Source organism: Pecten maximus, chromosome 9 (genome assembly GCF_902652985.1).
Source record: "Pecten maximus chromosome 9, xPecMax1.1, whole genome shotgun sequence".
In the NCBI taxonomy this organism is placed as follows: Eukaryota; Metazoa; Mollusca; class Bivalvia; order Pectinida; family Pectinidae; genus Pecten; species Pecten maximus.
This window is the reverse complement of record NC_047023.1, coordinates 45,349,867-45,411,948: the sequence shown is the minus strand read 5'-3', so window position 1 is coordinate 45,411,948 and position 62,082 is coordinate 45,349,867. Positions and strand designations below refer to the sequence as shown.

General features: G+C 33.9%; 2 protein-coding genes across 3 annotated transcripts in view; both read left to right on the top strand.

Moving 5' to 3' along the window:
- LOC117334542 (neuronal acetylcholine receptor subunit alpha-10-like) overlaps nt 1–5,306 on the top strand; it is a gene marked incomplete in the record, with an annotated part of 44,370 nt that extends 39,064 nt beyond the window's left edge. The window contains 1 exon segment of the mRNA XM_033894222.1: nt 4,329–5,306. Coding sequence (XP_033750113.1) covers nt 4,329–4,643 — 315 coding nt within the window.
- A 13,607-nt stretch (nt 5,307–18,913) lies between these two features.
- Nucleotides 18,914–51,316, top strand: LOC117335066 (neuronal acetylcholine receptor subunit alpha-10-like). 2 transcript variants are annotated; one of them, XM_033894988.1, is made up of 8 exons: nt 18,914–19,065; nt 27,151–27,222; nt 29,296–29,432; nt 29,865–29,909; nt 30,846–30,955; nt 35,644–36,173; nt 49,066–49,283; nt 50,304–51,316. In XM_033894988.1, the coding sequence occupies exons 2-8, from the start codon at nt 27,180–27,182 to the stop codon at nt 50,640–50,642; spliced, it is 1,422 nt and encodes a 473-aa protein (XP_033750879.1). In that variant the 5' UTR covers nt 18,914–19,065; nt 27,151–27,179; the 3' UTR covers nt 50,643–51,316. The 2 variants fall into 2 exon arrangements, with proteins under 2 accessions (XP_033750879.1, XP_033750878.1); XM_033894987.1 differs by having other exon boundaries at nt 29,287–29,432.
- The last annotated feature ends 10,766 nt before the right edge of the window (nt 51,317–62,082 follow it).

Here is a 62,082-nt window from a genome sequence, read left to right as displayed (position 1 = left end):
CTTCATCTAGAACATTCAGCTTTAACCTACCGTGTCACTTAATACGAATTGTTACATCAAAAACAAAATAATCAGTGAAAACATCGCCGAATTCCTTCCTCAGAACACCATTTTTTAAGCTGCTCCCTCAGCCTGTCCAGATTCCACATTTACAAGGTCATGCGTTTACATAATCGCCTATCGCCAGGTGCACTTTTGGGGGCCATCTCTGCATGCATTTTGTCCAGAAAACGTGTCGGCTCGTTGAAGAGTTTCGTCTTATTTACGATTATTTGAAGAGTTTCGTCAAATGAACGATGATTTATAATCATAAACTTGAGAATTGAAAAAGGGGGAGGGGTGGGGGGGGGGGGGAGTGGATTAGCATTCTTTTGTCACAAAGTAGAACAAAATGCTTATCTACATGATTAACTTTTGTACATTTGCTGAAATCAACGAACAAAAAGAAAAGTATATCGCGAATTAGACCGGCGATGTTTTACACCGATTATTGTGTTTTGGATGTAACAATTCGTATTGAGTGACATGTATAGTATGCGCCGTGTCAGTTTAAACAGATGTTTTTTTCCGTCGATTGAAGTGTGATGGGGTGCCGTTTCGCTCGTGGCGGAGTTGTCTACCTTGTACTTTCCACAGTACACATACCATTGCGATATTTAAATAATATTAAAATTCACATTTTCTATTCAAACACCTGTAATGACACCGATAATCATGGAAAAGTGTCGTTCGCCTTTGTGGGTTATGTGAACAAAATACATTATAAAAACTTCAGAGATCAGAAGTTATCAGGTACACAATATTTTAATGTCATCATGACACAGTGAAATGAAAAACGGTCTTTAATGTGACGATGGAGTTAATTTAATCATATAACTACAAATCCTCCACATGCCACCTCTTCCAGTTATCATATCAAAACTTTTTATATCAACTCATCGTCATTAGCAGACCGACAACACCTAATCCAATCGATGGTAGGTATGAATCAACGTATTGACTTAACATGTATTTATATCAAACTTAATCATTATATGTTCATTTATATTATACATGCGTAAATATTTTCTGTGTAGCTGTTTAATTCTACTAGTGCCAAATACTTGCTACATAAGCGATATTTTCTATGAAAAGTCGCGGACGTTCTCAGGGCCTGTATGGACGTCTGCTTGACCACGCAAACTACCGGGCGCTATTCTTTGTTTTAATATAGAAACATTTTAATCCCCCAAAACATGAATACATTGGACGGCTGCCAAGGTTGGGGCCTTGGGGCAGCCTTCAAAAATACACAACTGACACATCTTATACATCTCATACTCTCTCACATAAACATTACCACTGAACAATAACACAAAAAAACTTAACACATTCTCTCACCCAGTCGCCTATCAATAAATGATCAATAGTTAACAGTTTTTGAAGTTTCCTCTATATTTATATATATTATATATAAAATCATGAATTATTTCATCCTAGGAAACAAATTCCAGACACATAGAATGAAATAAACAAATGCAAATATATTGGCTAGAATGAAGTTAACCCATGGTCAGGTAACAAGTATGAATATAAATGTGCTACTTATATTTATTTACATCTTTATACTTTGTTATGAAACACAATATTTAATGATGAAATGCTGAAAATTGTCTTATTGTATACACATGTACACATGTATAGTATTTCATTTTAATGTTAACTTAAGTTATTGAGAAAACAATCGCTGGAAGTCTTCCCATGTTCGAATAAAAACTTGCAATTTATTTTGTTTTTGTGCAATTGTTTTATGTATTTTGTACATTTTTGTCATGTATGCTTTTTATTCAATGATATGTATGTCGGAATTTTTTCTTGGTGTAAGATATATGTAGTCTTTTGAGTACTAAATTTTGGCGATCTTTATACGGACCCGCCAAATCGCCAAATTAAAGCCCCGCTAAAATTTCCCGTTATACGATATATCATTATGAAATTGTTTGGAGTTTTTTTTGTTTTTGATCAGTTGTTGAAATACCGAATAGAATGTTCTTGATATTTAGGTTAGATTTATACGTGTTTTTTTAAATACCCAAAATTTAATGTTCCTCCAGATTGTTGCAACTATCGCAGTTACAAAGTATGGTATAGACTAGTTACAAAGATTGCAAGTGTCTATTGGAGTTTTGTTTATTAATTTTAGAGAGTAGTTTGTTGTGAGTATGCTGCTCTGTAGCCTGAACTGAAATTAATGTATTTATATCTTTTGTAGTGGAGATTGGTATTATAATTACTGTTTTCAAACTTCTGGTCTATATTGCTTTGTTTTTTCCCCATTTTACTTCTGCTGTCTTCCTTGAGATATTTGTTTTGTTTAATGTTTTATACATAGCTTGGCTTCCCTTATTGTTTCTAAGTAGCATCTGTATGTGGAAGGTATAAATGGTCTATTAAATGGCTCTGTTAATGGTATTGTTAAATTTTTCGTTCAACATTAATGTTGTATTGCCTGACCCCTCTAAACAATAAGAAATTATTTTACTGTAATCTGAATATGTTCTAAAATTCTTAAAACTTAAAGAGTACATGATGTACAATCTTCGAAGAAGATCACATACATTTTTAACACCTTTCTTATGCCATTGCGTTCAAAAAATATATATTTGAAATAAACAATTGTGCCATAAAGGATTTATTTTCCTGAGTATTATATATCAGTCTACTGTAAATTACTGACAATGCTATGGTTGTCACTATACCTGGGTATTACACATCAGTCTACTGTAAATTACTGACAATGCTATGGTTGTCACTATACCTGGTTATTACATGTCAGTCTACTGTAAATTACTGACAATGCTATTGTTGTCACTATACCTGGTTATTACACGTCAGTCTACTGTAAATTACTGACAATGCTATGGTTGTCACTATACATGGGTATTACACGTTAGTCTACTGTAAATTACTGACAATGCTATGGTTGTCACTATACCTGGGTATTACACGTCAGTCTACTGTAAATTACTGACAATGCTATGGTTGTCACTATACCTGGTTATTACACGTCAGTCTACTGTAAATTACTGACAATGCTATGTTTGTCACTATACCTGGGTATTACACGTCAGTCTACTGTAAATTACTGACAATGCTATGGTTGTCACTATACCTGGGTATTACACGTCAGTCTACTGTAAATTACTGACAATGCTATGGTTGTCACTATACCTGGGTATTACACCTCAGTCTACTGTAAATTACTGACAATGCTATGGTTGTCACTGTACCTGGTTATTACACGTCAGTCTACTGTAAATTACTGACAATGCTATGGTTGTCACTATACCTGGGTATTACACGTCAGTCTACTGTAAATTACTGACAATGCTATGGTTGTCACTGTACCTGGTTATTAAACATTAAAGGGTGTAAACATAGGGTTCAAATTGACTGAAATTTCAAAATTCTTCCATTCAAGATCCAAATCTGGTAGAGTCAAATACTCTTTATAGATGTGGAAGGGTCTTAAGTTGCTTTACCTAAATTATGAATTTTATAATTCGGGTGTCTCGCGTAACCCTTTATGGAGAAGGCAAACTTTTAATCTATATTGGGAAATCATCATTTAAATATCATTTGTTGATTTGCTATCGGAAATAATTCAAACATTGTCAGAGTTATCAGTACGAGATGGTAATTTGATAGTATGCTTGTCTGACCACCAGGGGCTGATATACGGGGCGATAAATTGATCAAATTGATTGAAATATATTAGAAGTCACGTGACCGTTAAAGCCCATAGGCCTAGTGCAATTTTTAACAAATTCGTTGTACATTAATAAATGAAATTTCCTGATCGTACTGATTATACTATTTCACAAACGTAAGGCCGTGTGACAATATTAATATGTTATTATATTTGGTATGAATACTAAAATATGTAGATGACTTTAATTGATACAAAATAAGAGCATTTTTTTAAAATGAGGAAATTATATAAGAGATTGTCAATTATTCCGATAAGCTAGTATGATGAGTGCCTCCTTTCGGTCACTCTCGCGAGCTAAGTTCCATGTGAACCTGGCTGTATTGAAGGATATATACAAACTAAAACGCAAACATATTTATTCATTGTATACGATACTAAAATATTTGATATTACATTAATTTAATGTGACATGCTAATGATGTCATCCCATGTATTTGGCATTATGTTAATGTGACGTCAGATATTGCTATTTTGTTTCCTTCTGGAGGTTTCATCGTATTGTCAGATAGACCCGAAAGCGTTATTACTCATATGAATTGGAAAGAAAAGTTTTATGTTTTGTTTTATTGATTTTCAGCGTGTAAATGGAAGTGCCAATAATACAGTACATCCAGAAAAATCGACGGAATCAACCACAAATTTTGTTACGAACAATTCAACGATGGACATGTTTCTGCGGACGAAGGAACCAATCGCACGACTAATGCGCACGCAGTCGATGATTTTAGAGCGTGTTGAGGACAGTTTGAACAAAAATAACGTTGTCGACAATGTAGAGGATGAATGGCACCAGTTAGCACGTGTCCTGGACAGAGTTTTTCTCATTCTGTATGTTACCATATCTATAATCACGTCTTCAGTATTTCTCGGAATAATGGCCAGTAACTCCTGACATCACTTGACTTCCGTGTTGAAATTACTGTACGAAATTGACAAATTTCTGCACGCTTTCGCCAATATATCACTATCGCCATTTTACCCTAACAAGCAGATTGCCTATTTAACCATGTGGCGAAAATTAAACGTCAGATGTAATCACACCTACAGGCGCTTGCATAAAAATGTAATTTTATCATATGGCAGTGGTATGTGTACTTTGGAAAGTACACGGTTGGCAACTCCGTCAGGAGCGAAACGGCACCCAACCACACTTCAATCGACTAAAAAACACAATTATTCAAAATGCCACGGCGCATACTATTTACTACCTTCATCTATAATATTCAGCCTTAACCTACCGTGTCACTTAATACGAATTGTTACATCAAAAACAAAATAATCAGTGAAAACATCGCCGAATTCCTTCCTCAGAACACCATTTTTTAAGCTGCTCCCTCAGCCTGTCCAGATTCCACATTTACAAGGTCATGCGTTTACATAATCGCCTATCGCCAGGTGCACTTTTTGAGGTCATCTCTGCATGCATTTTGTCCAGAAAACGTGTCGGCTCGTTGAAGAGTTTCGTGTTATTTACGATTATTTGAAGAGTTTCGTCAAATGAACGATGATTTATAATCATAAACTTGAGAATTGAAAAAGGGGGAGGGGTGGGGGGGGGGGGGGAGTGGATTAGCATTCTTTTGTCACAAAGTAGAACAAAATGCTTATCTACATGATTAACTTTTGTACATTTGCTGAAATCAACGAACAAAAAGAAAAGTATATCGCGAATTAGACCGGCGATGTTTTACACCGATTATTGTGTTTTGGATGTAACAATTCGTATTGAGTGACATGTATAGTATGCGCCGTGTCAGTTTAAACAGATGTTTTTTTCCGTCGATTGAAGTGTGATGGGGTGCCGTTTCGCTCGTGGCGGAGTTGTCTACCTTGTACTTTCCACAGTACACATACCATTGCGATATTTAAATAATATTAAAATTCACATTTTCTATTCAAACACCTGTAATGACACCGATAATCATGGAAAAGTGTCGTTCGCCTTTGTGGGTTACGTGAACAAAATACATTATAAAAACTTCAGAGATCAGAAGTTATCAGGTACACAATATTTTAATGTCATCATGACACAGTGAAATGAAAAACGGTCTTTAATGTGACGATGGAGTTAGTTTAATCCTATAACTACAAATCCTCCACATGCCACCTCTTCCAGTTATCATATCAAAACTTTTTATATCAACTCATCGTCATTAGCAGACCGACAACACCTAATCCAATCGATGGTAGGTATGAATCAACGTATTGACTTAACATGTATTTATATCAAACTTAATCATTATATGTTCATTTATATTATACATGCGTAAATATTTTCTGTGTAGCTGTTTAATTCTACTAGTGCCAAATACTTGCTACATAAGCGATATTTTCTATGAAAAGTCGCGGACGTTCTCAGGGCCTGTATGGACGTCTGCTCGACCACGCAAACTACCGGGCGCTATTCTTTGTTTTAATATAGAAACATTTTAATCCCCCAAAACATGAATACATTGGACGGCTGCCAAGGTTGGGGCCTTGGGGCAGCCTTCAAAAATACACAACTGACACATCTTATACATCTCATACTCTCTCACATTAACATTACCACTGAACAATAACACAAAAAAACTTAACACATTCTCTCACCCAGTCGCCTATCAATAAATGATCAATAGTTAACAGTTTTCGAAGTTTCCTCTATATTTATATATATTATATATAAAATCATGAATTATTTCATCCTAGGAAACAAATTCCAGACACATAGAATGAAATAAACAAATGCAAATATATTGGCTAGAATGAAGTTAACCCATGGTCAGGTAACAAGTATGAATATACATGTGCTACTTATATTTATTTACATCTTTATACTTTGTTATGAAACACAAGATTTAATGATGAAATGCTGAAAATTGTCTTATTGTATACACATGTACACATGTATAGTATTTCATTTTAATGTTAACTTAAGTTATTGAGAAAACAATCGCTGGAAGTCTTCCCATGTTTGAATAAAAACTTGCAATTTATTTTGTTTTTGTGCAATTGTTTTATGTATTTTGTACATTTTTGTCATGTATGCTTTTTATTCAATGATATGTATGTCGGAATTTTTTCTTGGTGTAAGATATATGTAGTCTTTTGAGTACTAAATTTTGGCGATCTTTATACGGACCCGCCAAATCGCCAAATTAAAGCCCCGCTAAAATTTCCCGTTATACGATATATCATTATGAAATTGTTTGGAGTTTTTTTTGTTTTTGATCAGTTGTTGAAATACCGAATAGAATTTTCTTGATATTTAGGTTAGATTTATACGTGTTTTTTTAAATACCCAAAATTTAATGTTCCTCCAGATTGTTGTAACTATCGCAGTTACAAAGTATGGTATAGACTAGTTACAAAGATTGCAAGTGTCTATTGGAGTTTTGTTTATTAATTTTAGAGAGTAGTTTGTTTTGAGTATGCTTTTGTAGTGGAGATTGGTATTATAATTACTGTTTTCAAACTTCTGGTCTATATTGCTTTGTTTTTTCCCCATTTTACTTCTGCTGTCTTCCTTGAGATATTTGTTTTGTTTAATGTTTTATACATAGCTTGGCTTCCCTTATTGTTTCTAAGTAGCATCTGTATGTGGAAGGTATAAATGGTCTATTAAATGGCTCTGTTAATGGTATTGTTATATTTTTCGTTCAACATTAATGTTGTATTGCCTGACCCCTCTAAACAATAAGAAATTATTTTACTGTAATCTGAATATGTTCTAAAATTCTTAAAACTTAAAGAGTACATGATGTACAATCTTCGATGAAGATCACATACATTTTTAACACCTTTCTTATGCCATTGCGTTCAAAAAATATATATTTGAAATAAACAATTGTGCCATAAAGGATTTATTTTCCTGAGTATTATATATCAGTCTACTGTAAATTACTGACAATGCTATGGTTGTCACTATACCTGGGTATTACACGTCAGTCTACTGTAAATTACTGACAATGCTATGGTTGTCACTATACCTGGGTATTACACGTCAGTCTACTGTAAATTACTGACAATGCTATGGTTGTCACTATACCTGGGTATTACACGTCAGTCTACTGTAAATTACTGACAATGCTATGGTTGTCACTATACATGGGTATTACACGTTAGTCTACTGTAAATTACTGACAATGCTATGGTTGTCACTATACCTGGGTATTACACGTCAGTCTACTGTAAATTACTGACAATGCTATGGTTGTCACTATACCTGGTTATTACACGTCAGTCTACTGTAAATTACTGACAATGCTATGTTTGTCACTATACCTGGGTATTACACGTCAGTCTACTGTAAATTACTGACAATGCTATGGTTGTCACTATACCTGGGTATTATATATCAGTCTACTGTAAATTACTGACAATGCTATGGTTGTCACTATACCAAGGTATTACACGTCAGTCTACTGTAAATTACTGACAATGATATGGTTGTCACTATGCCTGGGTATTACACGTCAGTCTACTGTAAATTACTGGCAATGCTACGGTTGTCACTATACCTGGGTATTACACATCAGTCTACTGTAAATTACTGACAATGCTATGGTTGTCACTATACCTGGGTATTACACGTCAGTCTACTGTAAATTACTTACAATGCTATGGTTGTCACTATACCTGGGTATTACACATCAGTCTACTGTAAATTACTGACAATGCTATGGTTGTCACTATACCTGGTTATTACATGTCAGTCTACTGTAAATTACTGACAATGCTATTGTTGTCACTATACCTGGTTATTACACATCAGTCTACTGTAAATTACTGACAATGCTATGGTTGTCACTATACATGGGTATTACACGTTAGTCTACTGTAAATTACTGACAATGCTATGGTTGTCACTATACCTGGGTATTACACGTCAGTCTACTGTAAATTACTGACAATGCTATGGTTGTCACTATACCTGGTTATTACACGTCAGTCTACTGTAAATTACTGACAATGCTATGTTTGTCACTATACCTGGGTATTACACGTCAGTCTACTGTAAATTACTGACAATGCTATGGTTGTCACTATACCTGGGTATTACACGTCAGTCTACTGTAAATTACTGACAATGCTATGGTTGTCACTATACCTGGTTATTACACGTCAGTCTACTGTAAATTACTGACAATGCTATGGTTGTCACTATACCTGGGTATTACACGTTAGTCTACTGTAAATTACTGACAATGCTATGGTTGTCACTATACCTGGGTATTACACGTTAGTCTACTGTAAATTACTGACAATGCTATGGTTGTCACTATACCTGGTTATTACACGTCAGTCTACTGTAAATTACTGACAATGCTATGGTTGTCACTATACATGGGTATTACACGTTAGTCTACTGTAAATTACTGACAATGCTATGGTTGTCACTATACCTGGGTATTACACGTCAGTCTACTGTAAATTACTGACAATGCTATGGTTGTCACTATACCTGGGTATTACACCTCAGTCTACTGTAAATTACTGACAATGCTATGGTTGTCACTATACCTGGTTATTACACGTCAGTCTACTGTAAATTACTGACAATGCTATGGTTGTCACTATACCTGGGTATTACACATCAGTCTACTGTAAATTACTGACAATGCTATGGTTGTCACTATACCTGGGTATTACACGTCAGTCTACTGTAAATTACTGACAATGCTATGGTTGTCACTATACCTGGGTATTACACATCAGTCTACTGTAAATTACTGACAATGCTATGGTTGTCACTATACCTGGTTATTACACCTCAGTCTACTGTAAATTACTGACAATGCTATGGTTGTCACTATGCGTGGTTAGTACACATCAGTCTAGTGTAAATTACTGACAATGCTATGGTTGTCACTATACCTGGGTATTACAGGTCAGTCTACTGTAAATTACTGACAATGCTATGGTTGTCACTATACCTGGGTATTATATATCAGTCTACTGTAAATTACTGACAATGCTATGGTTGTCACTATACCTGGGTATTACACGTCAGTCTACTGTACATTACTGACAATGCTATGGTTGTCACTATACCCGGGTATTACACGTCAGTCTACTGTAAATTACTGATAATGCTATGGTTGTCACTATACCTGGGTATTACACGTCAGTCTACTGTAAATTACTGACAATGCTATGGTTGTCACTATACCTGGGTATTATATATCAGTCTACTGTAAATTACTGACAATGCTATGGTTGTCACTATACCAAGGTATTACACGTCAGTCTACTGTAAATTACTGACAATGATATGGTTGTCACTATGCCTGGGTATTACACGTCAGTCTACTGTAAATTACTGACAATGCTACGGTTGTCACTATACCTGGGTATTACACATCAGTCTACTGTAAATTACTGACAATGCTATGGTTGTCACTATACCTGGGTATTACACGTCAGTCTACTGTAAATTACTAACAATGCTATGGTTGTCACTATACCTGGGTATTACACGACAGTCTACTGTAAATTACTGACAATGCTACGGTTGTCACTATACCTGGTTATTACACGTCAGTCTACTGTAAATTACTGACAATGCTACGGTTGTCACTTTACCTGGGTATTACACCTCAGTCTACTGTAAATTACTGACAATGCTATGGTTGTCACTATACCTGGTTATTACACCTCAGTCTACTGTAAATTACTGACAATGCTATGGTTGTCACTATACCTGGGTATTACACGTCAGTCTATTGTAAATTACTGACAATGCTATGGTTGTCACTGTACCTGGTTATTACACGTCAGTCTACTGTAAATTACTGACAATGCTATGGTTGTCACTATACCTGGGTATTACACGTCAGTCTACTGTAAATTACTGACAATGCTATGGTTGTCACTATACCTGGTCATTACACCTCAGTCTACTGTAAATTACTGACAATGCTATGGTTGTCACTATACCAAGGTATTACACATCAGTCTACTGTAAATTACTGACAATGCTATGGTTGTCACTATACCTGGGTATTACACGTTAGTCTACTGTAAATTACTGACAATGCTATGGTTGTCACTGTACCTGGCTATTACACGTCAGTCTACTGTAAATTACTGACAATGCTATGGTTGTCACTATACCTGGGTATTACACCTCAGTCTACTGTAAATTACTGACAATGTTATGGTTGTCACTATACCTGGGTATTACACGTCAGTCTACTGTAAATTACAGACAATGCTATGGTTGTCACTATACCTGGGTATTACACGTCAGTCTACTGTAAATTTCTGACAATGCTATGGTTGTCACTCTACCTGGTTATTACACGCCAGTCTACTGTAAATTACTGACAATGCTATGGTTGTCACTATACCTGGGTATTACACATCAGTCTACTGTAAATTACTGACAATGCTATGGTTGTCACTATACCTGGTTATTACATATCAGTCTACTGTAAATTACTAACAATGCTATGGTTGTCACTATACCTGGGTATTACACCTCAGTCTACTGTAAATTACTGACAATGCTATGGTTGTCACTGTACCTGGTTATTACACGTCAGTCTACTGTACATTACTGACAATGCTATGGTTGTCACTATACCCGGGTATTACACGTCAGTCTACTGTAAATTACTGACAATGCTATGGTTGTCACTATACCTGGTTATTACACATTAGTCTACTGTAAATTACTGACAATGCTATGGTTGTCACTATACCTGGGTATTACACCTCAGTCTACTGTAAATTACTGACAATGCTATGGTTGTCACTGTACCTGGTTATTACACGTCAGTCTACTGTAAATTACTGACAATGCTATGGTTGTCACTATACCTGGGTATTACACGTCAGTCTACTGTAAATTACTGACAATGCTATGGTTGTCACTGTACCTGGTTATTACACGTCAGTCTACTGTAAATTATTGACAATGCTATGGTTGTCACTATACCTGGTTATTACACCTCAGTCTACTGTAAATTACTCACAATGCTATGGTTGTCACTATACCCGGTTATTACACCTCAGTCTACTCTAAATTACTGACAATGCTATGGTTGTCACTATACCTGGGTATTACATGTCAGTCTACTGTAAATTACTGACAATGTTATGGTTGTCACTATACCTGGGTATTACACGTCAGTCTACTGTAAATTACTGACAATGCTATGGTTGTCACTATACCTGGGTATTACACGTCAGTCTACTGTAAATTTCTGACAATGCTATGGTTGTCACTATACCTGGTTATTACACGCCAGTCTACTGTAAATTACTGACAATGCTATGGTTGTCACTATACCTGGGTATTACACATCAGTCTACTGTAAATTACTGACAATGCTATGGTTGTCACTATACCTGGTTATTACATATCAGTCTACTGTAAATTACTGACAATGCTATTGTTGTCACTATACCTGGGTATTACACCTCAGTCTACTGTAAATTACTGACAATGCTATGGTTGTCACTGTACCTGGTTATTACACGTCAGTCTACTGTAAATTACTGACAATGCTATGGTTGTCACTATACCTGGGTATTACACGTCAGTCTACTGTAAATTACTGACAATGCTATGGTTGTCACTGTACCTGGTTATTACATATCAGTCTACTGTACATTACTGACAATGCTATGGTTGTCACTGTACCTGGTTATTACACGTCAGTCTACTGTAAATTACTGACAATGCTATGGTTGTCACTATACCTGGGTATTACACGTCAGTCTACTGTAAATTACTGACAATGCTATGGTTGTCACTGTACCTGGTTATTACATATCAGTCTACTGTACATTACTGACAATGCTATGGTTGTCACTATACCTGGTTATTACATATCAGTCTACTGTACATTACTGACAATGCTATGGTTGTCACTATACCCGGGTATTACACGTCAGTCTACTGTAAATTACTGACAATGCTATGGTTGTCACTATACCTGGTTATTACACATCAGTCTACTGTAAATTACTGACAATGCTATGGTTGTCACTATACCTGGGTATTACACCTCAGTCTACTGTATATTACTGACAATGCTATGGTTGTCACTGTACCTGGTTATTACACGTCAGTCTACTGTAAATTACTGACAATGCTATGGTTGTCACTATACCTGGGTATTACACGTCAGTCTACTGTAAATTACTGACAATGCTATGGTTGTCACTGTACCTGGTTATTACACGTCAGTCTACTGTAAATTACTGACAATGCTATGGTTGTCACTATACCCGGTTATTACACCTCAGTCTACTCTAAATTACTGACAATGCTATGGTTGTCACTATACCTGGGTATTACATGTCAGTCTACTGTAAATCACTGACAATGCTATGGTTGTCACTATACCTGGGTATTACACGTCAGTCTACTGTAAATTACTGACAATGCTATGGTTGTCACTATACCTGGTTATTACACGTCAGTCTACTGTAAATTACTGACAATGCTATGGTTGTCACTATACCTGGGTATTACACCTCAGTCTACTGTAAATTACTGACAATGCTATGTTTGTCACTATACCTGGGTATTACACGTCAGTCTACTGTAAATTACTGACAATGCTATGGTTGTCACTATACCTGGGTATTACACGTCAGTCTACTGTAAATTACTGACAATGCTATGGTTGTCACTATACCTGGGTATTACACATCAGTCTACTGTAAATTACTGACAATGCTATGGTTGTCACTATACCAAGGTATTACACGTCAGTCTACTGTAAATTACTGACAATGCTATGGTTGTCACTATACCTGGGTATTACAAGTCAGTCTACTGTAAATTACTGACAATGCTATGGTTGTCACTATACCTGGTTATTACACGTCAGTCTACTGTAAATTACTGACAATGCTATGGTTGTCACTATACCTGGGTATTACACGTCAGTCTACTGTAAATTACTGACAATGCTATGGTTGTCACTATACCTGGGTATTACACGTTAGTCTACTGTAAATTACTAACAATGCTATGGTTGTCACTATACCAAGGTATTACACGTCAGTCTACTGTAAATTACTGATAATGCTATGGTTGTCACTATACCTGGATATTACACGTCAGTCTACTGTAAATTACTGACACTGCTATGGTTGTCACTATACCTGGGTATTACACGTCAGTCTACTGTAAATTACTGACAATGCTATGGTTGTCACTTTACCTGGTTATTACACGTCAGTCTACTATAAATTACTGACGGATTATATTCTACCCTTTAGATATAGATTTGATACGAGAATTTACATTACGTGTTTGAATTGTTAACTGTGTTTTAATTCTCCACGCACCAATACAAACAACACGGATTACATCGGGCGACTGTATGGACGAAGGGACTTGATGTGAACCCAGTTGCCAATGGCTTTAAAAAAACCACTGGTTCTAGAGTGGCGATTTAATTATGAAAACATATTTGCAGCGCTATTACTTAAATATTGGCGGAGAGTGTAACATTACATATGGCCGGCAAAAATTGATGATGTGATTGATTGTGTTTTATGCTTCAGACGCTTAACAAATTTGGTATATCGATTTCCACATAGGCATCCAATTATACAGGGTTTGGTTGAGGTCTAATGACGTCATATCACAAACATTCGATAAGAAAATTACTTTGGAAAACATTATTTTATATAAATGTACATATAGAAGTGGAGTATTGCCGCTGTAATTAAATTTCATTTGATTATATTGGTATAAAGCACTTGTAATGGTACAAAAAATATAATTCCCCTACAATACACTTGCAATAACAATATAATAATGTTGCAATAATAATACGATACCATTACAATACCAATATGATACCGTTACAATTATAATAGTACGCCAGTATCCATGGCTATAAAAAATATATTTAAAATGTAAAAATACTATGCGTTTGAAAAAAATGCTTCAAATTCACAATAACAAATACAGTAATAAACATTATACTTTTACAATAACAAATATTTCAAGTGTATAATAAAAACAGACTACATCTTTACTATGAAAAATATTATACCTTTAAAGTAAAACTGCTTTAACTTATTTTATTTATATTTTACGTTTACAATAAAAATACTATATTTTTATAATGAAGATGCTATTTTATGTCACAGTAAAAGCGCGATACCATTCCAATAAAAACGCTTTAACATTACATTAAAAATAATACACCTTAACAAAAAACATAGTATACGTTACATTAACAATCATATATCTTAACAGCTAAAAAAATATACCTTGACAATAAAAATATTATACCAATACAAATAAAAAAATGACCTTTAGAATAAAAAAATATACCTGTACAAAAAACTGATATATATTTACAATGAAAATACCATACCTTAACAATAAAAATACCATACCTTAACAATAAAAATACTTTACTTTTACAGTAATGATAGTACACCTTTACATCGAAAATATTATACCTTTACAATAAAAATATTATACATTTATAATGAAAATACTGCATCTGCACAATAAAATTATTATTGTTTTACAATAGAAATATCACACCTTTACAATAAAAATCATATACCTTTGCTATAACGATACTATACCTTCACAATGTAATAATTACACCCTTACATTGAAACTATTATACCTGTACAATAACGATATCTCATCTTCACGATAGCAATACTTTATCTTTACACTACATACAGTATTAATGCCTTTACAATGCAAAAACTTTACCTGTATAATAAACAAACGGTATCATAACAATAAAAATATGATATATTTGCAATACAAACACTTTAGCTTTACAATAACGATATCATGCCTTTACAATACAAATAATATACCTTCATAATAGCTCTAACATCTGTCAGGACCTGGTCAGGACATGGCAGTCAAAGTTGTTAAGATGCAGAAAATTAACAACACTTTGTTGGCTCCCCTTCCTTAACACCCTCACCAATTTCCAGCTTAATGACACCAGTGGAACTAGAGAAGAAGTTTACAAATGTGTTTTACAATATGGCTGCAACGGCGGTCATCTTGGATTTCTAACAGATCTGCAAAATAGCAACACCTGGTCAGGGCCATATCATGATCTTTTCTGGTAAATTAGAGCTGAATCCCACTAATGTAACTTGAGAAGAAGTTTGAAATAGGTGTTGTTCTGGAAAACCATGATTGCGCAATCATGTTACAAAAAGGCCGCCGTGGATGCCATATCAAAGTTTTTATGTAGCTGAAAAATACCAACAATTTGTTGACTTCCCTTCCTGAACGTTCTCACCAATTTCCAGCTCAATGACACCAGTCCAGTAGAACTAGAGAAGAAGTTTACAAATGTGTTTTACAATATGGCTGCAACGGCGGTCATTTTGGATTTCTAACAGATCTGCAAAATAGCAACACCTGTTCAGGGCCATATCATGATCTTTTCTGGTAAATTAGAGCTGAATCCCACTAATGTAACTTGAGAAGAAGTTTGAAATAGGTGTTGTTCTGGAAAACCATGATTGCGCAATCATGTTACAAAAAGGCCGCCGTGGATGCCATATCAAAGTTTTTATGTGGCTGAAAAATAACAACACTTTGTTGACTTCCCTTCCTGAACGTTCTCACCAATTTCCAGCTCAATGACACAAGTGAAACTGGAGAAAAAGTTTAAAATGTGTCGGCCATCTTGGATTTCTGACCGACCCGAAAAGTAACTACACTTGGTCAGAAGCGTCTCAAGTTCATTTCAGACAAGGTTCAGCTCAATACAACTGTTTGAATTTGACATGAAGTTTGAAAAGTGTTTTTCAAGATGGCTGCCATGGCGGCTTTCATGGATAAATAATTGACCTGAAAAATAACAACACTTGGTCAGGACCATTTCAGAATCATTGCAGGTAAGTTAGAGCTGAATCCCATTGGTGGAACTTGAGAAGAAGTTTGAAATATGTGTTGTTCAGGAAAACCATGATTGCGCAATCAGCGGCCATGTCAAAGTTTTTATGAGGCTTAAAAATAACAACACTTTGTTGGCTCCCCATTCTTTACACCCTCACCAATTTCCAGCTCAATAGCACCTGTGTTTTTCAAGATGGCTGCCATGAAGGCCATCATGGATTTCAGACCGACCCGAAAAGTAACAATACCTGGTTAGGACCATCACAAGAGATCATTTCAAGCAAGGTTCAGCTCAATCGCACTGTTTTAATTTGAGAAATAGTTTGAAATGTGAAAAGTTTACGCACGGAGGACGGAGGACGGCGTATGGCTGGCAGCGGATGGCTGACGGCAGATGACGACGGACGAAGCAGATGATTTTAAGTCATCCTTGACCCTTCGGGTCAGATGATCTAATAAAAATCAGGTTTGATCCTAGTCACATCATATCAAATCATATGGTCAACATCAATACAAATCAGGTTTGATCTTAGTCACTCCATATAAAATTCTACGGTCAACATTGATAAAAATCATGTTTGATCCTAGTAATACCATATCAAATCCTACGGTCAACATCAATAAAAATCAGGTTTGATCTTAGTCACTCCATATAAAATTCTACGGTCAACATTGATAAAAATCAGGTTTGATCCTAGTCACACCATCAAAAGTCATACGGTCAGCAGTAATAAGAATCAGCTTAGATACTAGTCACACCATAACATGTCACACAGTCAACATAGATACCAATCAGGTTTGAACCTTATTACACCATATCAAATCCTAAAGTTAACATTAATAAAAGTCAGGATTGATCCTAGTCACACCATTACAAATCCTACGGTCAACAGTAATAAAAATTAGCTTAAATCCTAGTCCCACCATATCAAATCCTACAGTCAACATAAATAAGAATAAGCTTTTATCCTAGTCACTCCATAATAAATCGTACAGTCAACATAAATAAAAAAAAAACCAGCTTTGAATCTAGCCACATCATTAAAAATCATACAGTCAATGTAAATAAAAATCAGCTTTGATCCTAGTCACAACAAAACAAATCCTACGGACAGCATAAATAAAAAATATGTTTGACCGTAGCAACGCTCTTAATGATACATACCGTCGATGTATGCATGAAGACGATGGAAATCTACTGGACATATGACTAAAATACGCCGACAACAATCCACCCGGACGTAGATTTAAAGCTGAAAAATAAGTCCCCGTAACTTAACAGTAATGTCAAAACTTCAACAAAGCGCCACATTCTAATAGGAGTAACAATAAATATATAAATATATTCGTATTTATATCATTTCCTAGTTAATAAATTACCCGGGCTCTTTAAGATCTTGGTAAAATAATACATTGAAGAGCGTGTGTTGAAATAGAAATAAATATTCCACTCTGTATAAAATGTACGTGAGATTCGATTTTCCATAATACGTTGGTTTGTGTAGATTAATATACTGGAGCGGGATTAGATTTGAGTTAATGAGTAACCATGGATTTCAGTTAATGAGTAACCATGGATTTCAGTTAATGAGTAACTATGGATTTCAGTTAATGAGTAGCCATGGATTTCAGTTAATGAGTAACCATGGATTTCAGTTAATGAGTAGCCATGGATTTCAGTTAATGAGTAGCCATGGATTTCAGTTACTGAGTAACCATGGATTTCAGTTACTGAGTAACCATGGATTTCAGTTAATGAGTAACCATGGATTTCAGTTAATGAGTTACCATGGATTTCAGTTAATGAGTAACCATGGATTTCAGTTACTGAGGAACCATGGATTTCAGTTAATGAGGAACCATGGATTTCAGTTAATGAGTAGCCATGGATTTCAGTTAATGAGTAGCCATGGATTTCAATTAATGAGTAACCATGTATTTCAGTTAATGAGTAATTATAGATTTGTTTCAATGGGTAACCATGGAATTGAGTTGATGAGTAATCATGGAATTGAAGTGGTGCTATCAAACTCTCTGGTTCTGCTATATAGAATCGATTTTAATTTATGAAATAGTGAAGCCAATTGTATGTCTTAATATGAATTCGTGTATTTGTAAAATGTAAACATAAAAGAAGCTACGGCCAACACTCTATGACTGGCCCAGTGTTCTAGTGATTATTATTTACAATGAATACGTCATTTAATCTCGAGGAAGGTATTGATCTCCGCTCTACAGACTAGTCCTTGTTGATACAATACCACTATCTGTCCGAAGCAAGTTATTGTGAATGGATGAAAAACGTCGATTGGCTTCTATGAAAGTGGTTCAACAGAAGAAAGCGTGACCTGAATGATACAATAGCAATCAATAGGAAGTAAAATGATATACGACGTTGACTTTATCATTATGACCTTTTAATAACGTTGGCAGATCTAGACGGAGACTGTAAAAACTTTATAAATGCAAGGTAAGTAAAACTTTTCTACTTTTCTACTATTTATGAATGAACTGGAAATAGTTATTACAGTACATTGAAGATCAAAAGCCAGTGGTCTGTACTATTACAAAGATTAACGTTAATGAGTTTCAATCAGACTAACGTTTCATTTGGAATTACATGTAGATAGCCAGAATATCACAAAAACAACTGTAGAGTTACGTTTGTTTCTAATATTTGTTTTACTTAATTCGGACCTGACAATAAATGATTTATATCGAAGCGAACAAAACCATTGTATGTGACTTTATCATTGAATAAGTATAGATTACATTTGCAGTTGCATGGGTCTAATATTGGATGAGATTGTTAGATATCGTGTGATACTTCCAAGCATGTGTATTAACTGACTCTCTTTATTACTACAAATTACTTTCCATTCGTTCTACGACTTGTTGGTTTATTTGATCGTGGTCTAGATTCCTTAGCATCTTAATAAAATACAAAATGTCAATATGTTCCTGATCAGAAGATTAATATGATTCCATCGTTACATATTTAATGTCTAGGTTTTGTCTCTTTTTGTTGGAAGTGATGTCAAAGCGATTCAAATGATGTCCTCTCTAGTTATCGCTGTTTATAATTATAAAACTTAATAATCTTGACCATTAGTGGACATATTTAAGAGAGCGCATCAATGAAGAAGTTGGATGACAAAAACAACTCAGAATATGTATTTAGTCAATATGCGGATGATTCAACACTAATATCATTAGAAAAAAAGTATATTCTTGATCGAAACCTTTGGAGAATGTTCTGGATTGAAGGTAAACTTTAACAAAACTCAAGCTGTATGTATTGGGACAAAACGGGGCCGCGGAGAGGGTATCAAAACAACACCAAAAATGTATTGGAATGACAGTGGTAAATTCAGGCTATTAGAAATTTTAGATGATTCATCAAACATATAATATATAAATATTTTTGATACCAATTTCACTGAAAATATAAAACAATAGAGAATATCTTATCTAATTGGGATTTCAGGAATTTATCAATCATTGGTAAAGTGACGGTGTAGCATGATATTTTGGATTATGCTGAAATGACCCCGGGTCAAAATACCATTATGGCAAAACCTGTTCACATTAATTTCATGAAATTCAATAATCTTATTAGGCTATTCCAAGAGGATGGAAGAGATCGGTCAATGACTACAGACAGAATATTGAAATTATTGTACATAGCAACTTAAATAAAGTTAAAAGTATCGAAAAACTACAAAAAAAATAAGATTATTTCAAAGGTGACAGAATGCCCTGTTAAATCTCATGAGAAATGGTATACCTTGTTAGATATATCTCTATGCAGAAACGAGTAGGGGAATATAGAATTACACATTAAGTATTTTTTAGTAATACAATGTTACTGAAAATGTAAGTTCTTGAACATGGAGAGTGCAGTTTTTGCAGTAGAGCACCAGAAACAATATGCCATCTCTTTTGGGATTGTCACATATCCAATCATTATGGACAAGTCCTATTAACTCTCTTTATCAATGTTATAGTATATGGCTAGAAAGAAAACCTTACTCTTTCCTACTTGGTGTCACTAGTGACAACCAACTAATGGGTCTTTATATAGTAATTCTTTTGATTAAGAAATAAATACATGTCTCTACAAAGACAATACACACACATTCTAAATTGGGAAAGTTGTAAAACCTTTATTAATAATTATGGAAGTTTATATCTATATTCGGTTTACAATCTTCTAGTCAATATGGATCGAAAAACCCGACATAAGTGGGAAAGAATCAGATCTATCCTTGTCTAAATCCAATAATTCCAATAATTCCAATAATAATCTTGTCCGATATCACGTTAGATCAAATATGTTTTTTTCTGTAAAACATATATACGGGTTAGGTTTAGGATTAGAGTAATACATATATACGGTTTAGGGTTAGAGTAAAACATATTTATAGATAAGGTTGAGGGTTAGAGTAAAACATATTAATGGGTTTGGTTTACGGTTAGGGTAAAACATTTATACGGATTAGGTTTAGTGTTAGAGTAAAACATATCTACGGGTTTGGTTTAGGGTTAGAGTAAAACATATCTACGGGTTTGGTTTACCGTTAAGGAAAACATATTAATGGGTTAGGTTGAGGGTTAGAGTAAGACATATTAATGGGTTTGGTTTACGGTTAGAGTAAAACATATTTATGGTTAGGTTTAGGGTTAGAGTAAAACATATTATGGTCTAGGTTTACGGTTAGAGTAAAACATATTTATGGGTTTGGTTTAGGGTTAGAGTAAAACATATTATGGGTTAGGTTTAGGGTTAGAGTAAAACATATTTATGGGTTAGGTTTAGGGTTAGAGTAAAACATATTTATGGGTTAGCTTTAGGGTTAGAGTAAAACAATTATGGTAGGGGAGTAAAACATATGTTAGTTAGGGTTAGAGTAAAACATATTTATAGATTAGGTTATGGTTAGAGTAAAACATATTAATGGGTTTGGTTTACGGTTAGGGTAAAACATATTTATTGGTTAGGTTTACGGTTAGAGTAAAACATATTTATGGCAAAACTCAAAATGAGACGAGCAATCAATTTTCTTCTGGGCAACATTCTTATTAAGGAATATTAAGAGGGACGTGATTTTATCTGTTTGTATATTTTGGTTGGTTTATTCGTCCCGTGAACAGCCGGGATTTTGAGGTTGGACCTCCTTGTAGAAGATGACTTCCTCACAGAACTTGCTAACACAACAACAACAACATAGTCCGGATGGTTACTCAGCTAATGATGAAGCTGTAATTATAAGGCATCAACACAATGTTGGATATAAGTACAGTGATATGACGACCCGAGTGAATTTACAGAGGACACACGTACACTTAATGATTAATATATAACCATATTTTACAGTTAGTTAGTCCGTTTATAATTCGCGAGGAATGCCCCGGACAGCAGTCTAAATAAAAAACGGAAACTTTTATAGGAAATTAAGGAAGGAACTAATAAAATATGACGATTATAAAGTCATCAAGCCTAGCTCTCTGTAGGACATTATATTCTACGTAAGTATCGGACACATCTCGCCTTGAAAATCAAATATGTATGTACATTGTAAAACATTGCTCCAGTGTATAACACTGAACTCAACACCGGCATTTACTATCACTATCCTAAATCGCAAACCTTAACAATACCATCGGAATTGGAAATCAACAAGTCTGATCTGAGTGGCATAGTTAATATCACCAAATTCTTTATATGTACTGTCGATATCAGTGCCTAAAACTGAGGATTTCAGAATCACCAACAAGCATATCACATAATTCAAAGGTAGAATTTTACATTCTTGTTTGATTAAGCAGTTTGGCCAAACTTTGGTTAAATCACGGATAGCATGCAGTTTGTTCAAAATAATAAAACAAAATTAGTGCACAACAGCGCATTAACAATGACAGCAGCCATTGCACGAATGATAACATTAGGAAGCTATTCCGACGAGCAGACGTGTCGAACCTCCCAGAGGGATAATACAGGCGGCCTTATCAGGTCATCGCATACACGTACCACCATAATTAAGTATTTATCATCTATTTATTAAGTATGCACAGTGATCATCGCTCTAAAACTAGGAACAGGTGTCAGGGAATATAAACTGGATCTCAGAGATTGAACTTGGCTAGCGAAATAATTTCTGTTGGTGGTCAGTGTTTTGACCAGGCTGCTGTAAAAAAAGTTTGACCAGTAAATAAGGTTTAACCAAGCGCCTGTAAATAAGATTTGACCAAGTGCCTGAAATTAAGATTTAACAAGGCGCTTGTAATGACGTTTTGACCAGGCTCCTGTAATAAAGGTTTCACCAGACGCCTGTAATTAAGGTTTGACCAGGCTCCTGTAATTAAGATTTGTCCAGATTCCTGTAATTAAGGTTTGTCCAGACTCCTGTAATTAAGGTTTGTCCAGACTCCTGTAATTAAGGTTTGTCCAGGCTCCTGTAATTATGGTTTGTCCAGGCTCCTGTAATTCAGGTTTGTCCAGGCTCCTGTAATTATGGTTTGTCCAGGCTCCTGTAATTAAGGTTTGTCCAGACTCCTGTAATTAAGGTTTGTCCAGGCTCCTGTAATTAAGGTTTGTCCAGACTCCTGTAATTATGGTTTGACCAGGCTCTTGTAATTAAGGTTTGTCCAGGCTCCTGTAATTATGGTTTGTCTAGACTCCTGTAATTAAGGTTTGTCCAGACTCCTGTAATCATGGTTTGTCCAGGCTCCTGTAATTAAGGTTTGTCCAGACTCCTGTAATTAAGGTTTGTCTAGACTCCTGTAATTAAGGTTTGTCCAGACTCCTGTAATTAAGGTTTGTCCAGACTCCTGTAATTAAGGTTTGACCAGGCTCCTGTAATTATGGTTTGACCAGGCTCCTGTAATTATGGTTTGACCAGACTCCTGTAATTAAGGTTTGTCCAGACTCCTGTAATTAAGGTTTGTCCAGACTCCTGTAACTAAGGTTTGTCCAGACTCCTGTAATTATGGTTTGACCAGGCTCTTGTAATTATGGTTTGACCAGGCTCCTGTAATTAAGGTTTGTCCAGGCTCCTGTAATTATGGTTTGACCAGACTCCTGTAATTAAGGTTTGTCCAGACTCCTGTAAATAAGGTTTGTCCAGATTCCTGTAATTAAGGTTTGTCCAGACTCCTGTAATTAAGGTTTGTCCAGACTCCTGTAATTATGGTTTGTCCAGGCTCCTGTAATTAAGGTTTGTCCAGACTCCTGTAACTAAGGTTTGTCCAGACTCCTGTAATTAAGGTTTGTCCAGACTCCTGTAATTATGGTTTGACCAGACTCCTGTAGTTAAGGTTTGTCCAGACTCCTGTAATTAAGGTTTGTCCAGACTCCTGTAATTAAGGTTTGTCCAGGCTCCTGTAATTATGGTTTGACCAGGCTCTTGTAATTAAGGTTTGTCCAGACTCCTGTAATTAAGGTTTGTCCAGACTCCTGTAATTAAGGTTTGTCCAGACTCCTGTAACTAAGGTTTGTCCAGACTCCTGTAATTAAGGTTTGTCCAGACTCCTGTAATTATGGTTTGACCAGACTCCTGTAATTAAGGTTTGTCCAGACTCCTGTAATAAGGTTTGTCAAGGCTCCTGTAATTATGGTTTGTTCAAGCTAATGTAATTATGTTTTACCAGGCTCCTGTTAAAAGTAACAACCAACCAACGTAAAAAAAACGGCATCTTATTGTTCAATTGTTTCGATTTCTTGATTTAAAATGCATTTATCTATTGTGGTATATATGCATACCAACTGAGGTTTAAAGAGTGATTATATTTGGTTCGAAGGTTTCTATAGAGAGTAGTATTATCAAAGCAAGATATTGGATAACCAAGTGCGCGCTTATAGCTTTAATACACACATATTGAATTAATGTGTTCACTATATCGAAACACTTAGCCGCGCACCATAGCCTTTATTTATATAACTCAATGAGCTATGAGTTTCAATGAACAAATCCACAAATAGAGTATAACTGATGAATTAATCCACTAATAAGTAATACGCTAGTCCACCGATACATTATAACCAATTTATTGTATACTTAGTAATAAATACAGGCTTTTTGCATATGCATTATGGCACCAAATCCCCCGACCCGTAATCGTCACCTATGCATTCTTGATTAAGCAATGCACCCTTAACCTACTTCGCGGAACCCCTCTAGATTTTGCAGCTCATCCAACCATCCAGGTGTCACGGGATTTGACGTAGATGCTGTGATACAAGGAAAAACGAAAAACAAACAACGAGGCGTCTTGTTGACGAAGAGATAAGGACATTTGATACTAAACATTTGTTCGAAGCAACGTAATGATCAAGACACAGGAATTAGGAGCAGGCAGAGCGAAAGAATAATAATTTACAGTGAATCAGATTAATTTGTCCATTCTTGATCTATGATATGTGCCAATCATAAGGACATTAGTGTTTAGAAATTATTGTTAATATGATAAATATAAGAAATTTATAAATACTTCAAACACTTAAATATTACAAATAAGTTTCATTTGTTGGTTTGTTTGTTTGTTTGTTTGTTTGTTTTTGTTTGTTTTTAATTAGTATTATTATTATTTTAAAAGAGATATGGCGCACATTGGCTTGTTTCGACATAACGATGACCATTTTCAAAATAAAATAAATAAATGTTAAAAACTGAGTTTTCGAATACAAACCTTTAATCTATAACATATAGGTATTCTTATTTGCGAAAAATGTGTTAATTGAAACGGATATTTCATTAAATGACCATAAAGTTGCATCATCGGGCAACTTTCGATTTTTTATTTGTTTTGGTTTTTCTCGCTTTCAAATCTTTTGTTTGACATGGAGCGCATTGGACCTTTACAATGTCTTATTTGATTTTATGTACCAAAAGACAACTAGAACCAAATTCGTAAAAAGTGGTCCACCGATGCGCTTGTATATAAATATTATATATATCTATATATAAAAAGCAAAACAAAAAGAAACGTAGTTGATGAAACATTTTAATTTAGCATTAATTGGACTGACTATTACTGATAATATAAACTTTGCTAACCCTAATACCCTAATCATAAGTAATACGCTAATCAGCTAATACATTATAACTAATATGTTAATCAACTAATACAGTGAAACTTGTGCGAAAATCAACTAATAAATCATAAGTAATACGCTAATCAACTAGTACAATATTACAGATATGCCAATTAACTGATAAGGTATAACTGATAAGCCAATCAAGTAATATAGTATAACTAATACGCTAATCAACAAATACAATATAACTAATATGCTAATCAACTAACACAGTGAAATTGTGTGCGCTAATCAACTAATAAATTATAATACGCTAATCAACTAATACATTTTAACTAATACCCTTATCAAGTAAAACGTTACAACGTATAAGCGAATCAACTAATATAGTATAACTAATGAGGTAATCAACTATTACGGTTTAAACTAATGCGCTAATCCACTGATACAGTGTAACTAATGCACTAATCTACTTATACATTATAAGTAACTCGCTATAGATCAATTTATTATCCATTAACGAAAACGTATCACTAATTAATTCTATATGACGAAATACGCCGAAGGATGCGTCGATTCCTGTATCCATGTCAATGAACTTATTTAATTGTTTTGTAAAAGCAAAGTTCCCGACTTAATGGCAATGTTCACAGTATTATTTAGTCGGCCTCTGGGCATTTTTGCTGTCGAATTGTATTTTGGAGTGAATTACATTGTGGATGTTTTCTGTACTTTGCCGGGGTCTTAAAAATTAATAAAAAAAAATTCGGGTCAATGATTGTATTTAAAATGAAATAAAATAAAGAGAAACTTGGATATATGCTTTCGGATGTCACGGACGTTCTGGTTGTAAAATGATTGGCATTTAATAATGTGTTATCTTGTTTACTAACCTCTTCTCTGCTCCTGACAATGCCTATGGAAGCGGACAAAAGTGGCATTTCAATACACAGAAGTCCTATTGAATCATTATCGGAACATATACCCTCTTTCTATATCGGTGCATATACCACCGTAGGCGTCATTGTCCTGATAGGTATATATATATATCCAAGTCCCAAATGATATACGCTAATCCAAATCAATGAATGATGTTAAAGTTTACAGATGATTGTCCATTTGAGATACTACGCATTCTTATGAACATCAATGTGTAGTAAAATGATGTTCATTAAAACATCAGAATATCATAAAATACAAAATGTCACTGGGTGTGTATCAAAGGCCTTTACCAAGTGGTATTTCCCTGTTAATGGTATCCTTCGTGTTTTTGATGATGAACTGTTGGAATACATCAACATTAGTATACAAATGAGGCCCAAAACGCCCCATACACAATGTTCCATTGGGATATTTGGCATTTCATTGTTCTGAAAACTAAATCATTTATATTGATATGAATCCGGCATATTGTCTAAGTGCTTGGTTTTACATCGGATACCACAAAGGACATTTATAAAGCCCATGTAGCAGATCTAGACCAGTATTTGACAAACACTTTTACGCGTGTACTTACAGGATAGCACTATAGGATAGCACTATAGGACATGGAATTACTGGGGGTGATTCTCACTGTATTGGCTGTCAAAGGTAAGTGATGTTAATGTTTCCATTTAATCGATGTTGTGGTCATCCTCCGTATGGGAAAGTATTTCGACACAACGTTTTGCGTATGAGAACAAGCATTCAATGAAATAGCATCAAGTACACAAGTGATGATGATAATCAGTCGATCAGCATCCTCCGATCGTAAAGTTTAAATTGGCATTATGATGGCGGATATTGCATTTAAGATAAAAACTTGTTATTGTTCAATTAAGTGACATTGTATTTGCGATAGCTGCCGTATCTATCCAAAATCAGAATTTATGCATTGATATCATGTTTGAATTCCTGTGTATTTATACATTGATATCATGTTTGAATTCCTGTGTATTTATACATTGATATCATGTTTGAATTCCTGTGTATTTATACATTGATATCATGTTTGATAAATTCCTGTGTATTTATACATTGATATCATGTTTGAATTCCTGTGTATTTATACATTGATATCATGTTTGAATTCCTGTGTATTTTTGGGCTATCAGCTCCATATTATCGCGTTGATGTGCTATCAGTTTTTAGTGCTTTCGTCGTTATTCTTCTCTCTTCCTTTGAGCTGTCTTAACTCATCTTGTGTACAAATATAAAATTATATCTTGTGTGTCTTTCAAATGTGTCATTGACTTTTGTGTAGCTTTGTAGCTTTCATGATATTAAATTTTAAAAAATCAACAGTGTGCCTTTTGATCTAAGATGGAAGAATGATAACATTTAATGTAACCCAGACCTCGTAAATTCCTCACTCTATCACACACTGGAGATTTCTAGGTAGCTTTGATATAAATGTTCAATGAGATATTTGCTCCAAATAATATTTGAATTGTTCATGTGTTCCCTATAATAACATTGCGATTTAGAATTATTCATGTTTTCCCTATAATAACATTGCGATTTAGAATTATTCATGTGTTCCCTATAATAACATTGCGATTTAGAATTATTCACGTGTTCCCTATAATAACATTGCGATTTAGAATTATTCATGTTTTCCCTATAATAATATTGCGATTTAGAATTATTCATGTGTTCCCTATAATAACATTGCGATTTAGAATTATTCACGTGTTCCCTATAATAACATTGCGATTTAGAATTATTCATGTGTTCCCTATAATAACATTGCGATTTAGAATAATTCATTTGTTCCCTATAATAACATTGCGATTGAGATTATTCCTGTGCTCCCTATAATAACATTGCAATTTAGAATAATTCATTTGTTCCCTATAATAACATTGCGATTGAGATTATTCCTGTGCTCCCTATAATAACATTGCGATTGAGATTATTCATGTGTTCCCTATAATAACATTGCGATTTAGAATTATTCATGTGTTCCCTATAATAACATTGCGATTTAGAATTATTCATGTGTTCCCTATAATAACATTGCGATTTAGAATTATTCATGTGTTCCGTATAATAATATTGCGATTTAGATTTTTCCAGCTACGATAGCGATTATTTAAACTATCGATTCCACGGACACATCAAATCAATTGTGACAGGATTGAAATGTCACAAATTCTGGCAAATTAAAATGTTTTCTTTCACGATATATTTCATTAGCATTCCCTTTGTTGATATTATTGCTGTGTATATCCTGATTTTTTAATTCCATACATCAGGATGTAAATGACTATAGCAAGGTTATGCACCATAAAATGTTACATGTATCTATTGTGTTATCTAATTATTGTAATGTTGATCAATGTGTACCAATTAATGCCTTTCAAAACATTGCGTATTTCAGTTAAAATTCATTGTTTTAATTATTGTTCGAAAGAACTATTTGAACAAAGATGTATCAAATAATGATGCTAATCCTTATTTTGTATTCAGTAAAATCTCCTTACTTAGTACAGAACGCAATATTTTCCCATCCTTTTTTCATGTGTTAACCATATTTCTATGCACACATATTATTATTAATCATTATTATTTTTATTTCGGAGCTTCTTGGGTGTAATTCTCTTTCAATGCTTTCTGACTGCGACTTTTATTTGTAAGTCCGACATTTATGTAACGTGCAGTATATCATGCCAGTGATTTCAGGAGTGACCACGGACTTACAAGACCAGTTAGTCAGGGACCTATTCGCCAGATACGATCGTGACGTCAGACCCCAGTGTGAACACAATGACAAGGTCAATGCTACAGCGGATATGAGCCTACGTCAGATAATTGACCTTGTACGTGTAAAACATGTTGCTTATTTTTTTTAATTTATTGTTTTTCATTCTGCATTATAAGGGAATAATTATGCATCAAGAAAATTGCGTCATTCATTTCGTCTTAATTTGAATTTTAGGTGATGTCATTATTAGTTCTCGACTGTTGTTACATACTAACTGTACTGTTTCCATTCGGAAAACATTACGTGAAACTGTTATCTGGTTTCAATGAAATAAACCAACATTTTGATAGGAAGTTTTAAATGTTCAATAGATACAAAGGATTTATATATGCTGTTAATCTCTTAAGCATTGGTATGTTCGTTAATGCCAAATTGTATGATTAAAACTAACCATTGATGCGTTTTGATATTATAGAATATGTATTGTCTTCTTGTCGAAAATAAATTGTATGGAATAATGTAACTAACAACATTAGCTCTATTTCAGGATGAACCAAAACAAATTTTAAAACTAAACGTGTGGATTAGGACGGTAAGTTGAACTAAATTATTCTTCTTGAATTGAAGGATTTAGTTCTGTGATATACTTTTTTCTCTAACAATATATAACAAAGCTCGAACATTAAAATACTTTTTGGAATTATCCTGCCCGACATACTTGTGGAACGACTTTATGTAAACATTGGTAAATATATACTAACTCTATCTCATATCACCCCAATAAACATAACCAAAGATCTATACAATATTCAATGAACACGTGTGCCTATGCATCTTAAAACCTGATGAAACTCAATGTAACCTAACATAACCTCTGAGAATCTTCTGACTTTTTAACGCCTATTTGTTTCTCAGAAAAAAAACGAATAAGATTTAATAAATCTCTGAAAAACCTTCTGACGTTTTACCCGTATTTGATCCTCAGACAAATACGAATGAGGCAACAAAACTGAAGAAACAGTCTAACATTTAACCCTTGTTTAATCCTCAAACAAAAACAAATGAGACAAACCTCTGAATAAAAACCTTCTGACTTTTTAACGCCTATTTGCCTATTTCCTGAGACAAAAAAAATATATCATCTCGGTGTCGTAAGGCAAAAGAAAATTGTTTTTACGTCGGCTACCTTTAACAAACTAATTTCATAAATGTTGATAAAGGTGTTTAAAACAATGTTCTACCATGCTGGTATAATGATTCTCTATTACCCCTGTATTACCGTTCATCACGTGTAGTGAATATTCATGCATGCTACATGTCATCTCAACTTACGAAACTCTCAAACATATATTTACTGCTATACTGCGTAACGCTAGAAATATACATTTTCTGTTTTTAGAGATGTCCTCTTTATTGAATTCCATAAGGATATATTCATTTTGTTTTTAACAGTTTGAGAAATTTCCAACAAAAGAGATACAACTAAACACAGAAGTAATTCAGTGTCTAATGGCGTGTTTTTACACAGAGATGGACCGACTGCCGATTGACATGGGACCCGGCTAATTACAGCGATATAAACCATATCGTTATCCCTTACAACCGGTTATGGGTACCTGACCTCGTGCTGTACGACAAGTAAGCCCAAGATATTCAGTAATGTTATATCGACATGATATATTTCACTTGGTCCTTGTTTTGGTTTTGGAACACATCTAGTATAGCGGACCCTGTTTTCTTCCTGTAAAATATTAAGCGTTCTTTGGAGGCGTTTATCATATAGGGACTGCCTGAGTGTGTTTTTTAAGGAAGGGGTTGGGTGGGGGGTTGGGGGAGCAAAACAAAAAAATCCAATTAGGTTTTTATCTGAGAATCGCAGTGAAACACGGTCGTATGCGTGAAAAAGACATCTCGTATCTGCTTGGTCGTCAGCTGAGCACGCCCTGAGCATAAGCCAAGGTTCAGTTCACTGATTTAGATATTCTGTAAAATCATCCGCGGGAAAAATGACCTTGACGCTGATTCATTGTTAGAAAAGTTATATTATCAAAGTGCTAATTACAAAACGTTCATTCAGTGACACCTATTTTGAAGAGGGGATTACACTCTGATCTCCCCCTCGCAAAGCCCCGAAGCAACAATCCAATACCAGTATGGTGGCGTGAAATCCTGGCCATGATAACAATAGGCGTATACGTAACATGCGCAGTGATTAGGTATGAATTGCCATTTCCAGTGTCCGCTATGCTAGAAACTTTCTCTCTTTAAAATTTGGTTTACCTAAGGGATGATACATTTAAAACGTTAACTAGAAAATAAACGTACACTGAAAATGTTTTTTAAAAAATATCTTTTTATTTTTTTATGTTCTAAACATGAGCTATATACATGTTATGTGTTTCCGTTCTATAGGATAAATTAGTTTTATACTGTAACATAGGCAGATCTAGTAGTACTAAGCACTTACTAAATTATTTTTGTTTTCATAGCATCACATACAGGTAAAATTACTTGAAATATATTGTTACATTTTATGCTATATCATGTATAGGGAATTCTATACGTACGACACCTAGTGCATTGGCTAGATAGAATTTACCTCTCGCCATATCGTTAGATCATATTATCCAATATAATGTTGTTGTATATAAAATGTCAGGTATGACGTGTCTGGCACGTGTCCGATGATGAGTGCTTCATAATTAGATTGTTTAGAAAATACTAAGTGCCATTGAGGGTCTCAATAGTGTATTTTATTGATCAGAATCCAAGATGACTTCTCTTAATGAATATACATGACAAAATTGTTTGGGGAAAAAACCAATGATCCGATTATCACGTGGAAATAGCAGGTTTTTTTCCCATAGGAAGTGCATCTGAAATGTTTTATTATTTTATCCACAATTTGTCGTATTTCCTTTCCTCTGAATATGTAAACTAAAGGGTTATTGACGTTATGTAAAATCTGCGTGTGTTATAGCGACTGTCGTATTTCCTCACTCATTATTAAAACGTCAATAATGTCTCGGTTTATTTATCAATATCTATTCTGTTACATCAATATATTTTACTAAACCAGATGGAAATCGCATTAGGTATGACGTGATTGATGGTTTATGTATCAACAGCTTAACATGTAATGTTTGCAAGCTCTGATCTTCCGTGTCACTCCCATAGCATGTAAGGCTGTTTTATATCCTGTGATGTTTGCTGTCTTGTGTAGATATTCGGTCGATTCAAACCAACGGAAGATGTCCATTAACTTAGCGCGATACTTTAATCGAAAAAAAAACACATTTGAACATTTGGTCTATTTCATTTACAATCATTTTAAGTTCCAAGTTTATAAAGTGACAAAGTTTTAAATACATATACTTTAGTTTGCAGTCTAATGTCAATTTTGGTACACGCATTTGCATATATATTACGTCATGAACGAATCACTTCGCACATTTATGTCAAAACGAATCCATCTGTCTGTCATATTTACCATTTATCAGCGGTAATTTCCGTCGAATCCGTTTATCATCAGACATTGCTAGATTTTGTTTGTTTTATAATTAAATCTTTATTTTGGACTTATTGATGATGACCTAAATTGGTATTTCAGCAAACGATTGAAAATGTATACATTTAATATAGTCTGTAGCACAGGTCATTTATATATAAACAACCCGTGTTTGCAACTCCAAGCATTCGTGAACAAAAATCCACTTATTCCAAAAGCGAGGTGTCGTTAAGACTCAAGATATTAAAGTTGTTTTTATTTATTTTCATGAATAGAAGATAAATAGGATTTGTATCACACGGCCACATGGTAGCAATTTATATTTTATAACACAAATGCAATCTGTCTGGTATAACCATTATTTGCTATGTGTTGTTTTTGACAGTGCGGAGTCGGCCCTGTCTGGTATAACCATTTTTATGTGTTGTCATTGACAGTGCGGAGTCGGCCCTGTCTGGTATAACCATTATTTGCTATGTGTTGTTTTTGACAGTGCGGAGTCGGCCCTGTCTGGTATAACCATTTTTATGTGTTGTCATTGACAGTGCGGAGTCGGCCCTGTCTGGTATAACCATAATTGTTTTTGACAGTGCGGAGTCGGCCCTGTCTGATATAACCATTATGTTCAATTTGTTGTTATTGACAGTGCGGAGTCGGCCCTGTCTGGTATAACCATTATTTCTTATGTGTTGTTTTTGACAGTGCGGAGTCGGCCCTGTCTGGTATAATCATTATTGTTATTGTCAGTGCGGAGTCGGCCCTGTCTGGTATAACCATTATTTGTTATTGAGAGTGCGGAGTCGGCCCTGTATGGTATAACCATTATTTGTTATTGACAGTGCGGAGTCGGCCCTTTCTGGTAAAACCATTATGTTTATGTGTTGTTTTTGACAGTGCGGAGTCGGCCCTGTCTGGTATAACCATTATGTTCAGTGTTGTTATTGACAGTGCGGAGACGGCCCTGTCTGGTATAACCATTATTTGTTATTGAGAGTGCGGAGTCGGCCCTGTCTGGTTTAACCATTATTTGTTATTGAGAGTGCGGAGTCGGCCCTGTCTGGTATAACCATTATTTGTTATTGAGAGTGCGGAGTCGGCCCTGTCTGGTATAACCATTATGTTTATGTGTTGTTATTGACAGTGCGGAGTCGGCCCTGTCTGGTATAACCATTATTTGTTATTGACAGTGCGGAGTCGGCCCTGTCTGGTATAACCATTATGTTTATGTGTTGTTTTTGACAGTGCGTAGTCGGCCCTGTCTGGTATAACCATTATGTTCAGTGTTGTTATTGACAGTGCGGAGTCGGCCCTGTCTGGTATAACCATTATGTTTTTGTGTTGTTATTGACAGTGCGGAGTCGGCCCTGTCTGGTATAACCATTATTTGTTATTGAGAGTGCGGAGTCGGCCCTGTCTGGTATAACCATTATGTTTATGTGTTGTTTTTGACAGTGCGTAGTCGGCCCTGTCTGGTATAACCATTATGTTTATGTGTTTTATTGACAGTGCGGAGTCGGCCCTGTCTGGTATAATCATTATTGTTATTGACAGTGCGGAGTCGGCCCTGTCTGGTATAACCATTATGTTTATGTGTTGTTATTGACAGTGCGGAGTCGGCCCTGTCTGGTATAACCATTATTTGCTATGTGATGTTTTTGACAGTGCGGAGTCGGCCCTGTCTGGTATAACCATTATTTGTTATTGAGAGTGCGGAGTCGGCCCTGTCTGGTAAAACCATTATTTGTTATTGACAGTGCGGAGTCGGCCCTGTCTGGTATAATTATTATTGTTATTGACAGTGCGGAGTCGGCCCTGTCTGGTATAACCATTATGTTCAGTGTTGTTATTGACAGTGCGGAGTTGGCCCTGTCTGGTATAATCATTATTTGCTATGTGTTGTTTTTGACAGTGCGGAGTCGGCCCTGTCTGGTATAACCATTATTTGTTATTGAGAGTGCGGAGTCGGCCCTGTCTGGTAAAACCATTATTTGTTATGTGTTGTTTTTGACAGTGCGGAGTCGGCCCTGTCTGGTATAATCATTATTGTTATTGGCAGTGCGGAGTCGGCCCTGTCTGGTATAACCATTATTGTTATTGACAGTGCGGAGTCGGCCCTGTCTGTTATAACCATTATTTGTTATTGACAGTGCGGAGTCGGCCCTGTCTGGTATAACCATTATTTTTAATTTGTTGTTATTGACAGTGCGGAGTCGGCCCTGTCTGGTATAACCATTATTTATGTGTTGTTTTTGACAGTGCGGAGTCGGCCCTGTCTGGTATAACCATTATTGTTATTGACAGTGCGGAGTCGGCCCTGTCTGGTATAACCATTATTTCTTATGTGTTGTTTTTGACAGTGCGGAGTCGGCCCTGTCTGGTATAACCATTATGTTTATGTGTTGTCATTGACAGTGCGGAGTCGGCCCTGTCTTGTATAACCATTATTTCTTTTGTGTTGTTATTGACAGTGCAGAGTCGGCCCTGTCTGGTATAACCATTATTTGTTATTGAGAGTGCGGAGTCGGCCCTGTCTGGTAAAACCATTATTTGTTATTGAGAGTGCGGAATCGGCCCTGTCTGGTATAACCATTATGTTTATGTGTTGCTATTGACAGTGCGGAGTCGGCCCTGTCTGGTATAATCATTATTTGTTATTGAGAGTGCGGAGTCGGCCCTGTCTGGTAAAACCATTATTTGTTATTGAGAGTGCGGAGTCGGCCCTGTCTGGTATAATCATTATTTGTTATGTTTGTTTTTGACAGTGCGGAGTCGGCCCTGTCTGGTATAATCATTATTTGTTATGTATTTTCATTGACAGTGCGGAGTCGACCCTGTCTGGTATCAAGGACTTTCGAGCAGAACTGAAGCATACAGGATTTATTTCCTATAACTTCCCTTCCATCCTCAACAGTTTGTGTGCCATCAACGTTCGATACTTCCCTTTCGATACGCAGACATGTCCACTGATTTTTGGCTCCTGGGCCTACAATGGGCTAGAGTTAGATATATCGAATGCCTCCTCCCATACCGGTCTGGCCAGTTTCGTCCGTAGTATTGAGTGGGAGGTGCTGGACGCACCGATCACCTACAGCCAGGACTGGTACGGTGACATGTATTGGTCAACAGTAACGTTCACATTTAATCTACAACGTAAACCTCTATTTTATATCATGAACATCCTCTGCCCCTGTTTGCTTATCACATTTGTGGCTGTCTTTGGCTTTATGCTGCCACCAGACTCCGGCGAGAAGGTCAACCTAGAGATCACCGTTCTCCTGTCTCTGGCTGTGTTTCAGTTGATTGTCCTGGAGACCATTCCACCGTCTGGGGACAGCACGCCTTTTCTAGGTAAAATAGAAATATTCACAAATAATCCAAGCGTGAAGTATGTTATATCTCCTTTAATGCTTTGCCATATTAAACCAAAGCTTTGATATAAATCATTTTACATATACAAATCAGAATACATGAATTTAAATCAACTGTTACCATACATTCACATTATTAATACACGCGGGAATATGATTGGTCTTTTGTCCTATAGTCCATACGCACCGTCGTTCAATTGACCCTGGCAGTTACGCCTTTGCTATGGTTTGTTGTTGAGTGTTATGCCATGCTTCACATACATCATTTCTGGTACTTATGAACATATTTGTATTCCTGCAGTTATGGTACAGGGGCATTTATTTGGGGCGATGCCCGCATCTGCAGTTTCTAGTATCTGGTTTCATATATGACTATTAGTTAACCGATAATCTTAACCAAAAATCAAATTGATAAAGAACATATAAAACGGTACTAAAGGCTTATCAAACATAGAATTATTTGATAAATTTACTCTCTATTGTATTAAAACGTCAACTTCTATTCCTTGTAGAATGGTTATGTTATAACTTTATATATTCTTTAGGTGTGTACTTCATGGTATCCATGGGCTAGTTATGTTATACCTTTATATATTATTTGGGTGTGTACTTCATGGTATCCATGGACTAGTTATGTTATAACTTTATATATTGTTTAGGTGTGTACTTCATGGTATCCATGGGCTAGTTATGTTATAACTTTATATATTATTTGGGTGTGTACTTCATGGTATCCATGTGCTAGTTATGTTATAACTTTATATATTGTTTAGGTGTGTACTTCATGGTATCCACGGTCTTGTTTTGTTATACCTTTATATATTGTTTAGGTGTGTACTTCATGGTATCCACGGTCTAGTTATGTAAAAACTTTATATATCCTTTGGGTGTGTACTTCATGGTATCCATGGGCTAGTTATGTTATAAGTTTATATATTCTTTAGGTGTGTACTTCATGGTATCCATGGGCTAGTTATGTAAAAACTTTATATATTCTTTAGGTGTGTACTTCATGTTATCAATGGGCTAGTTATGTTATAACTTTATATATTGTTTAGGTGTCTACTTCATGGTATCCATCGACTAGTTATGTTATAACTTTATATATTCTTTAGGTGTGTACTTCATGGTATCTATGAGCTAGTTATGTTATAAGTTTATATATTCTTTAGGTGTGTACTTCATGGTATCCATGGGCTAGTTATGTTATAAGTTTATATATTCTTCAGGTGTGTACTTCATGGTATCCATGGGCTAGTTATGTTATAACTTTATATATTCTTTAGGTGTGTACTTCATGGTATACACGGTCTTGTTATGTTATAACTTTATATATTCTTTAGGTGTCTACCTCATGGTATCCATGGGCTAGTTATGTTATACCTTTATATATTCTTTAGGTGTGTACTTCATGGTATACACGGTCTTGTTATGTTATAACTTTATATATTGTTTAGGTGTGTACTTCATGGTATCCATGGGCTAGTTATGTTATACCTTTATATATTATTTGGGTGTGTACTTCATGGTATACACGGTCTTGTTATGTTATAACTTTATATATTCTTTAGGTGTCTACCTCATGGTATCCATGGGCTAGTTATGTTATACCTTTATATATCCTTTGGGTGTGTACTTCATGGTATCCATGGACTAGTAATGTTATAAGTTTATATATTCTTTAGGTGTGTACTTCATGGTATCCATGGGCTAGTTATGTTATACCTTTATATATTATTTGGGTGTGTACTTCATGGTATCCATGGACTAGTTATGTTATAACTTTATATATTGTTTAGGTGTGTACTTCATGGTATCCATGGGCTAGTTATGTTATAACTTTATATATTATTTGGGTGTGTACTTCATGGTATCCATGTGCTAGTTATGTTATAACTTTATATATTGTTTAGGTGTGTACTTCATGGTATCAACGGTCTTGTTTTGTTATACCTTTATATATTGTTTAGGTGTGTACTTCATGGTATCCACGGTCTAGTTATGTTATAACTTTATATATTATTTAGGTGTGCACTTCATGGTATCCATGGGCTAGTTATGTTATAACTTTATATATTCTTTAGGTGTGTACTTCATGGTATCCATGGGCTAGTTATGTAAAAACTTTATATATCCTTTGGGTGTGTACTTCATGGTATCCATGGGCTAGTTATGTTATAAGTTTATATATTCTTTAGGTGTGTACTTCATGGTATCCATGGGCTAGTTATGTAAAAACTTTATATATTCTTTAGGTGTGTACTTCATGTTATCAATGGGCTAGTTATGTTATAACTTTATATATTGTTTAGGTGTTTACTTCATGGTATCCATGGGCTAGTTATGTTATAACTTTATATATTCTTTAGGTGTGTACTTCATGGTATACACGGTCTTGTTATGTTATAACTTTATATATTGTTTAGGTGTGTACTTCATGGTATCCATGGGCTAGTTATGTAAAAACTTTATATATCCTTTGGGTGTGTACTTCATGGTATCCATGGACTAGTTATGTTATCAGTTTATATATTGTTTAGGTGTGTACTTCATGGTATCCATGGGCTAGTTATGTTATAGCTTTATATATTCTTTAGGTGTGTACTTCATGGTATCCATGGACTAGTTATGTTATAACTGTATATATTCTTTAGGTGTGTACTTCATGGTATCCATGGACTAGTTATGTTATAACTTTATATATTCTTTAGGTGTGTACTTCATGGTATCCATGGGCTAGTTATGTTATAACTTGATATATTCTTTAGCTGTCTACTTTATGGTATCCATGGGCTAGTTATGTTATAACTTTATATATTCTTTAGGTGTGTACTTCATGGTATCCATGTGCTAGTTATGTTATAACTTGATATATTCTTTAGGTGTGTACTTCATGGTATCCATGTGCTAGTTATGTTATACCTTTATATATTCTTTAGGTGTGTAATTCATGGTATACACGGTCTTGTTATGTTATAACTTTATATATGTTTTTGGTGTGTACTTCATGGTATCCATGGGCTAGTTATGTAAAAACTTAATATATCTTTTGGGTGTGTACTTCATGGTATCCATGGACTAGTTATATTATAAGTTTGTATATTCTTTAGGTGTGTACTTCATGGTATCCATGGGCTAATTATGTAAAAACTTTTTATATTCTTTAGGTGTGTACTACATGTTATCAATGGGCTAGTTATGTTATAACTTTATATATTCTTTAGATGTGTACTTCATGGTATCCATGGGCCAGTTATGTTATAACTTTATGTATTCTTTAGGTGTGTACTTCATGTTATCAATGGGCTAGTTATGTTATAACTTTATATATTGTTTAGGTGTCTACTTCATGGTATCCATGGGCTAGTTATGTTATAAGTTCATATATTTTTTAGGTGGGTACTTCATGGTATCCATGGGCTAGTTATGTTATAAGTTTATATATTCTTTAGGTGTGTACTTCATGGTATTCATGGGCTAGTTATGTTATAACTTTATATATTCTTTAGGTGTCTACTTTATGGTATACATGGGCTAGTTATGTAAAAACTTTTTATATTCTTTAGGTGTGTACTTCATGGTATCCATGGGCTAGTTATGTTATAAATTTATATATTATTTAGGTGTATACTTCATGGTATCCATGGGCTAGTTATGTTATAAGTTTATATATTCTTTAGGTGTGTACTTCATGGTATCCATGGGCTAGTTATGTTATAACTTTCTTTATTCTTTAGGTGTCTACTTCATGGTATCCATGGGCTAGTTATGTTATAAGTTTATATATTCTTTAGGTGTGTACTTCATGGTATTCATGGGCTAGTTATGTTATAACTTGATATATTCTTTAGGTGTCTACTTCATGGTATCCATGGGCTAGTTATGTAAAAACTTTTTATATTCTTTAGGTGTGTACTTCATGGTATCCATGGGTTAGTTATGTTATAATTTGATATATTCTTTAGGTGTGTACTTTAGGTGTGTACTTCATGATATCCATGTGCTAGTTATGTTATAACTTTGTATATTATTTAGGTGTGTACGTCATGGTATTCATGGGCTAGTTATGTTATAACTTTGTATATTCTTTAGGTGTGTACGTCATGGTATCCATGGGCTATTTATGTTATAACTTTCTATATTCTTTAGGTGTCTACTTCATGGTATCCATGGACTAGTTATGTTATACCTTTATATATTCTCTAGGTGTCTACTTCATGGTATCCATGGACTAGTTATGTTATAACTTAGTATATTCTTTAGGTGTGTACTTCATGGTATCCATGGACTAGTTATGGTATACCTTTACATATTCTTTAGGTGTGTACTTCATGATATCCATGTGCTGGTTATGTTAAAACTGTATATATTCTTTAGGTGTCTACTTCATGGTATCCATGTGCTAGTTATGTTATAACTTTGTATTTTCTTTAGATGTGTACTTCATGGCATCCATGGGTTAGTTATGTTATAACTTTATATATTCTTTAGATGTGTACTTCATGGTATCCATGGGCCAGTTATGTTATAACTTTATGTATTCTTTAGGTGTGTACTTCATGTTATCAATGGGCTAGTTATGTTATAACTGTATATATTGTTTAGGTGTGTACTTCATGGTATCCACGGTCTAGATATGTTATAACTTTATATATTGTTTAGGTGTGTACTTCATGTTATCCATGGGCTAGTTATGTTATAACTTTATATATTGTTTAGGTGTCTACTTCATGGTATCCATGGGCTAGTTATGTTATAAGTTCATATATTTTTTAGGTGGGTACTTCATGGTATCCATGGGCTAGTTATGTTATAAGTTTATATATTCTTTAGGTGTGTACTTCATGGTATTCATGGGCTAGTTATGTTATAACTTTATATATTCTTTAGGTGTCTACTTTATGGTATACATGGGCTAGTTATGTAAAAACTTTTTATATTCTTTAGGTGTGTACTACATGTTATCAATGGGCTAGTTATGTTATAACTTTATATATTCTTTAGGTGTGTACTTCATGGTATCCATGGGCTAGTTATGTAAAAACTTAATATATTGTTAAGGTGTGTACTTCACGGCATCCATGGGCTAGTTATGTTATAACTTTATATATTCTTTAGGTGTGTACTTCATGGTATCCATGGGCTAGTTATGTTATAACTTTATATATTGTTTAGGTGTGTACTTCATGGTATCCATGGGTTAGTTATGTTATAACTTTCTATATTCTTTAGGTGTCTACTTCATGGTATCCATGGGCTAGTTATGTTATAATTTTATATATCCTTTAGGTGTGTACTTCATGATATCCATGTGCTAGTTATGTTATAACTTTGTATATTATTTAGGTGTGTACGTCATGGTATTCATGGGCTAGTTATGTTATAACTTTGTATATTCTTTAGGTGTGTACGTCATGGTATCCATGGGCTATTTATGTTATAACTTTCTATATTCTTTAGGTGTCTACTTCATGGTATCCATGGACTAGTTATGTTATACCTTTATATATTCTCTAGGTGTCTACTTCATGGTATCCATGGACTAGTTATGTTATAACTTAGTATATTCTTTAGGTGTGTACTTCATGGTATCCATGGACTAGTTATGGTATACCTTTACATATTCTTTAGGTGTGTACTTCATGATATCCATGTGCTGGTTATGTTAAAACTGTATATATTCTTTAGGTGTCTACTTCATGGTATCCATGTGCTAGTTATGTTATAACTTTGTATTTTCTTTAGATGTGTACTTCATGGCATCCATGGGTTAGTTATGTTATAACTTTATATATTCTTTAGATGTGTACTTCATGGTATCCATGGGCCAGTTATGTTATAACTTTATGTATTCTTTAGGTGTGTACTTCATGTTATCAATGGGCTAGTTATGTTATAACTGTATATATTGTTTAGGTGTGTACTTCATGGTATCCACGGTCTAGATATGTTATAACTTTATATATTGTTTAGGTGTGTACTTCATGTTATCCATGGGCTAGTTATGTTATAACTTTATATATTGTTTAGGTGTCTACTTCATGGTATCCATGGGCTAGTTATGTTATTATAAGTTCATATATTTTTAGGTGGGTACTTCATGGTATCCATGGGCTAGTTATGTTATAAGTTTATATATTCTTTAGGTGTGTACTTCATGGTATTCATGGGCTAGTTATGTTATAACTTTATATATTCTTTAGGTGTCTACTTTATGGTATACATGGGCTAGTTATGTAAAAACTTTTTATATTCTTTAGGTGTGTACTTCATGGTATCCATGGGCTAGTTATGTTATAAATTTATATATTATTTAGGTGTATACTTCATGGTATCCATGGGCTAGTTATGTTATAAGTTTATATATTCTTTAGGTGTGTACTTCATGGTATCCATGGGCTAGTTATGTTATAACTTTCTTTATTCTTTAGGTGTCTACTTCATGGTATCCATGGGCTAGTTATGTTATAAGTTTATATATTCTTTAGGTGTGTACTTCATGGTATCCATGGGCTAGTTATGTTATAATTTGATATATTCTTTAGGTGTGTACTTCATGGTATCCATGGGTTAGTTATGTTATAACTTTCTATATTCTTTAGGTGTCTACTTCATGGTATCCATGGGCTAGTTATGTTATAATTTTATATATCCTTTAGGTGTGTACTTCATGATATCCATGTGCTAGTTATGTTATAACTTTGTATATTATTTAGGTGTGTACGTCATGGTATTCATGGGCTAGTTATGTTATAACTTTGGATATTCTTTTGGTGTGTACGTCATGGTATCCATGGGCTATTTATGTTATAACTTTCTATATTCTTTAGGTGTCTACTTCATGGTATCCATGGACTAGTTATGTTATACCTTTATATATTCTTTAGGTGTCTACTTCATGGTATCCATGGACTAGTTATGTTATAACTTAGTATATTCTTTAGGTGTGTACTTCATGGTATCCATGGACTAGTTATGGTATACCTTTACATATTCTTTAGGTGTGTACTTCATGATATCCATGTGCTGGTTATGTTAAAACTGTATATATTCTTTAGGTGTCTACTTCATGGTATCCATGTGCTAGTTATGTTATAACTTTGTATTTTCTTTAGATGTGTACTTCATGGTATCCATGGACTAGTTATGGTATACCTTTATATATTCTTTAGGTGTCTACTTCATGGTATCCATGAACTAGTTATGTTATAAGTTTATATATTGTTTAGGTGTGTACTTCATTGTATCCATGGGCTAGTTATGTTATAACTTTCTATATTCTTTAGGTGTGTACTTCATGGTATCCACGGTCTAGATATGTTATAACTGTATATATTCTTTAGGTGTCTACTTCATGGTATCCATGGACTAGTTATGTTATAACTGTATATATTCTTTAGGTGTGTACTTCATGGTATCCATGGACTAGTTATTTTATAAATTTATATATTCTTTAGGTGTGTACTCCATGGTATCCATGGGCTAGTTATGTTATAACTTTATATATTCTTTAGGTGTCTACTTTATGGTATCCATGGGCTAGTTATGTTATAACTTTATATATTCTTTAGGTGTGTACTTCATGGTATCCATGTGCTAGTTATGTTATAATTTGATATATTCTTTAGGTGTGTACTTCATGGCATCCATGGGTTAGTTATGTTATAACTTTCTATATTCTTTAGGTGTCTACTTCATGGTATTCATGGGCTAGTTATGTTATAATTTTATATATCCTTTAGGTGTGTACTTCATGATATCCATGTGCTAGTTATGTTATAACTTTGTATATTATTTAGGTGTGTACGTCATGGTATTCATGGGCTAGTTATGTTATAACTTTGTATATTCTTTAGGTGTGTACGTCATGGTATCCATGGGCTAGTTATGTTATAAGTTTGTATATTCTTTAGGTGTGTACTTCATGGTATCCATGGGCTAGTTATGTAAAAACTTTATATATTCTTTAGGTGTGTACTACATGTTATCAATGGGCTAGTTATGTTATAACTTTATATATTCTTTAGGTGTGTACTTCATGGTATCCATGGGCTAGTTATGTAAAAACTTAATATATTGTTAAGGTGTGTACTTCACGGCATCCATGGGCTAGTTATGTTATAACTTTATATATTCTTTAGGTGTGTACTTCATGGTATCCATGGGCTAGTTATGTTATAACTTTATATATTGTTTAGGTGTGTACTTCATGTTATCAATGTGCTAGTTATGTTATAACTGTATATATTGTTTAGGTGTGTACTTCATGGTATCCACGGTCTAGATATGTTATAACTTTATATATTGTTTAGGTGTGTACTTCATGTTATCCATGGGCTAGTTATGTTATAACTTTATATATTGTTTAGGTGTCTACTTCATGGTATCCATGGGCTAGTTATGTTATCAGTTCATATATTTTTTAGGTGGGTACTTCATGGTATCCATGGGCTAGTTATGTTATAAGTTTATATAATATTTAGGTGTGTACGTCATAGTATCCATGGGCTAGGTATGTTATAACGTTGTATATTCTTTAGGTGTGTACTTCATCGTATTCATGGGCTAGTTATGGTATAAGTTTATATATTCTTTAGGTGTGTACTTCATGGTATCCATGGGCTTGTTATGTTATAACTTTCTATATGCTTTAGGTGTCTATTTCATGGTATCCATGGGTTTGTTATGTTATAAGTTTATATAGTCTTTAGGTGTGTACTTCATGGTATTCATGGGCTAGTTATGTTATAACTTTATATATTCTTTAGGTGTCTACTTCATGGTATCCATGGGCTAGTTATGTTATAATTTTATATATCCTTTAGGTGTGTACTTCATGATATCCATGTGCTAGTTATGTTATAAATTTGTATATTATTTAGGTGTGTACGTCATGGTGTTCATGGGCGAGTTATGTTATAACTTTGTATATTCTTTAGGTGTGTACGTCATGGTACCCATGGGCTATTTATGTTATAACTTTCTATATTCTTTAGGTGTCTACTTCATGGTATCCATGGACTAGTTATGTTATACCTTTATATATTCTTTAGGTGTCTACTTCATGGTATCCATGGACTAGTTATGTTATAACTTTTTATATTCTTTAGGTGTGTACTTCATGGTATCCATGGACTAGTTATGTTATACCTTTACATATTCTTTAGGTGTCTACTTTATGGTATCCATGGGCTAGTTATGTTATAACTTTATATATTCTTTAGGTGTGTACTTCATGGTATCCATGTGCTAATTATGTTATAACTTGATATATTCTTTAGGTGTGTACTTCATGGTATCCATGGGCTAGTTATGTTATCAGTTCATATATTTTTTAGGTGGGTACTTCATGGTATCCATGGGCTAGTTATGTTATAAGTTTATATATTCTTGAGGTGTGTACTTCATGGTATTCATGGGCTAGTTATGTTATAACTTTATATATTCTTTAGGTGTCTACTTTATGGTATACATGGGCTAGTTATGTAAAAACTTTTTATATTCTTTAGGTGTGTACTTCATGGTATCCATGGGCTAGTTATGTTATAAATTTATATATTATTTAGGTGTATACTTCATGGTATCCATGGGCTAGTTATGTTATAAGTTTATATATTCTTTAGGTGTGTACTTCATGGTATCCATGGGCTAGTTATGTTATAACTTTCTTTATTCTTTAGGTGTCTACTTCATGGTATCCATGGGCTAGTTATGTTATAAGTTTATATATTCTTTAGGTGTGTACTTCATGGTATTCATGGGCTAGTTATGTTATAACTTGATATATTCTTTAGGTGTCTACTTCATGGTATCCATGGGCTAGTTATGTAAAAACTTTTTATATTCTTTAGGTGTGTACTTCATGGTATCCATGGGCTAGTTATGCTATAATTTGATATATTCTTTAGGTGTGTACTTCATGGTATCCATGGGTTAGTTATGTTATAACTTTCTATATTCTTTAGGTGTCTACTTCATGGTATTCATGGGCTAGTTATGTTATAATTTTATTTATCCTTTAGGTGTGTACTTCATGATATCCATGTGCTAGTAATGTTATAACTTTGTATATTATTTAGTTGTGTACGTCATGGTATTCATGGGCTAGTTATGTTATAACTTTCTATATTCTTTAGGTGTGTACGTCATGGTATCCATGGGCTATTTATGTTATAACTTTCTATATTCTTTAGGTGTCTACTTCATGGTATCCATGGACTAGTTATGTTATACCTTTATATATTCTTTAGGTGTCTACTTCATGGTATCCATGGACTAGTTATGTTATAACTTAGTATATTCTTTAGGTGTGTACTTCATGGTATCCATGGACTAGTTATGGTATACCTTTACATATTCTTTAGGTGTGTACTTCATGATATCCATGTGCTAGTTATGTTAAAACTGTATATATTCTTTAGGTGTCTACTTCATGGTATCCATGTGCTAGTTATGTTATAACTTTGTATTTTCTTTAGATGTGTACTTCATGGTATCCATGGACTAGTTATGGTATACCTTTATATATTCTTTAGGTGTCTACTTCATGGTATTCATGGACTAGTTATGTTATAAGTTTATATATTGTTTAGGTGTGTACTTCATTGTATCCATGGGCTAGTTATGTTATAACTTTCTATATTCTTTAGGTGTGTACTTCATGGTATCCACGGTCTAGATATGTTATAACTGTATATATTCTTTAGGTGTCTACTTCATGGTATCCATGGGCTAGTTATGTTATAAGTTTATATATCCTTTAGGTGTGTACTTCATGGTATCCATGGACTAGTTATTTTATAACTTTATATATTCTTTAGGTGTGTACTTCATGGTATCCATGGGCTAGTTATGTTATAACTTTATATATTCTTTAGGTGTCTACTTTATGGTATCCATGGGCTAGTTATGTTATAACTTTATATATTCTTTAGGTGTCTACTTTATGGTATCCATGGGCTAGTTATGTTATAACTTTATATATTCTTTAGGTGTGTACTTCATGGTATCCATGTGCTAGTTATGTTATACCTTTATATATTCTTTAGGTGTGTACTTCATGGTATACACGGTCTTGTTATGTTATAACTTTATATATTCTTTAGGTGTGTACTTCATTGTATCCATGGGCTAGTTATGTTATAAGTTTGTATATTCTTTAGGTGTGTACTTCATGGTATCCATGGGCTAGTTATGTAAAAACTTTATATATTCTTTAGGTGTGTACTACATGTTATCAATGGGCTAGTTATGTTATAACTTTATATATTCTTTAGGTGTGTACTTCATGGTATCCATGGGCTAGTTATGTAAAAACTTAATATATTGTTAAGGTGTGTACTTCACGGCATCCATGGGCTAGTTATGTTATAACTTTATATATTGTTTAGGTGTCTACTTCATGGTATCCATGGGCTAGTTATGTTATAAGTTCATATATTTTTTAGGTGGGTACTTCATGGTATCCATGGGCTAGTTATGTTATAAGTTTATATAATATTTAGGTGTGTACGTCATAGTATCCATGGGCTAGGTATGTTATAACGTTGTATATTCTTTAGGTGTGTACTTCATCGTATTCATGGGCTAGTTATGGTATAAGTTTATATATTCTTTAGGTGTGTACTTCATGGTATCCATGGGCTTGTTATGTTATAACTTTCTATATGCTTTAGGTGTCTATTTCATGGTATCCATGGGTTTGTTATGTTATAAGTTTATATAGTCTTTAGGTGTGTACTTCATGGTATTCATTGGCTAGTTATGTTATAACTTTATATATTCTTAAGGTGTCTACTTCATGGTATCCATGGGCTAGTTATGTAAAAACTTTTTATATTCTTTAGGTGTGTACTTCATGGTATCCATGGGCTAGTTATGTTATAAATTTATATATTATTTAGGTGTGTACTTCATGGTATCCATGGGCTAGTTATGTTATAAGTTTATGTATTCTTTAGGTGTGTACTTCATGGTATCCATGGGCTAGTTATGTTATAACTTTCTTTATTCTTTAGGTGTCTACTTCATGGTATCCATGGGCTAGTTATGTTATAATTTGATATATTCTTTAGGTGTGTACTTCATGGTATCCATGGGTTAGTTATGTTATAACTTTCTATATTCTTTAGGTGTCTACTTCATGGTATCCATGGGCTAGTTATGTTATAATTTTATATATCCTTTAGGTATGTACTTCATGATATCCATGTGCTAGTTATGTTATAACTTTGTATATTATTTAGGTGTGTAAGTCATGGTATTCATGGGCTAGTTATGTTATAACTTTGTATATTCTTTAGGTGTGTACGTCATGGTACCCATGGGCTATTTATGTTATAACTTTCTATATTCTTTAGGTGTCTACTTCATGGTATCCATGGACTAGTTATGTTATACCTTTATATATTCTTTAGGTGTCTACTTCATGGTATCCATGGACTAGTTATGTTATAACTTTATATATTCTTTAGGTGTGTACTTCATGGTATCCATGGACTAGTTATGTTATACCTTTACATATTCTTTAGGTGTCTACTTTATGGTATCCATGGACTAGTTATGTTATAACTTTATATATTCTTTAGGTGTCTAATTTATGGTATCCATGGACTAGTTATGTTATACCTTTATATATTCTTTTGTTGTCTACTTTATGGTATCCATGGGCTAGTTATGTTATAACTTTATATATTCTTTAGGTGTGTACTTCATGGTATCCATGTGCTAATTATGTTATAACTTGATATATTCTTTAGGTGTGTACTTCATGGTATCCATGTGCTAGTTATGTTATAACATTATATATTCTTTAGGTGTGTACTTCATGGTATCCATGGGCTAATTTTGTTATAACTTTATATATTCTTTAGGTATGTACTTCATGGTATCCATGGCACTGGTGGGAATGTCATGTCTCCTCACTGTTTTCGTTCTACAAGTTCACTACAAAGGAAACAATGGCACGCGTATGCCTGGATGGGTTAAGCGATGCATCATGGTACCCTTATCACGTGTCACCTGCGTAAAGATTACTTTTGATGATGACAAGAACTACAGTGTATCAGGCGGAAATAACTCTGGGATCATCGTACGTATTTGTTTCCCGATAAAGACAATTTTTTTTCCCCTGGAATTATTTATAATATATAAAACAAAAAACACTGTTACTTAATATACTTCCCGTGCAGTATTGGATAACAACATACATTTTGTCACTGCCTGCCAAAAGAGGCAGTAAAATGAAAACCCGGAAAAAACTTTCAAAATCAACTGTTTGTTTATCGTAAGATGAGTCTGAAGGTGTACCCATAAAGAGTCAGCGGTTGGCTTCTTTCTATCTTGGGATCATTGAAGAAACCAAAATTGTTCCAATCTATGTCTTTTCTGTCATATCTCCTCTTTCATTCTGTGTTGCCTTTGTTATAATCTTATTATATCTGTTGTTCCCTGACTCCCGTCCTTATATGACCCTTGTCGTAACCTTCTTCCCTGACGTCCGTCCTAATATGATCCTTGTTGTTGCCGTCCTCCCTGACGTCCGTCCTAATATGACCCTTGTTGTTACCGTCCTCCCTGACTCCCGTCCTTATATGACCCTTGCTGTTGCCGTCCTCTCTGACTCCCGTCCTTATATGGCCCTTGTCGTAACCTTCTTCACTGACGTCCGTCCTAATATGACCTTTGTTGTTACCGTCTTCCCTGACGGCCATCCTAAAATGACCCTTGTTGTTTCCGTCCTCACTGACTCCCGTCCTTATATGGCCCTTGTCGTAACCTTCTTCACTGACTCCCGTCCTAAAATGACCCTTGTTGTTGCCGTCCTCACTGACGTCCGTCCTAATATGACCCTTGTCGTAACCTTCGTTCCTGACGTCCGTCCTAATATGACCCTTGTCGTAACCGTCTTTCCTGACTCCCGTCCTAATATGACCCGTATTGTCTTTCATCACCCATGTCGTTGCGACAACAAGAAACCCGGTATAGAGTATGCTTGATAATGATGTTAATTCCCTTGACCCTTGTTTAAACTGATCAACAAACTAATATTTTGTTTTGATATTATCATTTTAATCCTGAAAAATGATGATTGTTATTGTATCACTCTTAGATTCCTAATGGCCCTCTGCAGTGCGAACAAGTAGAGAAAATTAATCACAACAGCTACCAGGACAACGAAAAGACGCAGCCCACTACACACCCATCAGGGGAACGACTTTCACTTTTTCGACTCCAATCTGCACTCAATGGTATTTCGGACAGACTAGAATTCTTCAGGCGTCACATAGAATCTCAGCAAGAGGAAACAACACTACATACAGACTGGAACCTCCTGGCTGTCATGATGGACCGCGTGTTCATGGTGTTGTACGTTCTAATCGTTAGCACGGTGGCGCTGTCAATGATACTTCCGGTTGTCTTACGCGACCGATCTATGCATACGGAATGATGAAGAAAACACAAAAATTAGTAAAATGGTACCTCCGTTCAACAGTAAAATTGAATTTGCATATGTTCAAGAAAGCCAAATTTGTATGTGGTATCTAAACTCATCTGAGAAATATAAGGTACTGCTGTAAGAATTTACATCTCAAACCGAAGTGGATTTTCTAAAATATGCCCCGTGATTATATTAGAAACATCTGCTATATATTGGATTTTTCCACAAACGTTCATTATAAGAATTTACCGAACACAAGTCACAGGATGTATTATTCAACAAGGAGTACATACAGGCATTGTACAGTACGAAAATGTTTGTTTATAAATCAGATGATAGTACATGCCATGGAGGTAATTCGATGTACATTTACAATGTTTATATACAGATAAATGTTCTTATACAGCGATTGTAATGGGGGCCTCTGGTGTTAAAACAACACTGTATCTGTTATTGACTTACTTTTGTCTTTAAAGTGAAAAAGCTTCAGATAATTATATACAACGGTCCATACATCAATCCGACAGAGCCTTTGTATTGTGGTGGTCAAAATGATGTCACAATTAACGGGTTTTGAGCTATATTCTATAATAGTTTATATAGTTATGTATAGACGTAAGGATGTTACTTTAACAAGACTGACACATCAGTCATTTCTATGTGTCATGAAACATGGGTAAGTTTGTTTGTTTGTTTGTTTGTTTGTTCTTTTGTTCTTTTGCTATGTATTGATTTTCAGGAACTACAATTTTATTCACAAACATTTTAGATACTGATTAAGAGTAATATTATTCGAACATTTAATCATATTAATTTATGGAATAAATTTAGGTTCTAAAACGAGTGGCCATTAAATAAAAACAAGATTTTTGGGGAAGTTCCGCCTCACATCGTGAGTTTAATAAATTAGATGAACACGACAATAATATATACTCTACAGTAGTGGGAACATGCAAACACGTGCAGATCTTCTCAAGAAAGCGACGATCGAGCTATATATATATCGCTCTTAACATCATTTATTCTCATCGAATGCAAACCACGGCCAAACCATGTTAATTATGATGAACCGATCGCGTTACATGTATTCTCCTTTCCTCGTTTAAACTGTTAAATTGTTTATATAAAACAAAGTGTATATTACTTAAAACATTTTTAAAAGACAGAATTGAAGCAGAAAATTAATTTTATCGCACAAATTCGACTCGAGTCAGTCTTGATGAATCGAAAGTGTACTTGTTTTTGTATTTAGTCCTTCAACTAGTCCATGTATAAAGACGGTTTAGTTTTAAATTTCATTTTTTAGTTACATTTGTACGTATTAAACTGTTTTATAACCATTCTATTGACTGACTCGTGTATATAAACGATCTCGTGATTTAACAGTATACAGTATACATATACATATACATATATTACATGTACATCTGACGAAATAAAGATTTCATTGTTTGCAGTACAATTATTGCAGTCAGATAGACTTAGAAGTATTTTCATTTGTAAAGAAATGTTACATTGAAGTGTTGATTGATCTCATCTTTAGGCGTAGTCTGTTTCAGTGATTTGTTATGTTTTCTTTACGATACTTCAGTATTTGTTGGTCGTCTTCCATACGTGTTTACTTATAGCCACATTCTATCCTGAAGGTTTCTTTGTGCAGAATTGTGAATAAAGCTGAAAGTTTAAAGAAGTGTTGAGTTTCTAGTTTAAAGTTAGTGTAAATGGAATAGTACGTAATACATGTACATCAATATACCTAACCCTAACCCTAACCCTAACCCTAACCCTTACCCATCAATATCAACCTATGGTATGAAACCTATTATCTATCAATCATTCAAGGTATTATACGTGTGCACATCCAAACGCTGTATAAAACACCGGGATATATTATATAGAGACAAGCATCAACACGCTTGACATAGTTACACTTTCTATACATTGATTCAATGTCAAACCAGATCATTATTAATATTTCCCATACCTTTATAGATACCACAATATGATTTAATTGACTGGTCAAAATCTGTTCCGGAAAATTTACATTTAGTCGTTATTTTATTTCCCTCAACAATGACACTCGTTCGACAAAAGACATGCAAGTAAATAGTTCTGTCAATCTATTAACTGTTAATGATAATACAAAACACAGGCAAGTAAATAGTACTGTCAATCTATTTACAGGTAATGATAATACAAAACACAGGTAAAGCAATAGTACTGTCAATCTATTTACTGTTAATGATAATACAAAACACAGGTAAGCCAATAATACTGTCGATATATTTACAGGTAATGATAATACAAAAAACAGGTAAGTCAATAGTACTGTCAATCTATTTACAGGTAATGGTAATACAAAACACAGGTAAGTCAATAGTACTGTCAATCTATTTACTGTTAATGGTAATACAAAACACAGGTAAGTCAATAATACTGTCAATCTATTTACAATTAATGATAATTAAAAACACAGGTAAGTCAATAGTACTATCAATCTGTTAACTGTTAATGATAATGAAAAACACAGGTAAGTCAATAGTACTGTCAATATATTTACAGGTAATGATAATACAAAACACAGGTAAGTCAATAATACTGTCAATCTATTTACTGTTAATGATAATACAAAACACAGGTAAGTCAATAGTACTGTCAATCTATTTACTGTAAATGATAATACACAATACAGGTAAGTCAATAGTACTGTCAATCTATTAACTGTCAATTATAATACAAAACACAGGTAAGGCAATAGTACTGTCAATCCATTTACAGGTAATGATAATGCAAAACACAGGTAAGTCAATAGTACTGTCAATCTATTTACAATTAATGATAATTAAAAACACAGGTAAGTCAATAGTACTGTCAATCTATTTACTGTTAATGATAATACAAAACACAGGTAAGTCAATAGTACTGTCAATCTATTTACTGTTAATGATAATACAAAACACAGGTAAGTCAATAGTACTGTCAATCTATTAACTGTCAATTATAATACAAAACACAGGTAAGGCAATAGTACTGTCAATATATTAACCGGTAATGATAATACAAAACACAGGTAAGTTAATAGTACTGTCAATCTATTTACGGTTAATTAATAGTACATTGTTATATAACTAAAATGTAATATCAAAGTGTTATTTAACTAAAATTATCATGAAAAAATTAATATATAACTAAAACATATCATGAAAACGCGTTATATAACTAACATTACCATGGCAAATTGTGATGTACCTAAAATTACCATGATAGGTGTCATATAGCTAAAACTATCATGAAAAGTGATATATATCTCATAATATAATGACAGTGTGTTATTGCAGCTTAGATAATTTTCATAGAGTGTTGTATAACTAAAATTTAAAAACAAATACGTAGTACCCTTTATTGTACAGATACTGGCATAACATAAACTGGCTAATGACAACCTAATTAAAACTGATGTCAAGCAAGGATTCAGCTGAAGACGTCTATTAAATTGACTTTTACCCAGTAACCGTAGGTAACAATTGACAATACTCATTAGTGTGTTTATTTTAAAAATAAAGACCTCTCTCTTCTGTTTATCTAACCATTGATATGTTTGTTAAGAAATGCCGATCGTTTATCACCATGCTAATGAGGAAAAAACGGCACAGTTTAGTAAGCCGACTCTGTCAATGGATACCCGTGAATTCGTATTTATCGTTTTGTTGGATGTTTTGGCATGCTTGTCATCGATTTAGAATAATGATGTCCGGTAATTTAAGAAAAGCAACAGGGATTTCCATTAGCCCATAACGACCGTGACGTTATGTATCTCGGCATTATAATCATTACATTACGGTCGCCGATTGCTATCGACATAATTCTACAAACATGCACTACGTGTTAACAGGTACAAACAGGTCACACATTGACAGGACCAAACTGATAATGTAAACATCTACCACTGTCTTATCCTAACACATTGACAGGACCAAACTGAGTCTGTAAACATCTACCACTTTCTTATCCTAACACATTGACAGGACCAAACTGATAATGTAAACATCTACCACTTTCTTACCCTAACACATTGACAGGACCAAACTGATAACTCGTCTGTAAACATCTACCACTTTCTCACCCTAACACATTGACAGGACAAAAACAGATGATGTAAACATCTACCAATTTCTTATCCTAACACATTGACAGCACCAAACCGATAACTCGTCTGTAAACATCTACCACTTTCTTATCCTAACACATTGACAGGACCAAACTGAGTCTGTAAACATCTTCCACTTTCTTATCCTAACACATTGACAGGACCAAACTGATAATGTAAACATCTACCACTTTCTTACCCTAACACATTGACATTGACAGGACAAAAACAGATAATGTAAACATCTACCACTTTCTTATCCTAACACATTGACAGGACCAAACTGATCATGTAAACATCTACCACTTTCTTACCCTAACACATTGACAGGACAAAAACAGATAACTCGTCTGTAAACATCTACCACTTTCTTACCCTAACACATTGACAGGACCAAACTGATAATGTAAACATCTACCACTTTCTTACCCTAACACATTGACAGGACCAAACTGATAATTTAAACATTTACCACTTTCTTATCCTAACACATTGACAGGACCAAACTGATAATGTAAACATCTACCACTTTCTTATCCTAACACATTGACAGGACCAAACTGATAATGTAAACATCTACCACTTTCTTATCCTAACACATTGACAGGACCAAACTGATAATGTAAACATCTACCACTTTCTTATCCTAACACATTGACAGGACAAAACTGATAATGTAAACATCTACCACTTTCTTACCCTAACACATTGACAGGACCAAACTGATAATGTAAACATCTACCACTTTCTTATCCTAACACATTGACAGGACCAAACTGATAATGTAAACATCTTCCACTTTCTTACCCTAACACATTGACAGGACCAAACTGATAATGTAAACATCTACCACTTTCTTATCCTAACACATTGACAGGACCAAACTGATAATGTAAACATTTACCACTTTCTTATCCTAACACATTCTGTTTCTTGCTCTTAAGATGTGAATCGCGTTGGTACCTTGGTTTAGAATTCCAATGTTGTTTATACAAATGAGTGATTCGCAATTTACATATGGACTGGTCTAATTGCTCGAAAGATACATTTGTACACAGCGGTTGAACCAGTATTTAAGCCATAAACATTTGTCGGTAAAGGGAAGGTTAGTTAAGTAGGTAGCCCGACAAATCCAGCAAAAAATCAGTTTGGGGAGACAATGTAGATTACTAGATTACTCTGTAAGAGAAGTTCAAACAAATTAGTGGATTATACTGAAATGATTCTGCTAAAGCTAAACATATTCTTAGGATCAGATGTGTCTATGTTTTCAGTTAAATGCTGAAAACCAAATTGTAAAAGTTGGCAGATTTTTAACTGGTTAATCACAACTTCGTAGTAATGTCGTGACAACTAATTGTAGTGTACAAACGTACTAACTTATAAATTATTAAACTTATAAAATCTTGTAGAGTTATAAATAAAAACGATTGCTTTTGTTTGTTTTTCATTTCGCTTTAATCTTTGGATCTGATGGTGTGTCTCGCTAAATATTTCTATCATTCAAGTTCAAATTCAGCATTTAAAATCTTAAAGAAACACGTTTCAGATTAAGCCAATTTCCCAATATTAGTGTTCCATTGTAGATGTGATGGTATTGATATATGCTGCTTTCTAAATGAATTATAGTCAAATACAGACCTGTTATCATTGACAGAACTATTATTTTCATGTATTTCAATTATTTTGTGTAAGCTATTGATATGTTATAATAGGAAAATCAAAGTGGCCTTGTAATACTAATTTAAGTCAACTTCATATAAACAGTACCTGGTTTGTTTTGTGTGATGGTTGCAAATATAGAAATTGTAAATTTAAATCAATTCATCATTGTGATGGCGGTCTGATGCAATTAGTCCAGAATTGATTTATTATCGAGTAAACACCCTGCATGTTAGTTAGCATAAGGGTTGTAAGGCATGGAAGTATGTTTACCCCACAGACCAGACATTATTTAAACATTAATAAAGTGACCGACGTGATGTATTGTTGAATTATTTAGTAACCCATGAGTCTATCGGTACAGGTGTACTGCGTCAAAGGAAAGCACGATATATATACAAGAAAACATGCATTGTAAATCAATGTTTGCAAATATGGGAGATGAAATCGACACAGAAGCATGTGCATGTCATTGATAGTTGACATCGGGATACGCGCTGCCATACTTCTTGTCACGTTGTCACCTTGTCGCAATAAAGGGTATCGACTTGTGAACACTCAATACGCCCGCAGCACTTGATATGCTGAGAACAGTTTTTTGTTGTGGTGAAAATATTACGTCATTGCCATGATTGGTTTAAGCCAGTGGTATCATCCATTCTTAATGCAAATATCAAACATTAAGGACTGCTGTTAACGAGTTAAACATTAATAATTCGTTTGCCCAAGACATCTCACTAATCTTTTATTACATTTCAGTCAAATATTGGTGAAGTCACATCCTCAAAATGGTAACTAGGAAAGTAACGACGAAACAACATAACACCTATCACACATGTAATTACAATATTTCCCTACAAAGTCACGATGTCGACAATAAAATCATCATCTTCATCAGCTTGCATCTTTGTATATTCTCGAATGAAAACCAAAACATTGCGGTGAAAATAGAGACAACGTTTGTTCCAATGGGTATGCCACCAAACTCAACAAAGATGTTGTCGATTAGAAATTTAATCATTTTTTTCGGGGTCTAATCCTTGAATACACTGGCTAACTGTCCTATAGTACTGGGAATGGTAGTTAGATAGATAAAGGTCCTATAGTACTGGGAATGGTAGTTAGATAGATAAAGGTCCTATAGTACTGGGAATGGTAGTTAGATAGATAAAGGTTCTATAGTACTGGGAATGGTAGTTAGATAGATAAAGGTTCTATAGTACTGGGAATGGTAGTTAGATAGATAAAGGTCCTATAGTACTGGGAATGGTAGTTAGATAGATAAAGGTCATATAGTACTGGGAATGGTAGTTAGATAGATAAAGGTCCTATAGTACTGGGAATGGTAGTAGATAGATAAAGGTCCTATAGTACTGGGTGAAGTCTCGGTAAGTTGTGGTTACTGCAATTAACATCAAAATCTGCTGAAATTAGCCTTCCTAAGTTGTGGTTACGACAGTTTACATTAAAATTTGCTTGGCGCAGTTTCGGTAAGTTGTGGTTTAAGCAGTTAATATCAAAATTTGCTGGGCGAAGTCTCCTTAAGTTGTAGTTATGGCAGTTAACAATAAAATGTGTTGGGCGTAGTCTCATTAAGTTGTGAAAAATGTTAGTCATAATTGTAAAAAGTCATACATTGATTAGCTTGCTTTCTGATCAGTTTTATTAACCTGTATTTTTGACAGAAAATGATAAATAATCGTTCATAGACATGTAAAAATATTATTTCACTATCCCATAAGGAAATTGCAAATATTGATTGCGAATAGTAGGATTGTCGCAATGATGATTTCAGCTATCACTGTCTGATATATATTTATGACTGTCAGGGGATGTGTCATTAACGAGGTATTCCCAAAGTATCGGTCAGAATACATATCTGGGTAAACCATGACAACATGATAGGCAGGCACGTGGCGAGACGATACTCGGAAGGTCCCTAGATCGATTAATTCGAACGAGGTAAACCAAATGTGTGACTTGATAGGACACTTACCTGATATTATCATACATAATTACTAAAAGTAATCCATTAAGTTTTGTATCATTAAACACTTAAGTTTTTGTTCATATTATTTGATGATGTTTCCTGACAAAATATATCGTGTTTCATAAAAATCTTGAAGTCAAATTTGATTAACACATTGATTTTATAGTTTTATATGGGTTTAATTATCAAACAAATTATATTGATAACAAATAACCGTATCAATATACATATCTACGGAGGTACCAATATACATATCTACGGACATATCAATATACATATCTACAGACATATCAATATAAATATATACAGACATATCAATATACATATCTACGGACATATCAATATACATATCTACGGACATATCAATATACATATCTACGGACATACCAATATACATATCTACGGACGTATCAATATAAATATCTACAGACATATCAATATACATATCTACGGACATATCAATATACATATCTACAGACATATCAATATACATATCTACGGACATATCAATATACATATATACGGACATATCAATATACATATCTACAGACATATCAATATACATATATACGGACATATCAATAAACATATCTACAGACATATCAATATACATATCTACGGACATATCAATATACATATCTACAGACATATCAATATACATATCTACGGACATATCAATATACAATTCAACAGACATATCAATATAAATAACTACAGACATATCAATATACATATCTACGGACATATCAATATACATATCTACGGACATATAAATATACATATCTACGGTCATATCAATATACATATCTACGGACATATCAATATACATATATACGGACATATAAATATACATATCTACGGACATATCAATATACATATCTACGGACATATCAATATACATATCTACGGACATATCAATATACATATCTACGGACATATCAATATACATATCTACAGACATATCAATATACATATATACGGACATATCAATATACATATCTACGGACATATCAATATACATATCTACAGACATATTAATATACATATCTACAGACATATCAATATACATATATACGGACATATCAATATACATATCTACGGACATATCAATATACATATCTACAGACATATCAATATACATATCTACGGACATATCAATATACATATCTACAGACATATCAATATACATATATACGGACATATCAATATACATATCTACGGACATATCAATATACATATCTACGGACATATCAATATACATATCTACGGACATGTCAATATACATATCTACAGACATATCAATATACATATATACGGACATATCAATATACATATCTACGAACATATTAATATACATATCTACAGACATATCAATATACATATATACGGACATATCAATATACATATCTACGGACATATCAATATACATATCTACGGACATATCAATATACATATCTACAGACATATCAATATACATATATACGGACATATCAATATACATATCTACAGACATATCAATATACATATATACGGACATATCAATAAACATATCTACAGACATATCAATATACATATCTACGGACATATCAATATACATATCTACAGACATATCAATATACATATCTACGGACATATCAATATACATATCTACAGACATATCAGTATACATATCTACAGACATATCAATATACATATCTACGGAAATATCAATATACATATCTACAGACATATCAATATACATATCTACAGACATATTAATATACATATCTACAGACATATCAATATACATATATACGGACATATTAATATACATATCTACAGACATATCAATATACATATCTACAGACATATCAATATACATATCTACGGACATATCAATATACAATTCAACAGACATATCAATATACATATATACGGACATATCAATATACATATCTACAGACATATCAATATACATATCTACAGACATATTAATATACATATCTACAGACATATCAATATACATATATACGGACATATCAATATACATATCTACAGACATATCAATATACATATCTACGGACATATCAATATACATATCTACGGACATATCAATATACATATCTACGGACATATCAATATATACATATCTACGGACATATCAATATACATATCTACGGACATATCAATATACATATCTACGGACATATCAATATACATATATACGGACATATCAATATACATATATACGAACATATCAATATACATATCTACGGACATATCAATATACATATCTACGGACATATCAATATACATATTTACAAACATATCAATATACATATCTACGGACATATCAATATACATATATACGGACATATCAATATACATATCTACAGACATATCAATAAACATATCTACAGACATATCAATATACATATCTACGGACATATCACTATACATATCTACGGACATATCAATATACATATCTACGGACATATTAATATACATATCTACAGACATATAAATATACATATATACGGACATATCAATATACATATCTACGGACATATCAATATACATATCTACAGACATATCAATATACATATCTACAAACATATCAATATACATATATACGGACATATCAATATACATATCTACGGACATAACATCTACAGACATATCAATATACATATCTACGGACATATCAATATACATATCTACGGACATATCAATATACATATCTACGGACATATCAATATACATATCTACGGACATATCAATATACATATCTACGGACATATCAATATACATATCTACGGACATATCAATATACATATCTACAGACATATCATTATACATATCTACGGACATATCAATATACATATCTACGGACATATCACTATACATATCTACGTACATATCAATATACATATCTACGGACATATCAATATACATATCTACAGACATATCAATATACATATCTACAGACATATCAATATACATATATACGGACATATCAATAAACATATCTACAGACATAGCAATATACATATCTACGCACATATCAATATACATATCTACGGACATATTAATATACATATCTACAGACATATCAATATACATATATACGGACATATCAATATACATATCTACGGACATATCAATATACATATATACGGACATATCAATATACATATCTACGGACATATCAATATACATATCTACGGACATATCAATATACATATCTACAAACATATCAATATACATATCTACGGACATATCAATATACATATCTACGGACATATCAATATACATATCTACAGACATATCAATATACATATATACGGACATATCAATATACATATCTACAGACATATCAATATACATATCTACAGACATATCAATATAAATATCTACGGACATATCAATATACATATCTACGGACATATCAATATACATATCTACAGACATATCAATATAAATATCTACGGACATATCAATATACATATCTACGGACATATCAATATACATATCTACAAACATATCAATATACATATATACGGACATATCAATATACATATCTACAGACATATCAATATACATATCTACGGACATATCAATATACATATCTACGGACATATCAATATACATATCTACAGACATATCAATAT

What these genes read in the sequence shown, in the direction of transcription:
- LOC117335066 (XM_033894987.1), top strand. Translation starts at nt 27,180, where the DNA reads ATGGAATTACTGGGGGTGATTCTCACTGTATTGGCTGTCAAAG. An exon ending in GACCTCGTGCTGTACGACAA is followed by an intron (nt 30,956 to 35,643) that starts GTAAGCCCAAGA and finishes TTTCATTGACAG; the next exon opens with TGCGGAGTCGACCCTGTCTG. An exon ending in GGACAGCACGCCTTTTCTAG is followed by an intron (nt 36,174 to 49,065) that starts GTAAAATAGAAA and finishes TATATTCTTTAG; the next exon opens with GTATGTACTTCATGGTATCC.